Raw genomic sequence first — 72,089 nt, forward strand, 5'->3', positions numbered from 1 at the left:
CTTAGCAAGCAGGGTAGCCCGCTCTATGAATTATCAAGGCGTCACAAATAGGCTTCTACCTGGCTATACACGTTGCGCCTCATGACTTACACACTATTCCTCCATGTTTCACACACTTGCACCCCATTATTCATTTATTTTTGAGGCACTTTACTCATTACTGCCCCCTATATTTCACTTACATCATTACACTTGCACATACACTATTCATTTATTATTTCTTACTACACATCCCATGTACCACACACCACTCCCCTCAAGACTAGTGGGAGTGGCTATTATTATTTAAAGCACCTGCTCACACTCCTTCATCAGCGTTTCTGACCTGGCTGTGTCCATTAGTAAGTATGGCCTTTTTCGGTGTTTTTGTATATATGTCCCCTTGTTTTTATCTGTTTTGTCTGTGCATCAGGAGCTTTTCGTTCCAGTTAGGGAGTTAGGGACTCGCAAGTCTGGGGATCCTTGTCGTGGATTGCGAGCTTGCGTCCTTTTGGCCAAAATGATCACTAATACCCTAGGTATTTTTCATTATTACTTATATTCGCTTCTTTTGGACACAGCCGGGTCTTTGATGCTGGGAGAGCATGGTGTGTTGTTGTTTGGCTTAGCAAGCAGGGTAGTCCGCTCTATGAATTATCAAGGCGTCACAAATAGGCTTCTACCTGGCTATACACGTTGCGCCTCATGACTTACACACTATCCCTCCATGTTTCACACACTTGCACCCCATTATTCATTTATTTTTGAGGCACTTTACTCATTACTGTCCCCTATATTTGACTTACATCATTACACTTGCACATACACTATTCATTTATTATTTCTTACTACACATCCCATGTACCACACACCACTCCCCTCAAGACTAGTGGGAGTGGCTATTATTATTTAAAGCACCTGCTCACACTCCTTCATCAGCGTTTCTGACCTGGCTGTGTCCATTTGTAAGTATGGCCTTTTTCGGTGTTTTTGTATATATGTCCCCTTGTTTTTATCTGTTTTGTCTGTGTATGTATGTATGTAGCAGTGCTGAGTGTGAGATGCATTGTCAGTGTGGACGGACTGTGATCGGGTGAGGAGGTGAGGTATACATCAGCAGGAGGTCGGGGAGGAGACTGTCAGCAGCAGATGGTTATTCCTATCACAGAGTGGTGTGACAGTCTCCTCTACTGCGGAGGAGACTGTCAGCAAGATTGTATGGGGACGATAGAAGAGACTGTCAGCAAGATTGTATGGGGACGATGGAGGAGACTGTCAGCAGGATTGTATGGTGATGCTGGAGGAGACTGTCAGCAGGATTGTATGCGGACGCTGGAGGAGACTGTCAGCAGGATTGTGTGGGGATGCTGCATGAGACTGTCAGCAGTATTGGGTGGTGATGCTGGAGGAGACTGTCAGCAACATTGTATGGTTATGCGTCCCCACCCAATCTTCCTGACAGTCTCCTCCAGCGTCACCATACAATCTTGCTGACAGTCTCCCCCATCACCACCCAATCTTGCTGACCGTCTCCTCCAGCGTCACCATACAATTCTGCTGACAGTCTCCTCCAGCATCACCATACAATCCTGCTGACAGTCTCCTCCAGTGTGACCATACAATCCTGATGACAGTCTCCTCCAGCATCACTACCCAATCTTGCTGACAGTCTCCTCCACCGTCATCATACAATCCTGCTGATAGTCTCCTCCAGCGTCACCATACAATCCTGCTGACAGAGACAAGGAAGAGACTGTGATCCAGCGCTTGTGCGTAAATAAAAGGAATCTAAGTTCCAATTTTATTGAAATTCGAGTTAAAAATATAAATTCAAAGTACTGAAGGGTGTATCGCAATTATATTTCACCAAACAATCTTGCTGACAGTCTCCTCCATCACCACCCAATCTTGCTGACAGTCCAGTCCAGCGTCACCATACAATCTTGCTGATAGTCTCCTCCAGCGTCACCATGCAATCCTGCTGAAGGAGACTGTCAGCAGTATTGGGTGGTGATGCTGGAGGAGACTGTCAGCAGGATTGTATGGTGACGCTGGAGGAGACTGTCAGCAGTATTGGGTGGTGATCCTAGAGGAGACTGTCAGCAGGATGGAGGGATAAATACATTTAGCAGGAGAGGCATGTAAAATGCGCAAAAAAAATTTGTCAACTACACGCCGTGTGAACCTGTCAACTGAAAAGTCATTCACTTCACTTCCATCATTCTAAGGGTAAGTTCACACGCAGTGTTTTCAGCCGTTTTTCGGCCCGTAAACGTCCCTAAAAACGGCTGAAAAATGTGAAGCAGAAAGCCTCCAAACATCTGCCCATTGGTTTCAATGGGAAATACAGCGTTCTGTTCCGAAGGGGCATTTTTTCACAGGGCTATTTTCCAAAAACGGCACGTAAAAAGACGCCCGCCAAAAAGAAGTGCATGTCACTTCTTGGGACGTTTTTGGAGCCGTTTTTCATTGACTCTATAGAAAAACAGCTCCAAAAATGGCCTTAAAAAACGCCACCGAAAACGCGAGTTTGATTAAAAAATGGCTGAAAATAAGGAGCTGTTTTCCCTTTGTTTAGTAAGCATGTGAAGATACCCTTAGACTTTTGGTGTGTCCTATAGCTTCTGCGAGCTGCATTTCAACAATCACACCCAAAATGGCAGCCGGACACTGCTTAGCAATTTGAAGACCCCTTTTCCTGGCTTGTAGGAGGGGGGGGGGTTCCCTCCCACATTTACGGCAGCTGTGAGTCAGGTTGATTATTCACCTTGCTGTAATTCTTGGAAGTGCTCACGCTGGTGGCTAACATAGGAAAACATGTCATATTATTATTTCATTTTTAATACTTTCCACCATGTGGAAGAAAAAAAAATACAGCAAAAAACGGAAAAAATATAATAGAAATAAGTAACTTACTTAAAAAAAAAAAGGTTTAATTCGCGACACATTCCCTTTAAAGGGGTTGCTGCAGCATGTGCATTACTTCTGCAAACCCCAATCAGATGAATAGAACAGTTATTTCTGCAATAAATCTGCCATGTGTGAACATACCCTAATACTTCTAGTTTTTTTATGCACTCCTGGGTTTGGCTTAAAAATACGGATACAAAATATTGACCAATTCTTCACAGTGGTCTAAAAGTAAAGAACACTGCAAATCTGAAGCTCTGGTTCTGATGTTGCAAGAGTGATCACGTTTCTGACAATACTGCCATTCAGGCATAATTTGCAGCTGTCGACATTTTGGATTAGGCCTCTGTTCCAAAATGTGTAGGTAAAGAAGTTGAAGACCACAGTACACTTCTTGGAAATCAAAATACGAACTATATCACCGCATCGCTCTTTGCTGGTCTAAAAGCATCAAACTCATAAACAATCCCACATGTAAAGTCCTGCTCTCCTCCACAAGAAGAAAACACTCTTATGTTACACCTACTGGCGCGCTATCACGAAGATACTACATTAATTATCCTTCAAGTCTTAGGCTTGTCTGTTTTGCGTCCGCAAAAAAACACAGCATTTTTCCTGCGTTACTGTTCCGTGTGTCATCTTTGTGTGTTCTGTGTGGCATCAGTTTTTGATGTCGGTGTAGGTGCACATTTTTTTTATTTATTTATTTTTGCCTCTGCATTTCTTTGGCAACTGGTGCGTGAATCACAGACAACACACGGATGACGTCCGTGTGCTGTCCGTGATTTTCACACACCCATTGACTTCAATGGGTGCGTGATCTGCAAGAACGCACCAAAATAGGACATGCAGTGAGTTTCATGCAACGGAAACACGCTGCGCAAAATATCTCACATGTCTGAATAGCCCCATTGAGTTGCATAGGTACATGTGATGTCCCTTGTTTTCACGCTCAGCACACGGACCAATACAACATTCGTCTGAATTAGGCCCTACTGTCACAGCTTCCAGTGTTGTCAAACCACGAATCTTTGATGTAGTGCTTTCCTCCCATAACGAGATCAAATGATTGATTGGTGTTTTTGGGACGTCAATTTGTGGAAGAAACAAATTCCCTGACTAGTAGAAAGCCCGAATATGTAGACTATCTTTTAAAAATAAATATGTAGTGCATACCAAATTATATTTGAAAGACTCTTAAGAAGTCTTTGCTCTTGCCAAAAATTTAGAATGCTGATGAATACCGTATTTTATTCACTTGCGAGGTTGCTTCTTTGTACATCTGCATACTGCACAATTTAGAGTTAATGACAATTAGACACGTTTCAGAAAAGACATTAACCTGCAGGAAAAACAAGCTAGTTTTATTCTATAAATAATTACATTTGGAGTAGAAAAAAAAAAAATTCTGGTTCAACAACCATTATTACCTCCAGAATGTCGGTACAGCAAAGGGTACAAAATTCGCAACTAGTTATGCAAATCTGTACCTGGTAGCATGGGAGAAAAAGTTTATTTTCAAAAACAACCCCCACTTTTCCTATATAAAAGCTTACAGAAGATATATTGATGATGTGATCATCAATTGGGAAAAAAGATAAACAGCGATTGTATGAATTTATTCAATATATGAATAAAAATGCATACAATTTAGTCTTAACTGCAGAATGTGACAAAGAAAAAGTAATTTTTTTATATTTAGAAATCTTCGAAGATACAAAAATTGAGCACTAGAACTTACAGATGTAGCCATCTTTATCTTGACTCATAACTTGTTGCAGTGTTATATCACACAACAAAAGCCATTGAAAAAGTAATTGGAAAAGTCAAGTTAAAGTTTCGAGACACTGTGTATTTAATGCGTTAAGAGTCAAGATAAAGATGGATAAATCTGTATTTACATAGAATATACCAGTTGCCATTAAAAACCCTGGCTGGACACTATACCTAGAGGGCAGTTCAAAAGAATGAAAAAAAAAAACCTTTCTATTGATAATGATTTTATTACTCAGACAAACATAATTTAGATATGCAGTATAATAGTAATTTAGTTGAAAAAGCCTTTGTTTCCTGTTAATGAAGATAATAAAACTAGAGAAAAAATATAAATAATAAAAGTGGAGAATGTCCATTTAATATTCATTTTATTACCAAATATACAAAGCATTTAAATCTGATTAGAAAAATCATTAAAAACAACTGGTATATATAAAAAAAAAATAACTTTCCAGTGGTTGCCGCTAGAATTCTTCCAGAGAAACCCAGTATAATACATCTCCGTGCCAACAGTATTAAAGACAGACCTGTCAGTAGCTACATTAAGTCTAAGAATACCCCTAATTATGTGGGTGAAGGGTTTCACCTTTGTTTCAATGGCAAGGCTTGCAGTGATGTGAAGTATAAAAAAGTAAAAAATGGTATCAGCATTTTTACATCTATTGATAATTCTAAAACATTCAAAATGTACGATTTAATCATCTGCAATTCCACCGGAGTTATCTATATGTAAGAATGCAGCTGTGGGTTAAAATATGTATGGAGAACCTGTAGTAAATTAAAAACACACATACAATAGCACTGCAATAATGTATAAAAGGATATTGGATGACAGTTTGGCACATTTTGCTAACTGTCACAATAGGGGCCCTTGGGGAATGAAATTTTATGGGATAGAATTAATCAAAAAGAGTTGAAAGAGGGAGGATTTTGTGAAGAAAATCAGTCAAAGGAAGGGCTATTGAATTTATATTTTAAGAACACTTGTACCACAAGGTCTCAATATTGATTTTGAAATAAAATGCAGAGCGCTTTATAACAGTAGGATTTGCATTGTTTGGTCAATTTAGGTATGCAGGATGGATTTCTGTGAGACTATGAATGAACTTGGGTAGCTATCTTTTTTATGTATTATGTGTGAGTATAATAAAGCTACCTTTTAATTAAGAGGTGCTATACTATGTCCGGACTGTTCTATCAGCTGCAGTGAAAAAACACCACTCAATCATCTTATTCCGTTACGGGAAGAAAGGACTATATCAGAGATTTGTGGTTTGACAGCGCTGTGGTCTGTGACAAGTAAGAATTGAGGAATATCCTTTATAGCATCTCCGCAATAGCACAGCGGTAGGGGCGGCATCAGAGCGTTTTCTTCTGGTGAAGGAAAGGACCACATCACATGTGGGATCATTTGTGAGTTTAACACTTTCCGACCAATGTAGAGCAATGAAGTAATATAGGCTGCATTACCTTGCCTCAGAAATATCAAGAAGGTTGCACAGGTGCAAAATACTGATGAACATCCACTCACACCTTTCATTCATGAGGAGTGTAGATGCTTAATATTCTAAGTACACACAAGTAAAGCTTCTATGAGCATGGTGCACTACACGTCATTTGGATGCACCATTGCCTTATACTTCCCTGGCATGCGCGGTGAAGCAATGAAGTCAGGCAAAAAAATGCCTCGCTGCACAGTGCGTGCCCATGCAATGTCACATCCGGGAAAGTTGGAGGAGATTGGTAGTGATGTAGACCAGCCTTGGGGATGTCAATCAAGCATGGAAAGGTGGGTTTGTAGTCAGGACAGTCTGACTTCAGGATAGCGGCACCGACCCATGACCCTTTATAGAGTAATTAGCAAATGGCATGCGCCGTTTTAATCAGTTACATAGTTACATATAGTTACATAGTTAGTACGGCTGAAAAAAGACACATGTCCATCAAGTTCAACCAAGGGACGGGAAAAGGGAAGGAAAAATGTCTACACATAGGAGCTAATACTTTTTTGTTCTAGGAAATTATCTAACCCTTTTTTAAAACCATCTACTGTCCCTGCTGTGACCAGCTCCTGCGGTAGGCTATTCCATAGATTCACAGTTCTCACAGTATAGAAGGCTTGTCGCCTCTGCAGGTTGAACCTTTTTTTCTCCAGACGGAGGGAGTGCCCCCTTGTTTTTTGAGGGGGTTTTACATGGAACAGGATTTCACCATATTTTTTGTATGTGCCATTAATATATTTATATAAGTTAATCATGTCCCCCCGTAGTCGTCTTTTTTCAAGACTAAATAGGTTTAATTCTTTTAATCTTTCCTCATAACTTAAATTCTCCATGCCCCTAATTAGCTTCGTTGCTCTTCTTTGTATTTTTTCCAACTCCAGGGCATCCTTCCTATGAACCGGAGCCCAGAACTGAACTGCATATTCTAGATGAGGCCTCACTAATGCTTTGTAAAGTGGCAATATTACAGCCCTGTCCCGCGAGTCCATGGCTCTTTTAATACACGACAATATCCTGATGGCCTTTGAAGCAGCTGATTGACACTGCATGCTGTTATTGAGTTTATGATTTACAAGTACACCCAGATCCTTCTCAACAAGGGAATCCGCCAGTGTATCTCCCCCTAGGACATATGATGCATGCAGTTTGTTGGTACCCAGATGCATAACTTTACATTTATCTACATTAAACTTCATCTGCCAAGTGGACGCCCAAACACTTAGTTTGTTTAAATCCGCTTGCAATTCATGAACATCTTCCATAGACTGAACTATATTACATAGCTTGGTGTCATCTGCAAAAATAGAAATTGTGCTATTAATCCCATCCTCTATATCATTAATAAATAAGTTGAATAATAGTGGTCCCAGCACAGAACCCTGGGGTACACCACTTATTACCGGGGACCATTCAGAGTAGGAATCATTGACCACAACTCTCTGGATACGGTCCTTGAGCCAATTCTCAATCCAATTATAAACTATATTTTCTAAACCTATAGTTGATTTGATATATTTTGCTGCATCTGGAAAAAAAAACCATACAGGGGAATGTTTGGAAATATTGTCAGGTCATGTATTACCGCATGGTGGTGGTTCAAGGGGTTAAATCTATCTGACAGGTTCCCATTAAATATACAAAAAATGTAAAACCATTCCATCTGCCCTGCAATTTTGTTATTATAGATATAGCCTATATAATTACAGCTCCAGAACCAAGCTCAATAAATAAATACAGTACCAGAACCAAGCTCAATACATATATACAGCTCCAGAACCAAGCTCTGACATATATACAGCACCAGAATCAAACTCAGAACATATATACAATACCACAACCAAGCTCAATACATATATACGGCACAACAACCAAGCTCAGTACATATATATACAGCACCACAACCAAGCTTAGTACATATTTACAGCCCCAGAACCAAGCTCAGTACATATATACAACACCAGAACAAAGCTCATTACATATATACAGCACCAGAACTAAGCTCATACATATATACAGCACCAGAACAAAGCTCAGTACATATATACAGCACCAGAACAAACTCATTACAAATATACAGCACCAGAACTAAGCTCATACATATATACAGCACCAGAACAAAGCTCAGTACATATATACAGTACCACAACAAAGTTCAGTACATAAATACAGCACTAGAACCAAGCTCTGACAAATACAGCTCCAGAACCAAGCTCATAAATATATACAGCACCAGAACAAAGCTCAGTACATACATACAGCACTAGAACAAGCTCAGTACATATATACAGCAGCAGAGCCAAGCTCCGCACATATATAAAGCATCAGAACCTAGCTCTGCACATAAATACAGCACCAGAACAGAGCTCAGTGTGTGTGTGTATATATATATATATATATATATATATATATATATATATAATGACTAGAAAATGTAGTCAAGACATTGACAAGGTTAGGAATAATGATTTTTATTTCAAATAATAATTTTCTCCTTCAAAGTTTGCTTTCGTCAAAGAATGCTCCATTTGCAGCAATTGCAGCATTGCAGACCTTTGGCATTCTGGCTGTTAATTTGCTGAGGTAATCGGGATAAATTTCACCCCATGCTTCCAGAAGCCCCTCCCACAAGTTGCATTGGCTTGTTGGGCACTTTTTGCATACCTTACGGTCAAGCTGCTCCCACAACAGCTCTATGGGGTTGAGATCTGGTGAGTGCGCTGGCCACTCCATTACAAATAGAATACCAGCTGCCTGCTTCTTCCCTAAATAGTTCTTGCATAATTTGGAGGTGTGCTTTGGGTCATTGTCCTGTTGTAGGATGAAATTGGCTCCAATCCAGCGCAGTCCACAGGGTATGGCATGACGTTGCAAAATGGAATGATAGCCTTTCTTATTCAAAATCCCTTTTACCTTGTACAAATCTCTCACTTAACCAGCACCAAAGCAACCCCAGACCATCACATTACCTCCACCATGCTTGACAGATGGTGTCAGGCACTCTTCCAGCATCTTTTGAGTTGTTCTGCGTCTCACAAATGTCCTTCTGTGTGATCCAAACACCTCAAACTTCGATTCGTCTGTCCACAACACTTTTTTCCAATCTTCCTCTGTCCAATGTCTGTGTGCTTTTGCCCATATTAATCTTTTCCTTTTATTAGCCAGTCTCAGATATGGCTTTTTCTTTGCCACTCTGCCCTGAAGGCCAGCATCCCGGAGTCGCCTCTTCACTGTAGATGTTGACTCTGGCATTTTGTGGGTACTATTTAATGAAGCTGCCAGTTGAGGACCTGTGAGGCATCTATTTCTCAAACTAGAGACTCTAATGTACTTGTCTTGTTGCTCAGTTGTGCAGCGGGGCCTCCCACTTCTCTTTCTACTCTGGTTAGAGCCTGTTTGTGCTGTCCTCTGAAAGGAGTAGTACACACCGTTGTAGGAAATCTTCAGTTTCTTGGCAATTTCTCGCATGGAATAGCCTTCATTTCTAAGAACAAGAATAGACTGTCGAGTTTCACATGAAAGCTCTCTTTTTCTAGCCGATTTGAGAATTTAATCGAACCCACAAATGTAATGCTCCAGATTCTCAACTACCTCAAAGGAAGGTGTAAAGGATCTGCCAGGCACAGCTTCGGGGTTAACTCCCATTGGTAATCAGTCTGCACCTGAATCTACGTCTCTGAGACTGACTCCATCTTCCACCACTCAGGATGGCAGGCTTAGGAGTGGGAGAGCCTATCGCAGCCTGGCCAGATGGAGCTAGCTCCCGCCCTCTGTCTATTTATACCTGCCTTTCCTGTTCCTCCTTTGCTTGTGTCTCTTCTCGTGTGGTTTCCTGGCCCAGCTACAGCTTCTATCTATTTGATCCTGCTCCATACTGACCCTGGCTTACTGACTACTCTCCTGCTCTGCGTTTGGTACCTCGTGCTCTCCTGGTTTGACTTGGCTCGTTCACCACTCTGGTTGCTCACAGTGTTTCCGTGGGCAACTGCCCCTTTCCCTTTGCTTTGTATTCCCTTGTATGTTTGTCTCGTGCACTTACTGAGCGTAGGGACCGCCGCCCAGTTGTACCCCGTCGCCTAGGGCGGGTCGTTGCAAGTAGGCAGGGACAGTGTGGCGGGTAGATTAGGGCTCACTTGTCCGTTTCCCTACCCCCGTCGTTACAGAAGGTCAGTTTTATAGCTCCTCTAAACAGCAAAACGGTTTACAGCGGTGCTAACATAATTGCACAAGGGTTTTCAAGTGTTTTCTAATCATCCATTAGCCTTCTAACACAGTTAGAAAACACAATGTACCATTAGAACACTGGAGTGATGGTTGCTGGAAATGGGCCTCTATACACCTATGTAAATATTGCATTAAAAACCAGACGTTTGCAGCTAGAATAGTCATTTAGCACATTAACAATGTATAGAGTGTATTTCTGATTAATTTAATGTTATCTTCATTGAAAAAAACTGTGCTTTTCTTGCAAAAATAAGGACATTTCTAAGTGACCCTAAACTTTTGAAAGGTAGTGTATATATATAGTGTCAGCATAAATGCAGCTCAGTACAGAGATCATTTGCAAATTCAGTTTAATCCCTGCCGTATAGGTTTGTACGGCGTAAAATTACAGCTCCCAGCATGGCCCGAACAATGGTAAGGATATGCTGGGAGATGCTGTTTCACCCCAAAAAATCATACCACCCATCATCTCGCTGCAGATTTAACAGTGACTCTAGTACTGATTAGATGAAGGATAAACATTTACATTGAGTGACTCACAGGTGACGACTACTCAGATTCTAGCCGTTCTTTTTCTCTTCTCTTCTCGATCCGGTCCAGACCTCTATGATGACTTCTCCCGGCCACGGCCCATTTCTGCAGTTTTCCGCACAGATTTCTTCAGCTTTTCACTTTTCAAACATTTCCGCACCTATAAACAAAGATAAAATTCTCATGTTGCCACACACTACACCAAGAATATAATCGCACCAAAACACTGTGTCCCACATACACACACACACACACACACACACACACACACAGTGCCCCCTGTAAATAGGCCCCCCTTTAGATATTGACAACCTATAAATAACAGAAGGTACATACCCGGTAGTAACATGTGATATGGATACTAGGTACTACTTTAATATACAGCCAATCTCTAAAAATCAAAGGATAACAAAATTAGAATATCAATATCTTTTTATAATAATCTATTAAAAACAAGAACAGTTGTACACAGACAATTAAAATCAACAGGGTAGTAGGACAATGGGGGACACAGCAGGTTTGATATATATGAATACACTGCCTGGGAGCAGTATATACTGACACAAATACAGAAATAGATGTATATTCCAAATATTATAGTACAAAGAAGAAGAGTAGGATTTAGGCTATACACATGTATATAATAATACTCCAAAATGAATCACTCACAAATGTGTAGGTTTTTAAGTAGGTCACAAAAAAATGTTTTTCCTGGAAACAAAAGTTCTGCAGACTGCACTTTTGCTTCCGTCAAAAAACCCGAAAACCTAGCAAACGGAGACAAGCGGAAAGCAACTGAAACAAAAGAATTACCATTGAAATCAATGGTAATTCTAACGGAACCGTAGCTTTCCATTTAATGTTTTGATCCTCTCTTCCACTGACGGAAGACAGGTAAACGTATACTAACGCTAGTGTTAAAGACGCCTTATATAGATAGGGGTTTCAAATCACACTTAGTATATACATTATTTGGACCTATCACCACTGTGTGGGAAATTTAACACTAATTGTGCACACCCTATCATTTAGTGACCTACCTAAAAACGCACACATTTGTGAGTGATTAATTTTGGAGTATTATTATAGGGTAAGTTCACACAGAGCTTTTTGACACGTTTTTTGATGGAGAAACCGCGTCGGAAAACGCGACAAAAAATGGCCGAAAATGCATCCCATTGATTTCAATGGGAGGCGGATGCGTTTTTTTCCCGCAAGCTAAAAAATCGTCTTGTGAAAAAAGAAGCGACATGCCCTATCTTCTCTGACATCAATGGGAGGCAGAAAAAGCGTATTACGCGCTCAGTGGCCGCGGGCGAAAAATGCTGTGAAAATCGGCGTGCAGGCAGAGCAAAATCTGCCTCAAAATTCCAAACGGAATTTTGAGGCAGATTTTCTGCCTGCAAAAAACTCTGTGTGAACCCAGCCTTATTATATACATGTGTATAGCCCAAATCTTTTTTTTTTGTACTATAATATTTGGAGTATATAACTATTTTTGTATTTGTGTCAGCATATACTGCTCCCAAGCATTGTATTCATACATTTCAAACCTGCTGTGTCCCCCATTGTCCTACTACCCTGTTGATTTTAATTGTCTGTGTACAACTGTTCCTGTTTTTAACGGATTATTAAAAAAGATATTGATATTCTCATTTTGTTGTCATTTGATATTTGGAACTATAGTTATAGAGATTGGTTATACACTGTAGATATTGCTCAATAGAGCCCCCTGTAGATAATGCCACTCACACTGTTAAAGGGATTGTCCATTACCGTACAACTGATGACCTATCCCCTGGATAGGTCATCAGTACATGATATGTGGGGGTCCGACATCTGGACCCTGCACCGTTAAGCCACTCTGGCTGCCTCCGTGCACCGGCCGTACATGACGGAAGCAGTTGGCTCTGGCCACGGAATAACGGCCGAGCTGCAGTACAATTCAAGTGAATAGGAGCAGAGCTGCAGTTCTGCAGCATGGCCGCTATGCTATATACGGAGCCAACTGCTTCCGGCTCTGTACATCGCATAATGGGCAATAACATCCGCTGATCGCAGGCCACCGGAGCGACTGATCGGTGCAGCGTTCGGGTGTCGGACCCGCACCGATGATATACTGATGACCTATCCGGTGAATAGGTCATCAATTGTCCGGTAGTGGACATCCCCTTTAACTAAAAAAAAAAAAACGTTACATGCTCACCTGATCCTGTTCCCACACCGTCTTCTAGCAACGCAGGCCTGCTCTCTAATGCGTAGGTCTGCTGGAGCTGAATGATGCAAGCGGCGTGATGACGTCACAGCACCGCCTGCGTTATTGAAAAGAGCTGAATGGCAGGGCAAGAAACGAATGTACACATGCACTATACACTACAATATACACTATACACATTACACACTATACATACATTATACATGCACTATACACTACAGTACATACACTACAATAAACTATATACATTACACACTATACACTACAATACGCTTTATACATTACACACTATACACTACAGTACATATATTACACTCTACACATGCACTATACACTACAATACATACATTACACACTAGACATACACTATACACATACAGTACATATATTACACACTACACTATACACTACAATACATACATTACACACTACAATATACACATTACACACTACACATGCACTATGCACTACAATACACACTACAGTACATACATTACACATACACTATACACACATTGCGCACTAGACATACACTATACATTCAGTACATACATACATTACACACTACACTATACACTACAATACGTACATTACGCACTAGACATACACTATACACATACAGTACATACATTAGACACTACACTACATTACACGCTGCACTATACACTACACTACAATACATACATTACGCACTAGACATACACTATACATTCAGTACATACATACATTACACACACTTACCTTTTGTGCAGGCAGCTGCCTATCTCCTCTTGCTGTGCACGGAGACTCCAGAGGAAACCACTAGCAAGTGTTGGTGAGTCCATCAATGGATTTCCCTTCAGTTGGAGAGCAGACACCCTGCGCGCCTCCCTCTCCGTCCCGACACTGAGCAGGATCGTATCACAATGGCGACGGTAGAGTAGAGAGCAGGGGAGGGGGTCAGGGAGGAGTTATTAAGGTGGTACAGGAGAGATGTGCTGTTCTTAAGGAGGCAGCACATCCTGCAGTGGATGGAACCTCAGCCTCTTCAGTGGAGTGGAGGGAACCTCAGCCATCGGCTCTGTAATGCCGCCGCCTCAGACACTGCAGGGTGCCGGCTGAGGCCAGAAGCTCAACTCGCCTCATGGTTAATGCAGCCCTGTTTCTATGGAATGTCTGCATAATTGGATGCCATGTTGCCATGTTCTGCACCACAACCACTTGTTCAACCGACTTCTTCAGTCCCAGTACCTAATGTCACATCAGGATTGTCTCTGCATCACCTAGATATAATTGTGATCCTTAGATGTGTCATAGATTTAAAAATCTCTGCACCATCCAGTATGAAATTTTGGCGCCACAGTTCTCCACAGATCCAGCAATGGTGGTGTACGGATGTAGCCATCTTTAAAGAGGCTCTGTCACCACATTATAAGTGGCCTATATTGTACATGATGTGATCGGCGCTGTAATGTAGATTACAGCAGTGTTTTTTTATTTAGAAAAATCATCATTTTTGACTGAGTTATGACCTATATTAGCTTTATGGTAATGACTACGTCAATGGACAAATGGACATGTTTTACTATATGACCAAGTGGGCGTTGTGGAGAGAAGTGTATGACGCTGACCAATCAGTGACCAATAAGCGTCATACATTTCCCTCCATTCATTTACTCTGCAGATAGCGATATAGCTATATCGCTATGTGCAGCCTCATACACACATACTAACATTACTGCAGTGACCTAATAATGAATATACTGTACATTACCTCCAGCCAGGATGTGATGTGTATTCAGAATCCTGACCACTTCTGTAGCGTATCTGTGATTTACAGCATAGCAGGCGTAGTCTCGCGAGATTAAGCTGTAAACTGTCATTCACAGGGAGATCTCACTGTGCTGTGCTGTAAATCACAGAGACGCTACAGAAGTGGTCAGGATTCTTTATACACATCACGTCCTGGCTGGAGGTAATGTATATTCATTATCAGGACACTGCAGTAATGTTAGTGTGTGTGTGTATGAGGCTGCACATAGCGATATACTGCAAATATTGCAAATTCAGATTACAATCTAATCTGAATTTGTCAGGGTGACGAGTGGAAGACTGCATTTAATACACGTGATGGGCACTACAATACCTGGTTATGCCCTTCGGCCTGTGTAACGCCCCTGCGGTTTTTCAAGAATTTGTCAATTATATTTTCCATGATCTCCTCTATGTCTGTGTTGTGGTGTATCTCGATAACATTTTTATTTTTTTCCCAGATCCTGTAACTCATCAGAGACATGTCCGCCAAGTGTTGCTTCGTTTAAGAGAGAATCACCTATATGCCAACCTGGAGAAGTGCGTGTTTGAAAGAGAGTCTCTACCCTTCCTGGGCTATATCATCTCCTATCAGGGCCTCAAAATGGATCCTGAGAAGGTAAAGGCTGTCCTGGAATGGCCACGCCCTCAAGGCTTAAGGGCCATACAGCGCCTCCTGGGATTCGCCAACTTCTACCGGCTGTTCATTCCCAACTTCTCATTGACTGCTCCCATCTCTAACTTCACCAAAAAGGGCATGAATGCCAAGGAGTGGACTCCAGAAGCAGAGGCCGCGTTCAAGAGCTTAAAGAAGTACTTCACGTCAGCCTCAATTCTTCATCATCCTGATGTGACCCTACAGTTTTCTTTGGAGGTGGACACCTCCTCTGTTGGTGCTGGCGCACTTCTGTTCCAGAGAGGTTCCAAAGGCAAGACTGTGGTATGTGGCTACTACTTTAAGCTGTTTTCTCCTGCAGAGCGCAACTACTCGATTAGGGATCAGCTCTGCAGGAGTGGAGACACCTACTAGAAGGCGCAGCTCATCCAATCCTGGTCTTCACAGACCACAAGAACCTCAATTATCTTCAGACACCTCAACGGCTGAATCCTCTTCAAGCCAGGTGGTCACTGTTCTTCGCTCGGTTCCAGTTCGAACTCCACTACCGACAAGAATGTGAGGGCTGATGCCTTGTCTAGGTCGTCTGAGACAGAGGACACTATGGAGCTCCCACAGAACATCATTGACCCTTCCTGTATCATCTCTGACAACCCTATGCAAGTTAGAGACATTCCTCTGGGAAGGACCTTTGTTCGCCTGGCAGACAGAGGAAGAATCCTTCGCTGGGGACACAGTTAAAAGCTGGCAGGTCACGCGGGTGCCTGTTAGACCCAAGACCTAATTGACCGTCAGTTCCAGTGGCCCACATTGCACAAATACGTCGCAGACTTTGTCTCCTCCTGTACGGTGTGCGCAGCAAATAAAGTTGCCCACTCCAGACCAGCTGGTCTGCTTCAACCACTGCCTGTGCCTGATGCTCCCTGGTGACATATTGCAATGGACATTGTCACAAATTTGCCTCTCTCTGCTGGGTGCAGTGTGGACTGGGTGGTGGTGGATCGATTTTCCAAGATGGCTCGTTTTGTTCTACTGAATGGTCTTCCTTATGCTTCCCGACTGGCCGATCTCTTCGTCCAACACATCTTACGTCTGCACGGCTTGCCTCTGCATATTGTCTCAGATCGAGGGGTCCAGTTCCCCTCGAATTTCTGGAGAGCTCTCTGCGTTCTCCTCAGTGTAAAGTTGGACTTCTCCTCTGTCTACCATCCCCAGTCCAATGGTCAAGTCGAGAAGGTTAACCAGATTATGGAGAACTGTCTGCAGCACTTTGTTTCCAGGCGGCATGATGACTGGGTGCAGCTGCTCCCATGGGCTGAGTTCTCCTATAATAACCATACTAGTAAGTCCACCACCTCCAGTCCGTTCTTCATCGTTTACGGCCAACATCCACGATTACCTCTTCCTGTCTCTACTATGTCCCAGGTGCCTGCAGCTGACTCTACCTTCAGGGACTTTCTGCAGAAATGGCAACAGACCCAATCTTCTATTCTGCTGGTGGTGGACCGCATGAAGAGAAAGGCAGACACTATAAGACGAGAGCCTCCTCAGTTTCTTCCAGGTACGAAGGTCTGGCTGTCTTCCAGGAATATCCAGCTGAGGGTGCTGTCTTGCAAATTTGCCCCCAGGTTCCTCGGACCCTTCGAGATTCTGCTACAAATTAATCCTGTGTCATACAAGCTTCGGCTGGCTCCTACCCTCAAGATCCCTAACTCCTTCTATGTCTCCCTGCTGAAACCTGTGGTCTTGAACCGCTACTCCAGGACTCCTAGTTCCGCAGTGGCTCCTGGCGGCTCGTCAGGTACTTTCGAAGTAAGGGAGATCCTGGCCACCAAGAAAGTGGGAGGAAGGACATTTCATTTGGTGGATTGGAGGGGATTTGGTCCAGAGGAGAGGTCTTGGGAGCCAGAGGTAAACATCGATGCCCCTGTCCTCATGAAGAAGTTTCTCTCCCGTTCTGGCCCCAAGAAGAGGGGGCATAAGAGGGACGATACTGTAACGTCTATGGTCGTGGACCGTCGTTCTGACTTACTGTATCAGCGGCATCTCCCTCCTGAGAGATGCCGGCACTCACTTCATGGTTCAGAGACTGTCTCCCGCAGGGCCAGTGTGCGCACAGTTGCAGAATATCTGAAATCAGCCCAGAATGCTGCTGGACTATAAAAGGGGCTGTGCCCTCTTGATCATTGCCTGAGCGTTGTTGTGTTTCCTAAAGTTTGTCTTTGCAAATGGTCTCCTAATGTTTTCCAGTTCCCAGTATTACCCTTTCCTGCTGCCTGTACCCTGTATCCCATGCTACCGTGCCTCTGTGCCGTCAAGAGTTGGAGTCATGTTGTATCCTCCGCTGCATCTAGTGTGTCGCACCCCGCCGGGTGTCTGTCTACTATCGGAGCCTCATCTTAGCCTGAATCCATCGCTACTGTCTATATTGCCTCAGGTACCCCTTCTGAACTATAGACATTGCATTGTACCTGTTTGGCCAGCTGCTATCCCGCTACGCGGTATGGCCCAGTGGGTCAACACCCTGCGCCGTGACAATTAGCACTCTTACAACTTAAATAAGGGACTTTATGTTTTGGCCAATATGCAATACACTCTCGCCGGAAAAAAATAGCACAGCAACCTAACAACCTTCTGAGATGACTTGTCTGGTCAAATAGAACACAAACTTGTGTATAGATATTTACCGTCAACTCTGGACAATTTGATCTCATTAGCCACGAGGGTTGATATTCGTTTTTGAGAAAGTCTCTTTATGAGTTCCTCGATTGGCTCCCACTTTATAGAGACCACTGCAGTCTGCTACTTCTGCACCTTCTGATAAAACCATGCAAGTTGAATGAATGAATGAAGCCTTCTGAGTCTGAGAATCGTAATCTTCGCTTAAATAATCTCTATTTATAGTGTACTAATAAAGCACATTATGGAAACTTCTCTGCATAGGCTCAGTAGGTGAGGCTTTCCTAGGCGAGAATGCTACCTCCATAATGTCTTTCTCACTTCAGCAGTATACCCAAAGCATCAACTCTATTATTGTCAACTGCCTTGATTTCGGGTCTGCTGAAATTTTAATTTACCAGGCCATGGTTGAACAACACCACATTCTGCTGAAAAATTCTGACCACTTTACATATCTTCTGTGGATGGCAAAGTGTTACCAGGTTCCTTGATAATTGTCACCTTTCCTTTCACTCTACGTGAGGGTGCACTTCATAGGGAAGAAATTTATTTTTACATCATCCAAGTCAGTTACTTCCTCGCTTCTGGGTCTGGGTCTGTGGGGGTGTCAAGATTCACTATCCATTGTTGTACCCTCTGACTCCTGCGCCAATCCTTTGCACTATAAAGACTATTGTGATATATTCTGCAAACAGCAGGGTGAGGATCTTTCACCATATTTTCCATACATCTTTGCTGTTGACCTTCTGCCTCAAGTAACTCTTCGGTGTGGTCGGGTGTTTCTCTTGTCTTTGCCTTCTGAAAGTAGCTCTTACCTGATGATGCATGATTTGTGTTTGTCCAAAAGAAGGATGGGTCCAGTATTGATCGAAGGGACTGAACAAAAATACCATCAAGAATAAATATCCATTGTCACAAAATATCCATTGATATTTCAGAATTATTTGATAGTCTCCAGGGGGCTAGGATCTCTACTAAACTGGATCTGAGGTGAGCTTACATCTCGATCAGCATGAATGATGCATGAAAGATAGCACTGAATATAAGCCATTGCCACTAAGAGTATTTGGTCATGCCATTTGGACTGTGCAACACTAATGCTATCTTTCAGGATTTTGTCAATTACATTTTCATGATCACTTCACAAGATCTACAATCTAAGGTAAAATAAATATGCTCACCCTATATCCCTGGTGGGAAGATTATGCTCACTAGTGCCGGTTTTATTTAATTAAGTGATCATAAGATCTAATAACTTCTTGCCCTTCTTTTCTCTTCTCCACATTCATTTTCCCTAATTCATGATTTACTATAGGTGGTGTACACCAGGGTAGAATAAGGAGCGCAAAAGAAACCAAAAGAAGCATTCTTAACTCTAAAATAAATACTAGAAATACTCAATGACAAAAGGTCAGAGGTAAATTGTTTTACTTTTTGGGCTGGAAAAGCTTTGGCCCAAAGGATAGAACTTGTAACCTGCACAGAACATTAATGCTCCTGCACTCTTCCCGCAGATATCATCTTCTCTTTTCTAACAAGCCAATGAAGAAGGGGTGAAAAGTGGGAAGTTACTATAACTAGAAGCTAGTCGGTCACCTGTGTGGCCAGCATCCCTCTCTTTGTCTCACAACTGCCACACTCTTCATGGCTTCTCTGTGTGGGTGTGTCCTGACATCTTAAAGGGTCAGGAGCTGACTGTGACAAATTCCCATTTTTCTTTAAAAAAATGCAAGTAAAAACAACACCTAAAATTCTTGAACCCTTTTAGAGATCTTTATCTAAAACGCTTCAAGCACTACGTATTATGGTTCCATACAAGCTCCAAGTTGTATGGAACTGTAAAATGGCCCTCATGGAAGTCTTTGGGCCCTAATATACCTCCATAGTTCATAAGACACTTTTTTACAGTCAAATTTACAAATCATAGAACATAAAAAAAACGGGACTTGGTTTAAAAAATGTTGCTACTATGGAAGGATAACTTCATTATACAATGTCATATAGAGGCACCATATGGTGCCTAGGGCTCCTCAGACCAGTTTCAGTCAGTCAGATTTTAGGGTCCATATTATAGTTGGAACATCAAGCCTACTGTATATCCCTATAGCGTACTATAGAAAATATTTTGCATATTGCTTCTGTTTGTTTCTTTTTGTTAGATAAAATAGAATTATTATAAAGAACATGATGTTTTATTGAAATAATGTTAAGCATATATCTAGCATATAAAAATGAACATTTTGGTAGAAGACAAATAGATAGACAGATAGACAGACAGACAGACAGAGATCGATCGATCGATCGATCGATCGATGCATAGATAGATAGATAGATATTTCAAGACATTAAAAGTCATTGATTAGAAGCCCAGAAAATAAAAAAGTGTATCTTGAAGAAACATTTTTGGGAATATAATGTGAATATATAATTTGTTTCTATTCTATTTTCTTTCACCCATAACTGTACATATGCAAATAGTTCATTATAACAGGAAAGCCTACTCACTATATAAAAATCTGCTCTATAGGACTCCTCATAGGGTATTCATACAGTCTGTTCTCTCTTAAGACTCAAGGAAATGTCATGAATCTGTAATCAAACTGTCATCGAAAATGTTCTATTCCTTCTGTTGTGTCTATATCTGTCAACTGTCTCTTAATTCCTCTTATTATACCATCAGAAGTTCATAGCCGTTCCAGTAAAATATCTTCCGTAGTAGCACATATTCAAGGGATTTTCTATTTAATTTTGAAAAAAAATCTCAGATGCATGAGTTATTTTGTAATTTGTTTTAGAAGATTGAACTGTTATCCTAAAATTACCTCCTTTTTCATTAAATAGATTATTTATCTTTTTCTACAGATTTTGCATAGTTTAACACACTAGATTAAATATCCTAACATAACACTTAGGCTGGGTTCACACTGAGTTTTTTGACGTGCATCTTGACGCGAAAACCGCGCCGCAAAACTCGTCAAACACGGCCCGAAAATGCCGGTAAATCCGTCTCGCGGGAGAAAGAAGGGACATGCCCTATCTACGGGCGGTCACGCCTCAGACCTCCCATTGACATCAATGGGAGGCAGAGAAAGCATATTTCGCTGAGTTGTATGCCCGTGGGCGAAAAACGCCACGAAAAACGCCGCGAAAATCGGTGTGCAGGGAGAGGAAAATCTGCCTCAAACTTCCAAACGGAATTTTGAGGCAGAATTTCCGACTGCAAAAAACTCAGTGTGAACCCAGCCTTAACAGGCAAAAAAAAGGATATCTGAAGATCTTAGAGTCAGAAGACAAAGGGGCAAAGTGCTGCGAGGAGCAATACAGCTTCTTCGCTGTAGCGAACATTTGCAGTCACATGGCACAAACCCCCAGAGATGACATCTTCGGACATGTCTCAGTGCCATTTTTCACTGTAAGATCCTGGACCTGCCAGTCTGCCGCTCGTGAGACTTTCCATACTGAAATATGTTGTGATATAATAGTTCTGGGAAATGTTTTTCAAATAATATATATTTACACTGCATGTGTGGTGTGGCATTTAAAAATGCACAAGCAATGGTTAAGTGCAGTTTTCAATATTGTGAGGCTGCATTTAAGGCCTCATGCCCACTTCAGTGTTTTTCTTTAGGGTGCTAGCTGTTTTTCTGACAGCTAGCACCATGACCCAGTCATTTCAATGGGGCCATGCACACTTCAGTTTTTTTGACGGTCCCGTTGCTCCGTTCTGATCCAAAGTAGAGCATGTCCTACTTTGGTCCGAGATTCCGTGTCCGTGAGGCCCATGCAAGTCAATGGGGCCGTCAAAAAAACTGAAGGCACATGGAAGGCATCCGTGTGCCGTCCGTGTGTGCCGGAGCCGTTGCCTAGCAAAGGCCGGGCGGGCAGAAATACATTACAGAAATATTGCACTAATCGGCAGCTACTTGTCTCTATCAATCACTGATAGAGAAAAGAGGCTGCTGATTAAAAATAAAATAAAAAGCAGTTCATACGTACCCGGTCGTTGTCTTCATGACGAGTCCCTCTTCTTCCGCCAGTCTGACCTTCCTTTCTGACGCGGCAGCCTGTGATTGGCTGCAGAGGCCGCTGCAGCCTGTGATTGGCTGCAGAGGTGGTCACGTGGGATGAAGTGTCATCCCTGGAGGCCGGCCTTCTGACGTCATCCTGATGTGCGTGACCGCCACTACATCATGTGATTGGCTGCAGCGGTGGCATGGATGAAACGTCATCGCTGGAGGCCGGACAGGAGGAAAGTAAGTATGAACTTATTTTTTTTATTTCATTAAAATTGTATTTTCCGAGCGCCGAGCATGGTACTGTCCAGGGTGCTGAGAGAGTTACCGCCGATCAGTGCAGCCCATTAACTCTTTCAGCACCCTGGACAGTACCATGCTCAGCGCTCGGAAACGGAAACACGGAGTGCACATGGCCGCTAAAACGGCCACACGGATCCGTCAAAAACGGCCGTGAAAACCGTGTTGGAAGTGCGCACGAGACCTTAGTGTGTTGCTTTTGTTTCAGCTTTAGGTCCAAGATCACACACACATTTTTTATGCCGTTTTTGTTGCGGTTTTTGGCTCAGTTTTTTGAGCCAAACACAGGAGTGAACACAAAAGAAAAAAAGGATCAGTCTTTTCTTTATACCCTTCTTTCCTCTTAGATCCACTTCTGGATTTGGCTAAAAAAGCTGAGCTACAAGCTGTATCATAAAATGCATCAAAACTCTGTGTTTTACCAAAAATCGGCAAAAAAACATGGCCAAACTGCGACACAAAAGGGCATGTGTGAATACAGCCTGATGTTATTCCACTCAAGTCAATAAAGAAATACGCTTCACACAGCTACCACAAAACTCTGCATCTAGAGCAGACTTTGTTCCAACCAACTGGGTTCAATAGTTGGCACCATATCTCCAGGCCTTGAGTAACCAAGTTATGGCGCTTCTATCCCCTGTCGCTATTCACTCTGTCCTTTACTCTGCATTATAATGTCTTTCTGGACAATAGCCTGTGGGACTTTTTTTGACAAAAAAACTGGCCTAAACATTAAGCCTCCAAACTCCTGTGAGGATCTACTAGAGACCTTCCTGGAGCCAAGTGTTACCGGTAAGGGGTAGATGTTCCCCATAAAAGCTTATCTTTCTGTTTACTAAGGTAAATAGGTAGCATGGCTTTATGCTAATCACTGGACGCAGTGTTAATTTCAGTAAGTACATAATTACATAGTTACATAGTTCGTACGGTTGAAAAAAGACACATGTCCATCAAGTTCAACCAAGGGACGGGAAAAGGGAAGGGAAAAACTTCTACACATTCACATAGGCGCTGATATATTTTCGTTCTAGGAAATTATCTAAGCCTTTTTTAAAGCCATCTACTGTCCCTGCTGTGACCAGCTCCTGCCGTAGACTATTCCATAGATTCACAGTTCTCACAGTAAAGAAGGCTTGTCGCCTCTGCAGGTTGAACCTTTTTTTCTCAAGACGGAGGGAGTGCCCCCTTGTTTTTTGAGGGGGTTTTACATGGAACAGGATTTCACTATATTTTTTGTATGTGCCATTAATATATTTATATAAGTTAATCATGTCCCCCCTTAGTCGTTTCTTTTCAAGTCTAAATAGTTTTAGTTCTTTTAATCTTTCCTCATAACTTAGATTCTCCATGCCCCTTATTAGCTTCGTTGGTCTGATTTGTATTTTTTCCAACTCCAGGTCATCCTTTCTATGAACTGGAGCCCAGAACTGAACTGCATATTCTAGATAAGGCCACACTAATGCTTTGTAAAGTGGTAATATTATATCCCTGTCCCGCGAGTCCATGCCTTTTTTAATACACAACAATATCTTGCTGGCCTTTGAAGCAGCTGATTGACATTGCATGCTGTTATTTAGTTTATGATTTACAAGTACACCCAGATCCTTCTCAACAAGTGACTCCCCCAGTGTAGCTCCCCCTAGGACATATGATGCATGCAGGTTGTTGCTACCCAGATGCATAACTTTACATTTATCTACATTAACCCTTTGAGTACCCAGCTCATTTTGGCCTTGAGGACCAGACCCATTTTTTCAAATCTGACATGTATCACTTTATGTGGTAATAACTCCGGAATGCTTTTACCTATCCAATTGATTCTGAGATTGTTTTCTCGTGACATATTGTACTTTAGTTTAGTGCAAAAATTTGGTCGATAAATGCATTGCTTATTTGTGAAAAACACCAACATTTAGCGAAAATATGAAGAAATTATGATTTTTCCAATTTTAAATGCATCTGCTTGTAAAACAGTTGGTAATACCACACAAAATAGTTACCAATTAACATCTCCCATATGTCTACTTTATGTTTGCATCGTTTTTTGAACATCCTTTTATTTTTCTATGACCTCACAAGGCTTATAACTTTAGCAGCAATTTCTCATATTTTTAAGAAAATTTCAAAAAGCGATTTTTTTTCAGGGACGAGTTCACTTCTGAAGTGGTTTTGAGTGCCCTATATATTAGAAACCCCCATAAAACACCCCATTTTGAAAACTGAACCCCTCAAAGTATCCAAAACAGCATTCAGAAAGTGTTTCAACCCTTTAGGCGTTTTACAGGAATTGAAGGAAAGTAGAGCTGAAATTTTCAAATTTCATTTTTTTTTACAAATTCATATGTAATACATTTTCTTCTGTACCACAGAAGGTTTCACCTGAGAAACGCAACTCAATATTTATTGCCCAGATTCTGAAATTTTTAGAAATGTCCCACATGTGGCCCTAGTGCGCTAATAGACTGAAACACAGGCCTCAGAAGCAAAGGAGCACCTCTTGGATTTTGGGGCCTACTTTTTTCAGAATATATTTTAGGCACCATGTCAGGTTTGAAGAGGTCTTGTGGTGCCAAAACAGTGGAAACCCCCAAAAGTGACCCCCATTTTTTAAACTACACCCCCCAGGAAATTTATCTAGGGGTATAGTTAGCATTTTGACCCCACAGGTATTTTGCTATATTTTCTGGAGTTAGTCTGTGAAAATGAAAATCTACTTTTTTTTCTGGAAAAACGTAAAAATTTCTAATTTTTGCAAGAAATAAAAGAGAGAAAGTAACCCAACATTTGTAAAGCAATTTCTTGCGATTACGGAAATACCCCATATGTGGTAATAAACTGCTGTTTGGACCCACAGCAGGGCTCAGAAGGGAAGGACCCCCATTTGGATTTTGCAGCTCAGATTTTGCTGAATTGGTTTCTGGGGGCCATGTCGCATTTGCAGAGTCCCTGAAGTACCAGTACAGTAGAAATTCCCCAGATGTGATCCCAATTTGGAGACTATACCCCTGAAATAATTAAATTAGAGGTGTAGTGAGCATTTTGAGCCCTCAGGTGTTTTATGGATTTTATTAGAATCGGTCCGTGAAAATGAAAACATTTTTTTTTTCAAATAACCTGTAGTTTTAGCTCAGAATTTTTAATTTCCACAAGGAATGCAGGAGAAAAGACACCCCAAAATGTGTTACACAATTTCTCCTGATTACGGAAATACCCCATATGTGGTTGTAAACGGCTATTTGGACATACGGCAAGGGTCTAAACGGAAAAAGTGCAATTTCGTTTTTGGAGTGGAGATTTTACTAAATTTGTTTTTGACGCCATGTTGCATTGCGCTGAGGTACGAGTACAGTGAAAACTCCTGAGAAGTGACCCCATTTAGGAAACTACACCCCTCAAGGAATTCATCTAGAAGTGTAGTGAGCATTTTGACCCCCAAAGGTTTTGCAGAAATTAGTGCACAGTGGATGTTGCAGATTGAAAATTGACATTTTCCACATATATGCTATTTCAGTGCCCAATGCGTTGGGCCCAGCTTGTACCACTGGAGACATACGCCCCATAAATTGTTAAGCGGTTCTCCAGAGTACGGTAATACCCCATATGTGGTCATAAACCGCTGTTTGGGCACACTGCCAGGCCCAGAAGGAGTGCCATTTGGCTTTTGGAGCGCAGATTTTGCTTGGTAGTAGTTTTGTTTAGTGTTTTACTGGTGTTTCAGTTTATAATGTGGGGGCATATGTAATCTGTGCGGAGTACATACATTTTTTGCGTGACACACTGTCGTTTTTATTGATACCATGTTTGGCTACGCGCGACTTTTTGATCACTTTTTATTCATTTTTTTTGGAAACAACGTGACCAAAAAAGGAAACTCTGCCATTGTTTTTTATGGTATTTTTTTTACGGTGTTCACCGTGCGGGATAAATAATATGATATTTTTTTAGGTCAGGCCGATACGAACGCGGCGATACCTATTATGTCTAGTTTTTGTCTTTTTTTTCTTTTTTTTTCTAATTATAAAGGGCTTGGTCAGGGAAACAAGGTGATTATTGTTTTTATTACGTAAAACTTGTATTTATTTATTTATCTAAAACTTTTTTTTTACTTTTTTTTCACTTTTTATTTTACACATACTAGGTGACTGGAAGATCTCATCTTCTGATCCCCTGCACAATACACTGCACTACTTCTGTATGTACTGATGTAGTGCAGTGTATTGTAACTGTCACTTTACAACTGACAGTTGAGCCTATTACGTCCTGCCTTGGGCAGGACCTAATAGGCTCCCGTACCTGGCAACCAGGAAGCCGTTGCTAGGCTTCCTGGTTGCCATTGCAACCATCAGAACCCCGCGATTTTTCGCGGGAGGGGGGCAATTGGGTGCAGAGGGAGCCCCCTCCCTCTGTATCAATCACTTAAATGCCGCTGTCGCTATTGACAGCGGCATTTAAGGGGTTAAACTACAGCGATCGGAGAGGACAGTGATCGCTGTAGTTGCAGTGGGATCGTCGGCTGTATATTACAGCCGACATCCGATGAAGATGGAGCGAGCACAGCTCCTGTGCCAGCTTCATCCTCAGGGCGTTACTATACGCCCATTTTCGGGAAGGGGTTAATAAAAATAGTGTTTTGTTTTTTTTACACCGCTTTCTCTGATCTCCTCACGTATCTCACAGAAGTGAGGAGATCAGAGAAAGTGACAGGAGCTTTCTCCTGCAGACGATGTCACAGACGGCTGTGATTGGTCAGTCTTCAGAGACTGACCAATCACAGCAATCGCCGGCATTGGGGACTGCTAATTGGTCCCCAGGCCGGTAGCAGAGACGGTTAGCTGTCAATGACAGCTGCCGCCGCTGTTCTGTCACTATGTGATTTCACATAGTGACAGTTTATTCCTGCGCCGTAATAGTACGTCGAAGGTACGCTGGAATAAGCGGCCAGCGACGTACTATTACGTCGAAGGTACGCAAGGGGTTAAATCTCATTTGCCAAGTGGATGCCCAAACACTTAGTGTGTCCATATCAGCTAGCAATTTACAAACATCTTCCATAGACTGAACTATACTACATAGCTTTGTGTCATCTCCAAAAATAGAAATAGCGCTATTAACTCCATCCTCTATATCATTAATAAATAAGTTGAATGATAGTGGTCCCAGCACGGAACACTGGGGTGCACCACTTATAACCGGGGACCATTCAGAGTAGGAATCATTGACAACAACTCTCTGGATACGGTCCTTGAGCCAATTCTCAATCCAATTACAAACTATATTTTCTAAACCTATAGTCTTTAATTTACCTATTAGACGTCTATGAGGGACAGTGTCAAATGCCTTTGCAAAGTCCAAAAACACTATATCCACAGCGGCCCCTCTGTCTAGGCCTTTGCTCACCTCTTCATAAAAACAAATCAGGTTGGTTTGGCAACTTCTGTCCTTAGTAAAACCGTGCTATAATACTATTTTTTGTCACATATTCCTGTATATAGTCCTTCAATAACCCCTTAAACAATTTTCTCACAATTGATGTTAAGCTAACTGGTCTATAATTACCCGGGAAAGACCTAGAGCCCTTTTTGAAAATAGGCACCACATTTGCCCTGCGCCAGTCCCTTGGCACTATACCAGCCACTAGAGAATCTCTAAATATTATGAAGAGAGCGACAGAAATAACCGAACTAAGCTCTTTAAAAATTCTAGGGTGTAACCCATCTGGTCCCGGGGCCTGGTGCACATTTATTTTATTTAACTTGGCTTGGACCATATCTACATGCAGCCAATTCAGTAGATTAATTGATGTATTAATAGCACTGGCGCCGGCTACATCAGCTGCTCTTTCTTCTGTTGTATATACAGAGATAAAGAACCCATTTAGTAACTCTGCCTTTTCTTGATCCCCTGTGACCAACTCCCTAAATTGCAGCCCTTATCCTGGGGAAATTGGCCTTCTTAAAATTAAGTGTTTTTTGTCCTGCCAGCCTGTGTTTGTTTTTTACAGTATAGGTAAAATGCAACTATATTGTGATCACTGTTACCGAGGTTTTCAAGAACATTCACATTCCCAACAAGCTCTGCATTATTAGAAATGACCAGATCTAACAGAGCTTCACCTCTAGTCGGGTCTTACACAAACTGGCCCATAAAATTTTCCTGCAACAGGTTGAAGCCGAACCATGACACCAATTAATATCCCGGTAATTACAACACAACAGATACAACCAATGATGGATAGGTTTTTATTTTGTATTTTTTAGTAAAATAAAACAATGTTTTATGGAAAAAATAATACTTTTGTGTAGCCCCATTACGACAACCATATCTTTTTAAATCTTCCTCTGACATATGTGGGTTCTTTTTATGATGTGATATCTTTTATACATTACAAATATTTTTTTTTAATGAAAAAAGAGGTTTCTTTTTTAGGGTGGAGACTTTTTTTAATTAAACCTTAGAAACTTTATTTTACATCTTGTCTAATCTCAATAGGGGACTTGCAGCTGGGATAGGTAGTCTCCTTTGATGCTACGGCCTCTAAGGTATGAAATAGTCAGGATCAAAGGTTTTTCTCACCCCACGGGCACAGCTTCTGTTCCCACACGATCAACGAGACACCATAATTTGGACATAATAGTATGTCCAAATGCGGAAAGGAATTCATGTAAAGAGAAAAAAACCTGAAAACCCATTTTTAGATATCACCATATACTTAAAGAGAAGCCTGTAAGTAGTGACAGACACGCTAATTTCAGCAGTTTGTCACTTTAGGCTCCATTAACATCATGTTTTTTCCCCACGTTTAGCGTATACTTTGGGAAAAGTTCCACGGAAAAAGCACACGTACGCCATACAGTGGCCTACATTACCCATAGGTTCTCATGTTAAAAAAAAATCTGTGTACCCAATAGTATATGTTTTATTTTACAGCATCTCGTTGTATAGGATAGCATAGTATACTACACTATTCTATACCTAAAAAAATATATGCCAACATATACCTGCCTGACAGAGGCCAAAAGTACACTCTTTTGGTCTTCAACTGGCTGATGGAGCTCTACAGACATGTTTAGCTTGTAGGTTACGAACTTTACTGTTATGTAATATAAACATATAGCAAAAACCTGATGTGAACGGGATCAGCGCTGATTGACTTCTTTGTCCTTATTGTTGTGCATAGGGAGAAAGCTGTCAATCAACGGTTGGAGGGCGGTGGGAGCCCAAAGCTCATGAATACATCGAACTCCTGCATCACAGCATTTGCATCGCTCTGCAACGAGTAAGCTGTAAGTTCAACACCACTGAAACATACTCACACATAAGTGTCACACTGCTGAAAGCAGTGTGCCTGTCACTTCTTTACGCTGCTCTCAGAGAGGGTAGCATAAATAGGCTGATGGGTTCCCCTTTAAATGGGATGTCCAATTTGGACAACACCTTTTCAAATGTCCTATTAAAGGGAACCTGTCATCAGTTTTGAGGTCTCAAAATGGAGGGATGGGGCATTTTAAACTTACCTTTTCTCTTGGTTATGCAAGTTGCATGACCGAGGAACCGATGTTAGAATACCATTCGGTGTTTGTAAGTGCGAAGTTTTGGCTCTAGCAGCCAATAAGGAGACTGCTAGAGCTGTCTGTTAGAGTAGAAGGGCGGGGCTTGCAGCGTGCAGTGCAGGAACCTTCACCTTAAAAATCGAGTTCCGCCTCAGTGGCACTTACGATCGGTGTGACTGGGGATTTAAACATAATTTTCTTGGTAATGCAACTTGCAAGACCGAGAAGAAATGTTTAGTGCCCCTCCTTCTCAATATCGCTCTGACAGCAATTTTGATAACTCAAAACTGCTGTCATGTTCCCTTTAAGGCATGCTGGGCATGGCATAATGGTTCCCTCAATTAGGATCCTCTTCTGTAAGATAATGCTGAAGGGGTCTCAGTTTTAGGGGACCACATCAGGGAAAGCAGCTCAGTAGGGGTACCACTACAAAAATGCTTAATTGCTAGATGATCCCTTCAATCAGTTTGACTCCAGGAGACACACAATGTGAGTTGTACAAATCTTGCAACCATTAGCTGATAAATTTAGATTTATAACTTATTCTTTATGAAATATATCTTCATACATTTTTTAATCCTTGTTAGCAACTTCTTAGAACATTTTCATACATATCCTTACTATGTTTTGCTACGAGAGGAACACATTAAGAATGTACTGTGCAACAAGTGGTAGCATATATTTAGTAGGAGTTTTATAAGGGGATTTAAGACTGAAAAGCCTATTAAACCGTAAATGTTTTGCACTGTAATTCATATGTGTTTAAAACAGTGTAATTTTTAAATCTCCACAATAAACCCACAGGTCTGTTTGCTGAATACATATGTGCCATGCTATACTAATGGAGCAGAACAAGTACATCACTGAAAGAATGCTCCATCCTTTAAAATTTAACATAAAAGCTTGTCCGAGATCAGAACCACATTTCTTACACAACTTGGGAAATGTTAGGGTATGTGCACACACACTAATTACGTCCGTAATTAACGGACGTATTTCGGCCGCAAGTCCCGGACCGAACACAGTGCAGGGAGCCGGGCTCCTAGCATCATACTTATGTACGATGCTAGGAGTCCCTGCCTCGCTGCAGGACAACTGTCCTGTACTGTAATCATGTTTTCAGTACGGGACAGTTGTCCTGCAGCGAGGCAGGGACTCCTAGCATCGTACATAACTATGATGCTAGGAGCCCGTCTCCCTGCAATGAGTTCGGTCCGGGACTTCCGGCCGAAATACGTCCGTCCATTACGGACGTAATTAGTGTGTGTGCACATACCCTTTTAGTCTCTAAACGTGGAAGACCCTGGAAGTCCATACTCCCAGCATAGCCTAGTACGTGTACTTTACACATAATGCCATATGTGATTTATCTTAAATGTGTATTTTTTTCTGTGCAAAATTACATTTAAACATTATATTTCTGGATATATTTTCATGTATTCAATCTCTAATGGATACTCCTAACATTGTGCGGATTTCCATGCTATTTCACGTTTACAGCCAGTGGCATGGCATTGCAGAGCAACAAATCATATCAGAGGTTAATGAAAAAGCAAAAGGGAAGCTAAATGCCTCTGGTTTGGAGCAAAGCCTTTGAATCAGCTATAAAAGAGAGAAAGGAAAATAAATGCCCTGACATTTCAGTTTATAGAAGAGACAATAGTGTAATCTCACACCTGGTTGCTGTAAAGCCCTGGATAAATCAGCAATAGAAGAGTCTGGCCGCTAATATACTGCTGGGTTTAGCAGGACCACCCCTGATCATTTCAAGAAACGTATGAATTTAAAAAAGTGCAGAAAATGTTGTGCAGATAAAAGATTCAGTAAAAACGAGCAGTGGGTATAGCATATGCTCATAAGGCAGAACCCAATTAAACTAATGAACAATTCAGCCCTGAGAAGTGACTTTTCTATTTGAGCTCTCAGCAAAATCAAAAGATAACGCATATACAGAATCAAGTCTCAAAACAATTAATAGCTCCCAGAAATCCTAGTAAGATTTTGACAAATGATAGGCTGCTATGTTCTGCTAACACCTCTGCATTCAACCTCAGGTATTCCTTAGGGCCAGTTCACATGGAGTTTTAAGACATGTTTTTTTTATGTAGAAACCCCGTCGGAAAACGCGTCAAAAAATGGCCGAAAATGCTTCCCATTGATTTCAATGGGAGGCAGAGGCGTTTTTTTCCCGCAAGCAGAAAAACCGTCTCGCGGGAAATAGAAGCAACATGCCCTATCTTTGGGCGTTTACGTCTCAGACTTCCCATTGACATCTATGGCAAGCAGAGAAAGCATATTTTGCGGCGTTTTTTTGCCCGCGGCGCTCAATGGCCACGGGTGAACAACGCCGTGAAAATCGGTGTGCAGGCTGAGCAAAATATGCCTCAAAATACCAAACAGAATTTTGAGGCACATTTTCCGCCTGCAGAAAACTCAGTGTGAACCCAACCTTAGGATTATTATTGTGCAGTCACCTGTGGTGGATTTTATGGCAGAAATTCCTGTGATTGAAAATCAGTTCCAATAATCTGAATGTAACTTGCTGAAATCCATGTGCTTGCTGCAAAAACAGCTCCATTGAGATAACTGGAACTGATTTTTAGTTGCAGAAATTTTTGCAACAAAATTTGCAACTTGTAACTGCACCCTTAAGGGCATGCCCAGACGTGGCGGACTTCTTCCGCCACTGTCCACATCAATGGCACACAGAATCTGCGTTGCAGATTCTGTTGCGAATTTTTGCCTAAAATGGGCATTAAATTGATGCGGACTAGCCGTTGCGTATTGATGGGAAGAGGGCTTCCCTTCTCTCTATCAGTGCAGGATAGAGAGAAGGGACATCCCTTTCCCTAGTAAAAGTAAAAAGAAATTCATACTGGTTGTCTTGGTGACGCGTCCCTCTTTCGCCATCCAGCCCGACCTCCCTGGATGACACGGCAGTCCATGTGACCGCTGCAGCCTGTGATTGGCTGCAGCCGTCACTTGGACTGAAACCTCATCCTGGGAGGCCGGACTGGAGGAAGAAGCAGGGAGTTCTCGGTAAGTAGGAACTTCTATTTTTTTTACAGGTTGATGTATCTTGTGATCGGAATTCACTTTCCAGGGTGCTGAAACAGTTACTGCCGATCGCTTAACTCTTTCAGTACCCTGGACAGTGACTATTTACTGACGTCGCCTAGCAACGCTCCTGTAATTATGGGTGCACACACGTAGTCACCCGTAATTATGGGTGCACACACGTAGTCACCTGTAATTACGGGAGCCCAATTGACTTCTTCAGTCTGGCTGTAGACCTAGAAATACATAGGTCCAGCCAGAATGAAGAAATGTCATGTTAGTAAAACCAATACGCTCCGCAGCACACATAACATCTACATAACATCTGCGGACTTCATTGCGGAATTTTGACTCTCCATTGAAGTCAATGGAGAAATTCTGCAATGAGTCCCCTACACATCCGCAACAACCATTGTATGCTGCGGACACCAAATTCCGCGCCGCAGCCTATGCTACGCAGCGGAATTGTCCGCAACGTGTAAATGAACACAACTAAAAAGCTGTGGAAGGCAATGGAGAAACGTATACGCTGCAGATTTCAGCTGCGGACTGTCCGCAGCGGAATTCCTGAACAATTCCGCTACGTGTGGTCATGCCCTAAAAGACTATACTATATACAGAATACAGAGCAGCTGTATATCGAAAGTAAAACAAATTTGTAATAAAAACGAATTATAACGTTACACAAACACACTGACATGTTTATTAAAAAAAATATATGCCTTTCAAAGGTGTACTTAGCCTTTAATCCATCTTCATATGGCTATTAAAGTAATATTTTCTTGAATGTTGATTGAAAGCTTTTTAAATTGTATTTTTGTTTAATAAACTCATTGGAGAACATTTATAAATTTGTTACAGCTTTTTAGGTAGATATGCAGGAGCAAACAGAGCAAGCATGTGTGCCATAGTTATAAGCATCTAGCCACCATTTCCTTACATGTGCCAGTTTTCAATCTGTCACAAATGTGAGTAAAATTGATAAAGCATTTGCAATTTTTTTTTACTCCAGAACGCTGACAAACTAGACTATTATACACTCCTCAACATTGAAATTGCAACATCAAGGAGGGCAAATCGAGGTTATGTAAATCGAGGAAGTAGCAGATGTCGCTAAGATCTGCAAATTATTGAATTTTCAAGCACCTAGCTCCAATCTGTGAAATGTGGGAGAGGCATTAAAGTCAGATTGAAAGCAAAATTTTCAACTAGAACGAGATGCCAGCACTGTTCAACGTTGCGTGTCCCGGAGGTTGGGAGAGCAACAGCAAACGGGAATGGCAGCAAGAGGTGTGCGGAGGTGAACATCTGCATGGACTGTTTGTCTGACTAGAAGAATGGCACGTAGTGATCCATTCTGTACTGCAAGTGCAATTGGACGTAATATCCCAAGCCTAGGGTGGCAACCAGTGTTGACACAAATCATCAGAAGGCGTTTGCATGACATTGGACAATGAGCCAGATGTCCAGCTATAGCTATTCAATTAACCCCACGCCACCGCTCTCAAAGGCTATCATGGTGCACAGCAAGATGGCAATGGAGGCTGGAATGGAGGTATATCCTCTTCAGCGATGAGTCCCGCTTTTGAATCGGACACAATGATAGCCGGAGATTGGTCTGGAGAGCACGTGGGCAATGCCATGAAGAGGCCTTCACAAGGGAATGTCACACCAGTCCTGCTCCCAAGATTATGGTGTGGGGTGGCATAATGTACGGTAACTTAGTCTAGTCTACATTTCAGGTACACTAACAGCTCAGCATTACATTGATTTGGTCGTGGAACCAGTGGTACGGCCATTTCTCCAAAGTGTCCCATGAGCCGTTTTTTTAACAAGACAACGCCAGGCCGCATGTTGCTCGTGTTACTGTGGGCAGCCTGTGTGGCCAAAGTTGCACGGCGTTTTAATAAGCTGAGCTGTTTTTTGCACCACCATCATTAACACTTATCCCATAGACACTCTTACTGTAACCACCTCCGCTGTAGCCTTTGCACATACTTACATACTTCTTCCAATCCATTTCAAGTGGTTGTTGCTGAAAACCTCTGTTCTCCACATCACCCTTCAGCTGTTGACTAAGAGTCTGCTTTGAATGAGCGTGAGTCCACTGCTGCAGAATCACCTCCTTGTAATGATGGGGGTAGGGAAACAGACAAGTGAGCCCTAATCTACCCGCCACTCAGTCCCTACCTACTTGCAACAACCCGCCCTAGGCGACGGGGTACAACTGGGCGACGGTCCCTACGCTCAGTAAGTGCACGACAGACAAACAGACAAGGATACACAAAGCTAAGGGAAATGGGGCAGTTGCCCACGGCAACACCGTGGGCAACAAGAGTGGTGAACGAGCCGAGTCAAACCAGGAGTGTACGAGGTACCAAACGCTGAGCAGGAGAGTAGTGAACAAGCCGAGTCAAACCAGGAGTGTACGAGGTACCAAACGCAGAGCAGGAGAGTAGTCAGTAAGCCAGGGTCAGTATGAAGCAGGGTCAAATAGTTCAGAAGCTGCAGCAGGGCCAGGAAACCACACGAGAAGAATCACAAGCAAGGAGGAACAGGAAAGGCAGGTATAAATAGACAGAGGGCGGGAGCTAGCTCCGTCTGGCCAGGCTGTGATAGGCTCTCCTAAGCCTGCCATCCTGAGTGGTGGAAGATGGAGTCAGTCTCACAGACATAGAAGCAGGTGCAGACTGATTACCTATGGGCATATACACAGAAGCTGTGCCTGGCAGATCCTTTACACTCCTCTTATATTTTTAAAGCTTACCTAACTTTTCAGGTGACTTTTGAGAATAAACTGTCATCAGTGTGTACATGACAAATAACAATCTTTCTGGCCATTATATGACTTGTACCCTGCAATTTTTTTAACAGTTTTGCCCTCTGCAGGCTCTATCTCTAATTCTCACTTATTTCTGAAATAGTGGGCGCAGTCTAACAGCTATCATGTCTTCTATACACAGCACACATAGGATAAGAGAATCCTGCTCTCTTATCCCCATTTATCACGAGTATATATAGAAATTGCAGCAGCATGGATGACATTGTACAGTAGTAATGAGTAGTGTAGCTGAGAATCCAGCACTGGTGTGAAATAAAACACTTACCAGGGCTGTAGCCCGTCTGTGTGTATCTCTCTTTCTCTGCTCCTGCCCCTCTACATAGACTTATATGGGCAGTGTGTCTATGTCTCCTCTCTCTGCTCCTCCTCCCCTCTCCATTAATATGTAACTAGGGATGGATTTTGCCTGACAACAGGGGTGGACAGCAAATTACAGCAAGGGAGACGCCTAGTGGCAGTGACTTTATACAGAATTTACATGGATAAAACAACTACATTTTAACAGTAAGAAAACTACAAAGTTGACATATATCAGGTATACTAATAGATTAGCAAAAGTTGTTTGAAACGTTAGTGTCCATTTAACTGATTGGCTGACAGCACAAGAAATAATACTGACACAGCAATGACTCTGACATTTGTACATGCTAAGCAAAAGCTTACTCTGAGATGTAAATTGTTTGTAAGAGATGAGGAAGTTATGGAATGAGATTACTGGCTTTAGGGTTTGTTCATACATCGTGCTCAAATTGAATTTTTTGCTCTGATTTTTTTGCAAGACCACATCAAGAGTGCAGCATTTTGCCATGATCTTGAGAAAATCACGGCAAAAAATGCAAATTGACCGTAACGTGTAATTACAGCTTTTTGTGGCACAGTGGGTATCAGAATTAAAGGGAATGTGTAATGGCAGGAAGGAGGTGAAGGGAAAGTGAGCCCTAATCTACCCACCGCCCTGTCCCTGCCTACTTGCAACGACCCGCCCTAGGCGACGAGGTACAACTGGGCGGCGGTCCCTACGCTGGCTAAGTGCACAGGAAGACAAACAGGGAACACGCAAGGGAAGGGGCAGTAGCCACGGGACGCCACGAGGAAACGGGGCGGCGAACGAACAGTCAGGACCAGGACGAAGTGAGTACACCCGAGCGGACACGGAGACAGAAGCAAGCCAGGGCAAGCAAAGCAGGTCAAGCAGAACTGCAGCAAGGCAGAAGCACGGCAGAAGCAGGCTGGAGCAAGCAGCAGTGGGGCCAGGAATCCAAAAGAATTACAAGCACTGAGGGAGAGCACAGGGCAGGTAATAAAGGGCAGGGGGCGGAGCTAACTCCGAGAGACCAGGCCGCGATAGGCTCTCCCACTCCTGAGCCTGCCACCCTGGTTGGTGGGAGAAGGTGTCAGTCGAACAGGTCTGGCCTCAGGTGTGGATTGATTAATCCCAGGAGTGTAGCTATATGAAGTACCTGGCAGATCCCTAACAGTACTCCCCCTTTTATGAGGGGCCACCGGACCCTTACTAAGGGGACCCGGTTTAGTGGGGAAGAGGAGGTGGAACCTCCTGATCAATACCCCAGCGTGAACATCACGGGCAGGTACCCAAGTCCTCTCCTCCGGCCCGTATCCTCTCCAATGGACCAGGTACTGGAGGGAGCCCTGGACCATCCTACTGTCCATAATCTTGGCCACCTCGAATTCCACCCCCTCAGGGGTGAGAACGGGAACAGGAGGTTTCCTCGAGGGGGACCAGGACGGGGAGCAGCGTTTAAGGAGGGAGGCATGGAAGACGTCATGTATGCGAAAGGATGGGGGGAGCTCCAGACGGAAGGATACAGGGTTGAGGACTTCAATGATCTTATAAGGTCCAATAAATCGGGGAGCAAACTTCCTGGACGGGACCTTAAGGCGCAAGTTCCTGGACGACAACCAGACCAAATCCCCGACGACAAACCGGGGGTTAGCAGAACGTCTACTATCCGCCTGAATCTTTTGTGCGCTCTGGGACGCCTCTAGGTTCTTCTGAACCTGGGCCCAGACAGTGCACAGTTCCCGATGAACCTCCTCTACCTCAGGATTATTGGAACAACCAGGGGAGACGGAGGAGAACCTAGGGTTAAACCCGAAATTACAGAAAAACGGGGAGACCCCTGACGAGTTACTGACCCGGTTATTCAGGGAAAATTCAGCAAGGGGAAGGAATGAGACCCAATCGAATTGACAGTCAGAGATGAAACACCTTAAATATTGTTCCAGGGATTGGTTGGTCCTTTCCGTTTGGCCATTGGTTTCGGGATAGAAGGCGGAGGAGAAGGACAGATCAATCTCCAACTTTTTACAAAAAGCTCTCCAAAATAAGGAAACAAATTGTACCCCTCTGTCAGAAACGATATTGACTGGGGCCCCATGGAGACGCAGGATGTGTTTCACAAACAAAGAAGCTAACGTCTTGGCGTTAGGTAGCTTCTTAAGGGGCACAAAGTGGCACATCTTGCTGAAGCGGTCGACTACCACCCACACCACCGACTTGCCCTGAGATGGAGGCAAATCGGTGATAAAATCCATGGAGATATGGGTCCAAGGTCTCTGGGGAATGGGCAAGGAACGTAGTAGGCCCGCAGGTCGGGACCTAGGGGCTTTGGACCTAGCGCAAACCTCACAAGCGGCGACGTAAGCCCTAACATCTTTAGGCAACCCAGGCCACCAATAGTTTCTGGTAATGAGGTGTTTGGTGCCCAAGATGCCAGGATGACCGGATAGAGCGGAGTCATGGTTTTCCCTGAGTACCCTCAGCCGGTATTGCAGGGGAACAAACAGTTTGTCCCCAGGGACGTTCCCGGGAGCTGCACCCTGATCAGCCGCGATATCAGAAGCTAAATCAGAATCCGTGGCAGAGACGATTATACCAGGGGGTAAAATACAAGCGGGATCCTTCTCGGAAGGAGGATTGGCCATGAAACTACGTGACAGAGCGTCAGCCTTAATATTCTTGGACCCAGCCCTATAGGTAACCAAGAAATTAAATCTGGTAAAGAATAGTGCCCACCGAGCTTGTCTAGGATTAAGCCTCCGGGCCGATTCTAGGAAAACCAGATTCTTGTGATCCGTAAGGACCGTTACCTGGTGTCTGGCCCCCTCCAGGAAGTGCCGCCACTCCTCAAAAGCCCATTTAATGGCTAGAAGTTCGCGGTTGCCAATATCATAGTTACTCTCCGTGGGCAAAAACTTCCTAGAGAAGTAAGCACAGGGGCGGAGATGGGTGAGGGAGCTGGTACCCTGGGACAGGACGGCCCCCACTCCCACCTCGGAAGCGTCAGCCTCCACAATAAATGGCTCCTCTTGGTTGGGCTGAATCAGCACGGGGGCCGAGATAAAGCACTTCTTGAGAGTCTCAAAGGCCTGGACGGCCTCAGGGGGCCAATGGAGGACATCGGCACCCTTGCGGGTAAGGTCCGTAAGAGGCTTAGCGACGACCGAGAAGTTGGCAATAAATCTCCTGTAATAGTTGGCGAACCCTAAAAAACACTGTAACGCCTTAAGGGAGGCAGGTTGGACCCATTCCGCCACAGCTTGAACCTTGGCAGGGTCCATGCGGAATTCATGAGGAGTGAGGATTTGCCCTAAAAATGGTATCTCCTGTACCCCAAAGACACATTTTTCAGTCTTAGCAAACAGATTATTCTCCCGAAGGACCTGGAGCACCTTCCTGACATGCTCCACGTGGGAGGACCAGTCCTTGGAAAACACCAGTATGTCATCAAGGTACACAACAATAAAATTACCCAGGTACTCTCTCAGGATTTCATTAATAAAATTCTGGAAGACAGCAGGGGCATTACACAACCCAAAGGGCATGACCAGGTATTCGAAATGACCCTCGGGTGTGTTGAACGCAGTTTTCCACTCATCCCCCTCTTTGATGCGGATAAGGTTATATGCCCCCCGTAGATCGAACTTAGAAAACCATTGGGCTCCCTGAACCTGATTAAAAAGATCCGGAATCAAAGGAAGTGGGTACTGGTTCCTTACGGTGACCTTATTCAGGTTACGATAATCAATGCACGGCCTAAGACCACCATCCTTCTTCCCCACGAAGAAGAAGCCAGCACCTACAGGAGAAGTCGAGGGGCGAATGAAACCCTTGGCCAGGCATTCTTGGATATACACCCTCATCGCTTCACGTTCAGGACATGAAAGATTAAATATCCTACCCTTAGGAAGCTTGGCACCAGGCACCAAATCGATAGCGCAATCGTAATCTCTATGGGGGGGCAACACCTCGGAGGCCTCCTTAGAAAACACATCGGCGAAGTCCTGAACAAACTCAGGAAGTGTGTTTACCTCCTCCCGGGGAGAAATAGAGTTAACAGAAAGACATGACATCAGACATTCATTACCCCATTTGGTGAGATCCCCAGTATTCCAATCAAATGTGGGATTATGCAACTGCAACCAGGGAAGGCCTAAAACCAGATCAGACGATAATCCCTGCATCACCAGTACAGAGCACTGCTCCAAATGCATGGAGCCAACCAGGAGTTCAAAAACAGGAGTATGCTGAGTAAAATAACCATTAGCAAGGGGTGTTGAGTCGATTCCTACTACAGGGATAGGATAAGGTAAATCAATACAAGGCATCTTTAGAGACATAGCAAATTCCACAGACATGATATTAGCAGATGAGCCAGAATCCACAAAAGCACTGCCCGTGGCAGACCGGCCAGCAAACGAGACCTGAAAGGGAAGCAAAATTTTATTGCGTTTCACATTAACGGGAAATACCTGTGCGCCCAAGTGACCTCCCCGATGATCACTTAGGCGCGGAAGTTTTCCGGCTTCTTATTCTTGCGCCTGGGACAGGTGTTCAGTAGATGCTTGTCGTCCCCACAGTAGAAGCAGAGACCATTCATTCTGCGAAACTCCCTACGTTGTCGAGGGGACATGGAGGCCCCGAGTTGCATAGGTACCTCCGAGTCCTCCGTGGAGGGGCGAGGAGACGGGACCTCGGGGGGAATCGCAGAAAAGTCAGAGGGGAGCACACTGAAGCGTTCTAGCTGACGTTCCCTGAGACGTCGGTCAAGTCGTACTGCTAGGGCCATAACCTGGTCAAGGGAGTCAGGCGAGGGGTAGCTAACCAGCAGATCCTTCAGGGCGTCAGATAATCCTAACCTAAACTGGCACCTTAGGGCCGGATCGTTCCACTGAGAAGCTACGCACCACTTCCTAAAATCAGAACAGTATTCCTCAACCGGTCTTCTACCCTGACGTAAGGTCACCAGCTGACTCTCGGCTAAAGCAGTCCTGTCAGTCTCGTCGTAAATGAGTCCGAGGGCAGAGAAAAAACGATCAACAGAGGAAAGTTCAGGGGCGTCAGGAGCCAAGGAGAAGGCCCACTCTTGGGGCCCTTCCTGGAGTCGGGATATGATGATACCCACCCGCTGGTTCTCGGAACCTGAGGAGTGGGGCTTTAGGCGGAAATACAGTCTGCAACTCTCCCGGAAGGAGAGAAACGTCTTACGGTCCCCTGAAAACCGGTCAGGTAACTTGAGGTCGGGTTCTAGAGGTGAGGTGAGGGGTACTACTAAAGCAGCGTCACCCTGATTGACCCTTTGGGCCAGGGCCTGGACCTGTAGGGAGAGGCCCTGCATCTGCTGGGTCAGGGTCTCAAGGGGGTCCATGATAGCGTCAGCGTAGGAGAAATGGTAGACTAGGTAAGGGCTTGTAATTATGTAATGGCAGGAAGGAGGTGAAGGGAAAGTGAGCCCTAATCTACCCACCGCCCTGTCCCTGCCTACTTGCAACGACCCGCCCTAGGCGACGAGGTACAACTGGGCGGCGGTCCCTACGCTGGCTAAGTGCACAGGAAGACAAACAGGGAACACGCAAGGGAAGGGGCAGTAGCCACGGGACGCCACAAGGAAACGGGGCGGCGAACGAACAGTCAGGACCAGGACGAAGTGAGTACACCCGAGCGGACACGGAGACAGAAGCAAGCCAGGGCAAGCAAAGCAGGTCAAGCAGAACTGCAGCAAGGCAGAAGCACGGCAGAAGCAGGCTGGAGCAAGCAGCAGTGGGGCCAGGAATCCAAAAGAATTACAAGCACTGAGGGAGAGCACAGGGCAGGTAATAAAGGGCAGGGGGCGGAGCTAACTCCGAGAGACCAGGCCGCGATAGGCTCTCCCACTCCTGAGCCTGCCACCCTGGTTGGTGGGAGAAGGTGTCAGTCGAACAGGTCTGGCCTCAGGTGTGGATTGATTAATCCCAGGAGTGTAGCTAGATGAAGTACCTGGCAGATCCCTAACAGAATGTGTCACAAATGAAACCTTTTTTTTTAAGTGTCGTTACTTATTTCTATTATATTGTTTACGTTTTTTGCTGTTTTTTTTTTTTTTCGTATGGTGGAAAGTATTAAAAATGTAATAATAATTTGACATGTTTTCCAATGTTGGCCACCAGGGGGAGCACTTCCCAGAATTACAGCAAGGTGAATAAAGCAAAGCAACCTGACTCACAGCTGCTGTAAATGTGGGAGGGAACCTCACCCCCCCCCCTCTCACATGCCAGGAAAAGGTGTCTTCAAATTGCTAAGCAGTGTCCGGCAGCCATATTGGGTGTGATTCTGCAGCTGGAAGAAGTTATAGGACCCACCAAAAGGCTAAGTGTATGTTCACATGCTTACTAAACAAAGGGAAACCAGCTCCTGATTTTCAGCCATTTTTTAATCAAACTCGCTTTTTTTAACGGCTGTTTTTGGAGCTGTTTTTCTATAAAGTCAATGAAAAACTGCTCCAAAAACGTCCCAAGAAGTGATGTGCACTTCATTTTGGTCAGGCGTCTTTTTACGTGCCGTTTTTGGAAAACTACCACGTAAAAAACGCCCTTTCGGAACAGAACGCCGTATTTCCCATTGAAACCAATGGGCAGATGCTTGTAGGCGTTCTGCTTCCGATTTTTCAGCTGAAAACATTGTGTGTGAACATACCCTTAGGGTATGTGCACACGCTAACTGCATTTACGTCTGAAATGACGGAGCTGTTTTCAGGAGAAAACAGCTCCGTAATTTCAGACGTAATTGCTCGTACTCGTGTTTTGCGAGGCGTCAATTACGGCCGTAATTTGGAGCTGTTCTTCATTGAATTCAATGAAAAACGGCTCAAATTACGTCCCAAGAAGTGTCATGCACTTCTTTGCCGAGGCTGTTATTTTACGCACCGTCTTTTGACAGCGACGCGTAAAATTACAGGTCGTCGGCACAGTACATCGGCAAACCCATTCAAATGAATGGGCAGATGTTTGCCGACATATTGGAGCCGTCTTTTCAGGCGTAAATCGAGGCGAAAAACGCCTCATTTACTCCTGAAAATAAATCGTGTGAACCCAGCCTTAGAATGATGAAAGTGAAGTGAATGACTTTTCAGTTGACCGGTTCACACGCCGTGTATTTGACATGTTTTTTTTTTGCACATTTTACGTGCAATAAAACACATACAAAAAGCTTGATTACACTTGATTTTGTGTGTTTGGGGGATTTGTGTGTGTGTGTGGGGGGGGGGGGGTGCTCGCCGCTGATTCTTCAAAACAGCTGATAAGCGGCTATGAAGTATCAGCGGCGCCCGTGCACACTCCGCTCTGCCACACACACACGGGAAAAGTCTTAAAGGGGTCGTCCAGGAAAACATGGCACCGCACCTGTCCTCAGGTCAAGTGTGGTATTCCAGCTCTGTCCTATTCACTTCAATGGAGGTGAACTGCAATACCAGACACAACCTGAGGACAGGTGCGGCGCTGTGTCTCCAATCCGGACACCCCTTCTGTTCTGAGATGACACGATGGGGAAGGCGGGTGTCAGAGCCACCCACCGCCATCACTGCAGACAGAACCACACAAATACGGCATGAGGGCAGGGCTTGTCCTGAGTGCACTGTCTCTTGTTATGGACAGATTTATAGTCACATGAACCCCGTCTGATGAATCGGTAACCTAGGTCCGATCACATGACAGAGGGGGTCACCAAAAACCCTTTGCACCCTCAGCCCGTCCATCCAGCACTTTCCTGGTTATATCTGCGTCTGGGAAAGCTGGGTGATCACCATTACCCCTCCTACTGGAGTGTGTTTGGGGATGTGACTAATGAACCTCTCACACTCCAGTAGGAGGGGTAATGGTGGTCACCCAGCTTTCCCAGACCGCTGAACGGTAAATCTCTCTAGTTGTGCTGAGACTGTTTGGGAATGTGACTAATGAACCTCTCAGTCTCAGCACAAATAGAGAGATTTTGCATGCAATCAAATTATCATCTTGTGGCATGTATATAAACATATACTTATTCACTTTACAGCGATTCATTTATTTGAGTCTTTGTTGGACCTGTCTGGTCCTGATATTATATATATTTTTTCACAACACTTTTTTCATTATACTTTAGTCACTTTTAAATTTACAACTCTGAACAAATCTTTAAATTTTGTATTGAATCTGCCATGTATGTCCACAATGGGCCCCTAGACATGCATTGGGTCCCCTTTTGTACATATTTGACATACATTTATTATTTATATGTCAGGCATGGACGCCTTTGTGGGCCATATCGTTTTGTGTATATACTTTCCTCTCGTCATAACCATAGATATGCTGACAGCCCTGGTGCTGAGTATGGGATTACCTGTTTCTATACATGGTGACAGTTGGGTATCATCCAATTGATGTACGTTTTCCGTGCATCGTTTATTTAATTTAGATTCCTAATCATATCCACATCCGTGAAGTAAGGGCACATCAAACTATGGTGCCACTATTCAATATGTCTGAGGCTGTTCCTTGGATGTAGTGCGCATGCGCGGGGCGAGGGGGCCGTTCGTGCCGTAGTTCACGGCGCAACATGGACTTGAGTTCTATGCAGTTGCGCACTACTCTCTTCCAGATGCCATGCACTGCGTGCTTGAGGCGCCGCCTCCCCTCTCGTGTGCGCCAACAAACATCTTTTAGATAGGTAATGGGGCTACATTTATATTCATCTAAACCTCAGCTGTGTGCTGACTATATAAGTCCTCTGGTCACACTCACTCAGCACCCCCTGACGAAGCCAGGTGCAAAACGCGCGTTGCTGTGTTCTGACAGTGTTGTGGCAGTTAATATGGCCTATGGTGGGTGAAGTATGATGCGTTATAGAGCTGTATGGTTTGCTGATACATATTTGTATTGATGTTATTTGGATATAACCATGGTCCTAATATGGGTACTATTGTCATACATTTAGCGGTATATACATAATATGGTGTATATGTATTATTATTGAATGTATAACACTACCATTCTCTGCCCTGCCTTAGGACCAACACTGTTTTTGTACTGTTGGTACATTTGTTTTTATTGGTGGAATTTTTAAAAAGTATGAGCAACTGTTTTGTTTGTCTTCAATAAAAGATTTTTGTATTTTTCTATGAAATGATTGATATGGTCAGTGGCGTAACTACCGCCGTAGCGGCTGCTACGGGGCCCGCGGCATGAGGGGGCCCGTGACGCCCGCCGGCACGGGTCCCCACCATGGCCGGAGGCTCGGCTAGCAGCCGCTATGGCTGCTACAGCGGGACGCCACTGAACACTACGGCAGAGCAGGGAGGTATCTCCCCGCTCTGCCATTAACTGGTTCCCGACCGCTGGCTGTATTTTTACGGCCAGCGGTCAGGGTCCTTAAAACCCGAGCCATAGACTTTCTACGGCTCGGGTTTTAACTTGCTGCCCGTGCGATCGGGCAGCTGAATGTCGGGTCTCCGGCTGTCAGTGACTGCCGGGGACCCTGAGGAGAGGATAGAAGCAGCTTTCGCTGCTTCTGTCTTCTCTGATGTCTTTTTACACAGCGCTCAATGAACGCTGTGTATAGGAATAGAGACAGCCGCAGCGGCGCTGTCTCTATTCCTCCCGGTGATCATGTGACTGGTCACATTATCGCCGGGTGCCGTTAGTGACAGACTGCTGCTGGGTCTTACTAGACCCAGCACAGCCCTATTAGTGACAATCGTCACTATGAGAGGGCTGATTTCCCCTGTAACTGGGGCTGCTGTGCAGCTCCAGTTACAGTGGAAAAACATGGTGTAAAAGAAAGAAAAAATATATATAAAGTTCCCCAAAGGTCTTCTTTGACCTTTGGGGGACATGTCGACCATAGTAATAAAAAAATAATAAAGTAAAGTGCAAAAAAAATGTAAATAATAAATACACATAAAATACCCACCCCAAAAAAAAAAGTTCCCCCCCCGCCGATCATTGTTGTAACGCTAGCGCAGACCCAATTACCCTAATATAGACATGTAATATATAAAAATTTACAGTAGACAATGACGATCACAGATAAAAGGTCTATTTTAGGGTAAAACTATGTTATTACCAAACAAAAAATAGCTGAAATGTAAAAAAACTTATTTTTTTACTATTATTTTCAAACTTTATGAATAAAAATTCTAAAATAGCAAAAAAGGTGTGTATAAAAACGATAAAAAATTAAACCTGCATTGTCTACGGAAAAAATGTCGCAAAAATCACGTCGTTAGCCCAACAAATAAAAAAGTTATAGCCATTTAACTAACACGTGCTAAAAATGGCTAAACGGTGTCTGGTCCTGAATGCGCAAAATAGAGCAAAAGACATGTATCCCCTATCCACAGGATATCCACAGGATAGGGGATACATGTGTGATCGCTGGCATTGATAGGGAGAACGGGGGACTGAAAGTCCCCTGAAGTTCTCCATCACAAACTTCGGACTTCCGGGTTCTGTGTCGGCATCTCCGTAGAAATGAATGGAGCGCCGGTCGTGCTTGTGCGCATGCGTGACCAGCGATCCTTTCATTTTTATTGAGCTGCACAGACGCCGGAAGTCAGAGGTTTGTCATGGAGAAGTTCAGGGGACTTTCAGTCCCCCGTTCTCCCTATCGCTGCCAGCGATCACACATGTATCCCTTATCCTGTGGAGAGGGGATACATGTATTTTGTAGGACACACTGTAGGTCGCATTTTTTGGGGAGAGGGGATGCTGTATGGCGTTCCCTACAGGGGGGGAGCTGTATGGCGTTCTCTACAGGGGGGGCTGTATGGCGTTCCCTACAGGGGGGCTGTATGGCGTTCTCTACAGGGGGGGCTGTATGGCGTTCTCTGCAGGGGGGCTGTATGGCGTTATCTACAGGGGGGGCTGTATGGCGTTATCTACAGGGGGGCTGTATGGCGTTATCTACAGGGGGGCTGTATGGCGTTATCTACAGGGGGCTGTATGGCGTTATCTACAGGGGGGCTGTATGGCGTTATCTACAGGGGGATGTATGGCGTTATCTACAGGGGGGCTGTATGGCGTTATCTACAGGGGGGCTGTATGGCGTACTCTACAGGGGGATGTATGGCACTATCTACAGAGGGGGGCTGTATGGCGTTATCTACAGGGGGGGGCTGTAAAAAAGGCACTATCTACAAGGGGGGGTGGTTGTGTGACACCCAGGGGAGGGGGGGCTCCAGTCAAAAGTTTGCTATGTGGCCCAGTCTTTCCTAGTTACGCTCCTGGATATGGTCTTATTGTAGCATCTAGGGAAGTTTTCTTGGTGCTCATGTTGTACATGGGTTCCCATATGCAAATCTAATATATACGTTATGACCTCTAAATAATAGGTATCCTTTTTCGGTTTAGCTAATATTAAAGTGTACCTAGACTTTCAAAAAACTTTTGACATATCTTAGTGATATGTCAGATGTTTGGATCGGTGGGGGTCAGAATACTGAGACCCCCACCGATCGCTAACTGAAGCAGCAGAAGCACTCAAGTGAGTCTATGAGTCTGTACACTGCTCGCTCGGCATTCCGAGAAAAGCTGAGCAGAGCTGAGCAGAAAACAAGTGGCACATCGCTCACCTCACCTCACTTCTGCCGCTTCGTTTTAGTGATCGGTGGGGTCTCAGTGCTCAGACCCCTACAGATCAAAACTTCTGACATTTCACTATGAATGTTTTTTGAAGTTATAGAAACACTCTAAGGCCCTGTTCCCATAGAGTTTTTGACGCGGAAACTGCGTCAGAAACCGCGCCAAAAAACATCCGAATATGCCTCCCATTGATTTCAATGGGAGGCGGAGGCGTTTTTTTCCCACGAGCGGAAAAAAATTCTCACGGGAAAAAGAAGCGACATGCCCTATCTTCGGGCGTTTACGTCTCTGACCTCCCATTGACATCAATGGGAGGCAGAGAAAGCGTATTTCGCTGCAATTTTACCCGTGGCACTCAATGGGCGCGAGCGACAAACGCCGCAAAAAACGCGGCAAACAGCGTGCGGGCAGATCAAAATCTGAATTTTCTGCCTGCAAAAAAACTCAGTGTGAACAGGGCCTAAGTCGAAAATAGTTCTCTCTAGTTGGGTCCTATACCAGTTGCTGAAAGTAATTATCTTTAGCCATCGACAAAAACTGTTTCCTTTTTTAGATCCACAGGCTTCCATTTCCCAATTTATATCTTGGTAGTTAAAGCCCACTCACTGTAATTTGCTGCCTCATCTATTTTTTTTTAGTAATAGTAGTTTAGAGATAGATTGTTTGTGGATTCTGTCAAATATGGTGGCTAAGGGCACATTCAGACGTGGTGGAATTGCTGTTAAATTCCGCTGCGAACAGTCAGTGGCAATCTGCAGCAGCCGTTTTTTACATTTGTTTCTATACATTTTTAGGAAGCTTAGTTCAGACGTTGCGGAAAATAACTGTGCGGAATTTAGGCTGCAGTGCAGAATTTTCCCTCCGCAGCGTGCTCATTATGTTGTCGAGAAGAAGCTTAATTTCACTGCGGATTTCAGCCTTTGCAATGCAAAAACTGCACCAACATTTGCATTGGAAAGATTCTGCCACGTCTGAACATGGCCTTATAGTGAATCCCTCTCAGTACTTTATTATTGTCAATAATAGAATCCAGCTTGTTCTGCCTTGTTTTACATTTAGGGTATGTTCACATGCAAACATATAATACTTCTGAAATTACGGAGCTGTTTTCAGGCGAAAACAGCTCCTGAATTTCAGACGTTTTTGCAAGTGCACGAGTTTTTCGCGGCGTCCATTACGGACATAATTGCAGCTGTTTTTCAATGGAGTCAATGAAAAACGGCTCCAATTACGTCCCAAGAAGTGACATGCAAAAGGTTTGGAGCCGTTTTTTCGGCCGTAATTCCAGGCGTAAAACGCCTGAATTACGTCCGTAAATAGGGCGTGTGAACATACCCTTATATTGTAAAGAAGACGCAGGATTGTGGGTCCTGTCGCTTCCACATTATATTTATATATATATATATGTATATATATATATATATATGTGTGTATATATATATACAGTGAAGGAAATAAGTATTTGATCCCTTGCTGATTTTGTAAGTTTGCCCACTGTCAAAGACATGAACAGTCTAGAATTTTTAGGATAGGTTAATTTTACCAGTGAGAGATAGATCATATAAAAAAAAAAAAAGAAAATCACATTGTCAAAATTCTATATATTTATTTGCATTGTGCACAGAGAAATAAGTATTTGATCCCCTACCAACCATTAAGAGTTCAGTCTCCTCCAGACCAGTTACACACTCCAAATCTACTTGGTGCCTGCATTAAAGACAGCTGTCTTAAATGGTCACCTGTATAAAAGACTCCTGTCCACAGACTCAATTAATCAGTCTGACTCTAAACCCTACAACATGGGCAAGACCAAAGAGCTTTCTAAGGATGTCAGGGACAAGATCATAGACCTGCACAAGGCTGGAATGGGCTACAAAACCATAAGTAAGACGCTGGGTGAGAAGGAGACAACTGTTGGTGCAATAGTAAGAAAATGGAAACGTACAAAATGACTGTCAATCGACATCGATCTGGGGCTCCATGCAAAATCTCACCTCGTGGGGTATCCTTGATCCTGAGGAAGGTGAGAGCTCAGCCGAAAACTACACGGGGGGAACTTGTTAATGATCTCAAGGCAGCTGGGACCACAGTCACCAAGAAAACCATTGGTAACACATTACGCCGTAATGGATTAAAATCCTGCAGTGCCCGCAAGGTCCCCCTGCTCAAGAAGGCACATGTACAGGCCCGTCTGAATTTTGCAAATGAAAATCTGGATGATTCTGAGAGTGATTGGGAGAAGGTGCTGTGGTCAGATGAGACTAAAATTGAGCTCTTTGGCATTAACTCAACTTGCCGTGTTTGGAGAAAGAGAAATTCTGCCTATGACCCAAAGAACACCGTCCCCACTGTCAAGCATGGAGGTGGAAACATTATGTTTTGGGGGTGTTTCTCTGCTAAGGGCACAGGACTACTTCACCGCATCAATGGGAGAATGGATGGAGCCATGTACCGTCAAATCCTGAGTGACAACCTCCTTCCCTCCACCAGGACATTATAAATGTCTCGTGGCTGGGTCTTCCAGCACGACAATGACCTAAAACATACAGCCAAGGCAACAAAGGAGTGGCTCAAAAAGAAGCACATTAAGGTAATGGAGTGGCCTAGCCAGTCTCCAGACCTTAATCCCATCGAAAACTTATGGAGGGAGCTGAAGATCCGAGTTGCCAAGCGACAGCCTCGAAATCTTAATGATTTACAGATGATCTGCAAAGAGGAGTGGGCCAAAATTCCATCTAACTGTGTGCAAACCTCATCATCAACTACAAATAACGTCTGACCGCTGTGCTTGCCAACAAGGGTTTTGCCACCAAGTATTAAGTCTTGTTTGCCAAAGGGATCAAATACTTATTTCTCTGTGCACAATGCAAATAAATATATCTAATTTTGACAATGTGATTTTCTTTTTTTTTTTTTTTTATATAATCTATCTCTCACTGGTAAAATTAACCTAGCCTAAAAATTCTAGACTGCTCATGTATTTGACAGTGGGCAAACTTACAAAATCAGCAAGGGATCAAATACTTCTTTCCTTCACTGTATATATATATATATATATATATATATCAATTTTAATGGGACATATTGAAGATGGTCTGGGTTGTATTGTGATGATGTATAAATGGTGATTGTTGTGATGATGTTACTATGGTGATTGTGGTGATGTGTCATAGTAGTTTTTGTGCTAATGTCATGAAGGTGATTTTTGTGATGATGTCACAATGGTGATTTTTTTTTTGATGACGTTAAATTGGTGATTGTTGTGCTGATCTTGCAATAGTGATTGTTGTCATGATGTCACACTGGTAATTGTTGTGATGTGACAATGGTGATTGTTTGAATTCTATTATGATGATGTCACAATGGCGATTGTTGTGGCGATTTTACTAAGGTGATTATTCTGATGATATCATAAGGGTGATTTCCCGATTCTTTTGGAATGATTCCACAAAGGTGATTTTTGTGATGATGTCCCAATGCTAAATGTTGTGATGATGTAAAAATAGTGATTTTTATGCTGATGTTACAATGAGAATTGCTGTGATGATGTGATAGTGGTGATTGCTGTAATAATGTCACAATGGTGAATGTTGTAATTTTGTCGTAATGGTGATTGTAGTGTTGTTTTAAGAATTGTCATTTTTGCAATGATGTCCTAATGGTCATTGTCCTGGTTATATTGTTATAATGTTACGATTGTAATTATTGTGATGATGTCACAATGGTAATTGTTTTGATAATGTCCAAATGGTGATTGTTGTGCTGATCTCACAATGTTGATTGTTGTCATGATGTCACAATGGATATTTTTGTCATAATGTCACAATGGTAAATTTCTGGGTTCTATTTAGGATGTAACACTGGCGATTTTTGTACATCACAAGGGTGAATGTTCAAATGATGTAACAATGGTGAATGTAGTGATGATGTCCCAATGGTGATTGTTTTGATTATGTCACAATGGTGATTTTTATGATGATGTCATAATCATGATTTTTATGATGATGTCACAATCATGATTGTTGTGGCGATTCCACAACAATTGTGGTGATTGTTATGATGATATAATAATGCCTTGGTTCTATTATGATGCTTTTACAAAGGTAATTTTTGTGATGATGTCACAATGTTGAATGTTGCGATGATGTAAAAAATGGTGAATGATGTTACAATGATTTATGTGCTAACACAGTCACAGTGGTGACTGTTTGTATTCTATTGTGATGATGAAGGGCTTGAGAGATGGATTAAATCCATTTATTTTTTTGCATAAAGATTTAACTGACTTCCATTGTGATAGTATAAGACTACGAGCTGCATCCAATATACGACACAAATCCATCCAGTCATATGAAATTGTTTGCGTGTTTATATTTAAGAGTGCTAGTTCTGCTGTACTCTTTACCTCTATATTAGATACTCTATTGATTAACTTAAAGACTTCTACCTAGATTTCTTTTAGTCTCTTGCATCTCCACCACTTATGAAATAAGTCCCTGTTCTTTTAAAGGCGATGCATCTGAATAAATAAACAGAGCAGGGAGCCATTAAATCTCCCTGCTCTCAGCCACCAGAGGTAGCTGAGGGCTGGGGGCGTCCCTGTTCGAACGTGTGAGATCAATATCAGTATAGATCTCACCCATTTAACCACTCAATAGCGAGCGCCGCATCTGAGTGGTCTAGCAGATGCCTGTCTGTTTTAAACGGACAAGCAGTAATACACTGCAATACAAAAGTATTGCAGTGTATTATAAAAGCGATCGGATGATCGCATAGTAAAGTCCCCTAGTGGGACTAGTAAAAAAGTTTAAAAAAAGTTTCATAAAGTTAATAAAAAAAAAAAAGTGAGGTAAAAAACAAAATAAAGTAAAAAAGTTACACATGTTTGGTATCGCCGCGTCCGTAACAACCCCGACTATAAATCTATTACATCATTTAACCCGCACGGTGAACGCCATAAAAATTAAAATAATAAACAATGCAAAAATTGCTGTTTTCTGTGAATCCTGCCATAAAAAAAAAGTGATAAAAAGTGATCAAAACATCGCGTCTACTCCAAAATGGTACCAATTAAAACTACAAGTCGCCCCGCAAGAAAAAAAGCCCTCCAACAGCTGCATTGGCAGAAAAAGAAAAAAAGGTATGGCTTTTCAATTATGGTAACGTATAAAGTTATTGTGTTACTTAAACCACACGGTACACGGCGTAGATTTAGGACGCAAAAAGAGTGGCAAAATTTCAGTTTTTTCTCTATTCCCCCCAAAAAAAGTTAATAAAAATTAAGCAATAAATTATATGCACCCCAAAATGGTGCTATTAAAAACTACACCTTGTCCCGCAAAAAACAAGACCTTATACAGCTATGTCGACGCAAAAATAAAAAAGTTGTTGCTCTTGGAATGCGACGTTGGAAAAACGTAAAAAATAGCTTGGTCGTTAAGGAATAAAATAGGCTGGTCATTAAGGGGTTAATGGGGTAGAGATAATTTGTGGCATATATGGCGGTAAATGTGTATCCTTGGTAAACTTTATTGAGATGCTGTGGCATGACGTAAAGAGGACTGTGCACGCAAAGCATCCCAGAAAAATTGTTCAACTAAAACATATTTACAAGAAGAAATATTCCAAAATACCACATTTTTTTAGTTATCAATGCAGAAATCCAGGTAATTCCAAAGGGCTCCCTTTCTTTTTCTTGCAACAGTATTCTAATAAATTAGTCCAGGGGTCTCGAACATGCGGCCTGCGGCCCCTGAGGCTATCATCTGCGGCCTACGTGGCACCAAAGCTCCCGAGACATCCTCGGGACAGCAGAAAGCAGGACGAATGAGGTGAGTAGGTTTGGATTGAAAGGTTTTTTCTTGAACGCAGTGAAGGCTTTATACTTACATTCATCCTTTAGAATTTTATATGGTAAATATATAGAATGGGACCAGACAGGGGTGCCCACTCTCACCCTTAATGTTTGCCTAGTCACAGAGTTTTTGGCTTGGGCTCTAAAGGCACATAAGCAGAATTCGGTATTAGGGTGGGGGAGGGTGAACATCTGATTACATTATATCCCGACGACATTAGTATTTTTTGCGTGGATTTAGAGACCTCTTTTAGGAATATAGGCTGACTATAGAGGCATACGCAAAGTTTTAACTTTATAAACTGAATGAGTGAAAATGTCATATACTGTATACCCAGAGTAGCCCACATGAAGCCCCAGTCAAATGTTTTCTCTGCATCTAATGGCAAGAGTGCAGCCCCATCTCACCCATATGCTCTATCAAGCCCATTACCCTCCAACACGCTTCCCTAGACTGTCTCACCTGTATAAAACCTTGTAGATCTCTAAATATTAGTGTATTCATTCTTTCTTTCAGGCGACTTGCTACTAAACTTGCAAACATTTTTATATCTCAATTTAGGAGGGAGATTGGTCGATAATCCTAAGGGCGGATTTACACGAACGTGTATTTCGTCCGTGCAACGCACATGATTTTCACGCGCGTCGCATGGACCTATGTTAGCCTATAGGGCCGTGCAGACAGTCCATGATTTTCACGCAGCGTGTGTCCGCTGCGTGAATGGCACGATATGTCCTATATTTCTGCGCTGTACTCGCATCACGCACCCATTGAAGTCAATGGGTGCGTGAAAATCATGCGCACCACACGGAAGCACTTCCGTGGGACGCGCGTGATTCGCGCAATAGCAGTCAAAAATATGATTGAAAACGGAAAAGCACCAGTGCTTTTCCGTTTACAAACATACAAACAGAGTGTCATAATGATGGCGGCTGCGCGAAAATCACGCTTCCGAGCATCATATGGTGATGACACACGAGCTGTTAAGTGCCTTTTGCGCGTGCAAAATGCTGCATTTTTTGCGCACGCAAAACACACACGCACGTGTAAATCCTCCCTAAGGCCTGGTTTACACGAGCGTGTGCGTTTAACAGCTCCATGTGTCATCAGCGTTTGATGCGCAGCTGCAAGATTTTCTGTTTACATTCAGAGTTTGACAGCTGTTGCGCGAATTACGCTGTTCGCACGGAAGTGCTTCCATGTGACCTGCGTGATTTTCACGCACCCATTGACTTCAATGGGTGCGTGATGCGCGAACAGCGCACAAATATAGGACATGTTGTGAGTTTTTTTCAGCGGACTCATGCTGAGCAAAACTCACGGACTGTCTGTATGCCCCCATAGACTTACATAGGTCCGTACGACACTCGTGAAAAGCACTCGCGTCGCATGTAAACGAGGCCTAAGGGTGATATCCGCCTTTACCTTGCTTTGGTATTGTGACAATCGTACCTTCTGCCATTTCCCTGGGAAAAGGGGAACCTCTGCAGGCTAGATTAAATATCCTAGTTAAATAGGGAGCTAACTGATCCTTAAAAAGTATATAATATTAATTTAGAAGACAATGGGGACCCGAGTCTTCCCCTTTATAAGCACACTAATTACTTGTTTGACCTCAGATACATAAATTGGTTCATTCAACTTATCTACTTGTTATGTTGAGATGTGATGATTTAAAAAAGGTTATTGTTGTAGTTATGTCACAATGGTGCCTCAGAAGCAAAGGAGCACCTCGTGGATTTTGGGGCCTCCATTTTATTAGAATATATTTTAGGCGCCATGTCAGGTTTGAAGAGGTGTTGTGGTGCCAAAACAGTGGAAAGTCCCCCCAAAAAAAGACACCATTGGGCAATTTACACCCCTCAAGGAATTTATCAAGGGGTATAGTGAGCATTTTAACCCAGCAGGTTTTTTGCTGAATTTAGTTGAGTAAGGATGTAAAAATGAAAATCTACATTTTTTCCAAGAAAATTTAGAAATGATAAAGGAGAAAAAAGCACCCCAACGTTTGAAATGCAATTTCTCCCGATTATGGCAATACCCCATATGTGGTCATAAATGGCTGTTTGTACACACGGCAGAGCTCATAGGGGAAAGAGCGCCATTTGGCTTTTGGAGCTCAAGTTTTGCTGGAATGGTTTTCGGTGCCATGTCGCATTTGCAAAGTCCCTGAGGGACTAAGTCAGTGGAAACTGTCATTCCCATGGCCGCAGGCCGTCAGGCTCACTCTCCTCCTGATGCCCGCAGTCATAGATCTGTGAGCGCTGGTCCCCATCTCCTCTTCAGGAGACGCCAGCGCTCACTTCTGCTTCTCCCGGCCGGGTCCCGTAGGGTGCGTGTGCAGGCTCGTCCCCGCTCTTAAAGGTCCAGCACGCGCACCTGATATTATGTCAAAATTGGCCCATGAGCACCCTGGACTATAAGAGGGGCCCAGCCCCTTCCTGCCTTGCCTGAGCCTTGTTGTCGTTACCCTAGTCTGTCTATGCAAATGGTCTCCTAAGTGTTTTCCAGTTCCCAGTGTTTCCTGTTCCTGCTACCTGTAACCTGTATCCCATGCTATCCTGGTCAAGTGCCGTGTTGAGCTGAAATCATGCTGTGCTGTATACCACGCCGGTCCTGCTACACCACGCCTGGCGCCTGCCTGCTGCCTGCCTGCTGCCTAGTCCCAGCCGAGCCTGTCTTGCTACTGTCTGAGCTACCACAAGTACACTATACGAACTATATACTGTGATCTATAGGCGGTATGGTCCAGTGGGTCCACGTACCCAACGTGACAGAAACCACCCAAAAGTGACCCCATTTGGTAAACTACACCCTGATGGAATTTATCGAGGGGTATAGTGAGCATTTTGACCCCACAGTTTTTTTTTTGCTGAATTTAGTGGAATTAGGCAGTAAAAGGAAAATCTAAGTTTTTTACTAATAAAATGTCGTTTTAGCTCAGATTTTCCAGTTTTCACAATAAAGGAGAAAAAATTACACCAACATTTGCAAAGCAAACTCTTCTGAGCACGGCAATACCCCAGTTTGTTTTTTGCTGAATTTAGTTGAATTATGCTGTGAAATTAAAAATTACTTTTCTTCTGACAAAATGTTGAAATTTTCAATTTTTACAAGGAATAAGGGAGAAAAAGCAGCCCTACATTTGAAAAACTATTTCTCCCATTTACGGCAATAGCCAATATGGGGTCATAAACTGCTGTTTGGACACACGGCAGGGCTCAGAAATGCAGGAGCGCTATTTGGCATGCAGATTTTGCTGGCTTGGTTTTTGGGCGCCATGTTGCATTTTCAAAACCCTAAGGTACCAGAGTACAGTGGCAGCCCCCAAGAAGTGACCCCATTTTGGAAACTACACTCCTCAAGGCATTTATCATTTGCCTGGACATATGACATGCACATTTGAGGTCTATTTGAGGTCTATTTTGGTGATTTTCACAACATTGGCCCAAAATTGCAGGGCTCTGATGTCAAATAGTAAAACAAACCCCCAAGTAGAGACCAATATTTTGGAAACTACACTCCTTAAGGCATTTTAAGGGGTGTAGTGAGCAAATTAATATGTTGTGCCCAGTTTGTGCCACCGAAGACAAATACCTCATAGAATTTTCTCCCGGGTATGGCGACACCATTTATCTGGACGTAAACTGCTGTTTGGGAATGCTGTAGAGTTCAGAAGAGAGGGAGGGATTTTGCTTGGTAGTTGTAAAGGATCTGCCAGGCACTGCGGGGTTAACTCCCAGAACTAATCAGTCAGCACCTGAGAATACATCCCTGAGACTGACTCCTGCTTCCACCATTCAGGCTGGCAGGCTTAGGAGTGGGAGAGCCTATCGTAACCTGGCCAGACTCAGCTAGCTCCCGCCCTCGGTCTATTTAAGCCTGCACTTCCTGTCCCTCGGTGCTTGTTATTGCTTTGGTTTCCTTCCTTGTGGTTCCTGGCCCAGCTACAGCTCCTGCTATTTTTGATCCTGCTCCATACCGACCCTGGCTTACCGACTACTCTTCTGCTTTTCGTTTTGTACCTCGCACACTCCTGGCTTGACTCGGCTCGTTCACCACTCTGGTTGCTCACGGTGTTGCCGTGGGCAACGGCCCCTTTTCCTTGCTTGTGTTCCTTGTATGTTTGTCGTGCACTTATTGAGCGCAGGGACCGCCGCCCAGTTGTACCCCGTCGCCTAGGGCGGGTCGTTGAAAGTAGGCAGGGACAGAGTGGCGGGTAGATTAGGGCTCACTTGTCCGTCTCCCTACCCCCTGCCGTTACATAATAACAAGCCATACCTAGTCTACCCCTGGTCCCTGACACCACTATGGATCCCCGTGAGACCCTGGCTCAGCAAATGCAGGGTCTCTCCCTACAGGTCCAGGCCCTGGCTCAGAGGGTCAACCAGCCTGATGCTACCCTGGTAGTTCCCCGCACCGCACCTCTTGAACCCCACCTCAAGTTGCCCGACCGGTTCTCAGGGGACCGGAGGACTTTTCTCTCCTTTCGGGAGAGTTGTAGGCTTTACTTTCGTTTAAAGCCTCATTCCTCAGGTTCTGAGAGCCAGCGGGTGGGTATAATTATGTCCCGGCTCCAGGAAGGGCCCCAAGAGTGGGCCTTCTCCTTGGCTCCTGACGCCCCTGAACTTTCCTCCGTTGATTGTTTCTTTTCTGCTCTCGGACTTATTTATGACGAGACTGACAGGACTGCCTTTGCCGAGAGTCAGCTGGTGACCTTAAGTCAGGGTAAGAGACCTGTTGAGGAGTATTGCTCTGACTTTCGGAAGTGGTGCGTAGCTTCTCGGTGGAATGACCCTGCCTTAAGGTGCCAGTTTAGGTTGGGTCTGTCGAATGCCCTGAAAGACCTGCTAGTTAGCTATCCCTCTTGTGACTCCCTAGACCAGGTTATGGCTTTAGCGATACGACTTGACCGACGGCTCAGGGAACGACAACGTGAACGTTTATGTGTTTTCTCCTCCGACTCCCCCATGATGCCTCCCGAAGCTCCGTTGCTTCGTTCCTCCCCGAAAGATTCAGAGATACCTATGCAACTCGGGGCCTCCGTGTCCCCCCAACAACGTAGAGAATTCCGCAGGAAGAATGGTCTCTGCTTCTACTGTGGGGACGACAAGCATCAAGTGAACAACTGTCCTAAGCGTAAGGTTGCAGCCAGAGAACTTCCGCGTCTAAGTGATCATCGGGGAGGTCACTTGGGCGCACAGGTATTTCCCGTAAATATGAAACGTACTAAGATCTTGCTTCCCTTTCAGGTCTCTTTTGGTGGTAGGTCTGCTACCGGCAGTGCTTTTGTGGATTCAGGGTCCTCTACTAATATCATGTCTGTGGAATTTGCTATGTCCCTTGCTATGCCTCTTATTGATTTGCCTAAACCTGTCCCGGTAGTGGGTATCGACGCCACTCCTCTTGCTAATGGTTATTTTACACAGCATACCCCTGTTTTTGAACTCCTTGTTGGCTCCATGCATTTGGAGCAATGCTCTGTACTGTTGATGCAGGGATTATCGTACGATTTGGTGCTAGGTCTTCCCTGGTTGCAGTTGCATAATCCTACGTTTGACTGGAATACTGGGGAGCTAACCAAATGGGGTAATGAATGTTGTACGTCATGTTTTTCTGTTAATTCTATTTCTCCCCCTAAGGAGGCGAATACGCTACCCGAGTTTGTTCAGGACTTCGCTGATGTTTTCTCTAGGGAGGCCTCCGAAGTGTTACCTCCTCATAGAGAATACGATTGCGCTATCGAATTGGTACCAGGAGCTAAGCTTCCTAAGGGTAGGATATTTAATCTTTCTTGTCCCGAACGTGAAGCTATGAGAGTGTATATCCAGGAATCCCTGGCCAAGGGTTACATTCGTCCCTCTTCTTCTCCGGTAGGTGCTGGCTTCTTCTTCGTGGGGAAGAAGGATGGTGGTCTTAGGCCATGCATTGACTACCGTAGCCTGAATAAGGTCACGGTAAGGAACCAGTATCCCCTTCCTTTGATTCCTGATCTCTTTAATCAGGTTCAGGGGGCCCAATGGTTTTCTAAATTGGATCTACGGGGGGCGTATAACCTTATTCGCATCAAAGAGGGGGATGAGTGGAAGACTGCGTTTAACACGCCCGAAGGCCATTTCGAATACCTCGTCATGCCCTTTGGGTTGTGTAATGCCCCTGCGGTCTTCCAGAATTTCATAAATGAGATTTTGAGAAATTACCTGGGGATTTTTCTGGTAGTGTACCTTGATGACATACTGGTGTTTTCCAAGGACTGGTCCTCCCACGTGGAGCATGTCAGGAAGGTGCTCCAGGTCCTTCGGGAAAATAAACTGTTTGCCAAAACCGAAAAATGTGTGTTTGGGGTACAGGAGATTCCATTTTTGGGTCAAATCCTCACTCCTCATGAATTCCGCATGGACCCCACCAAGGTTCAGGCTGTGGCGGAATGGGTCCAACCTGCCTCCCTGTAGGCGTTACAGTGTTTTTTGGGATTTGCTAATTATTACAGGAGATTTATTGCTAACTTCTCGGTCATCGCTAAGCCCCTTACGGACCTCACTCGCAAAGGTGCTGATCTCCTCCACTGGCCTCCTGAGGCTGTCCAGGCTTTTGAGGTCCTTAAGAAGTGCTTTGTCTCGGCCCCGGTGCTGGTTCAGCCCAACCAAATGGAGCCATTTATCGTGGAAGTTGACGCATCTGAGGTGGGAGTGGGGGCTGTCTTGTCCCAGGGTACCAGGTCCCTCACCCATCTCCGCCCCTGTGCCTACTTCTCCAGGAAGTTTTCGCCAACTGAAAGTAACTATGATATCGGCAACCGCGAACTCTTAGCCATTAAATGGGCATTTGAAGAGTGGCGCCACTTCCTGGAGGGGGCTAGGCACCAGGTAACGGTCCTTACCGACCACAAGAATCTGGTGTTCCTAGAATCTGCCCGGAGGCTAAACCCGAGACAAGCTCGATGGGCGTTATTTTTTACCAGATTCAATTTTTTGGTTACCTATAGGGCTGGGTCTAAAAATATTAAGGCTGATGCACTGTCGCGTAGCTTCATGGCCAGCCCTCCTTCGGAGGAAGATCCTGCTTGTATTTTGCCTCCAGGTATAATCATTTCCTCGATCGATTCTGATTTAGTCTCTGAAATTGCTGCTGATCAAGGTGCAGCTCCCGGGAACCTTCCTGAGAACAAGCTGTTTGTTCCCCTGCAATTCCGGCTAAGGGTACTTAGGGAAAATCATGACTCCGCACTATCTGGCCATCCAGGCATCCTGGGTACCAAACACCTCATTACCAGAAATTATTGGTGGCCTGGGTTGCCTAAAGACGTTAAGGCCTACGTCGCCGCTTGTGAGGTTTGTGCTAGGTCCAAGACTCCCAGGTCCCGACCAGCGGGCTTACTGCGTTCGTTGCCCATTCCCCAGAGACCTTGGACACATATCTCCATGGATTTTATCACCGATTTGCCTCCATCCCAAGGCAAGTCGGTGGTGTGGGTGGTGGTGGACCGCTTCAGTAAGATGTGCCACTTTGTGCCCCTCAAGAAACTACCTAACGCCAAAACGTTGGCTACCTTGTTTGTCAAACACATCCTGCGTCTCCATGGGGTCCCTGTCAATATTGTTTCGGACAGAGGGGTACAATTTGTTTCATTGTTTTGGAGAGCCTTCTGTATGAAGTTGGGGATTGATCTGTCCTTCTCCTCTGCCTTCCATCCTGAAACCAATGGCCAAACGGAGAGGACTAATCAGTCCCTAGAACAATACTTAAGGTGTTTTGTCTCTGACTGTCAATTTGATTGGGTCTCTTTCATTCCCCTCGCCGAATTTTCCCTTAATAACCGGGTCAGTAACTCGTCTGGGGTCTCTCCTTTTTTTTGTAATTTTGGGTTTAATCCACGGTTCTCCTCCGTTTCACCTGGTAGTTCCAACAATCCTGAGGTAGAGGTCGTTCATCGGGAACTGTGCACAGTCTGGGCCCAGGTTCAGAAAAACCTAGAGGTGTCCCAGAGCGTACAAAAAACTCAGGCTGATAAAAAACGTTCTGCTAACCCCCTGTTTATGGTCGGGGATCTGGTGTGGTTGTCGTCTAGGAACTTGCGTCTCAAGGTTCCGTCCAAGAAGTTTGCTCCCCGGTTTATTGGGCCGTATAAGGTCATTGAGGTCCTCAATCCTGTCTCCTTCCGGCTGGAGTTACCCCCGTCTTTTCGGATACACGACGTGTTTCATGCCTCCCTCCTCAAACGCTGCTCCCCGTCCTTGGCTCCCTCGAGGAGACCTCCTGTTCCCATCCTCACCCCGGAGGGGGTGGAATTCGAGGTGGCCAGGATTGTGGACAGCAAGATGGTCCAAGGCTCCCTCCAGTACCTGGTCCATTGGAGAGGATACGGGCCCGAGGAGAGGACTTGGGTACCCGCCCGGGATGTTCACGCTGGGGTATTGGTCAGGAGGTTCCACCTGCGTTTCCCCAGTAAGCCAGGTCCACTTAGAAAGGGTCCGGTGGCCCCTCATAAAAGGGGGGGTACTGTAAAGGATCTGCCAGGCACTGCGGGGTTAACTCCCAGAACTAATCAGTCAGCACCTGAGAATACATCCCTGAGACTGACTCCTGCTTCCACCATTCAGGCTGGCAGGCTTAGGAGTGGGAGAGCCTATCGTAACCTGGCCAGACTCAGCTAGCTCCCGCCCTCGGTCTATTTAAGCCTGCACTTCCTGTCCCTCGGTGCTTGTTATTGCTTTGGTTTCCTTCCTTGTGGTTCCTGGCCCAGCTACAGCTCCTGCTATTTTTGATCCTGCTCCATACCGACCCTGGCTTACCGACTACTCTTCTGCTTTTCGTTTTGTACCTCGCACACTCCTGGCTTGACTCGGCTCGTTCACCACTCTGGTTGCTCACGGTGTTGCCGTGGGCAACGGCCCCTTTTCCTTGCTTGTGTTCCTTGTATGTTTGTCGTGCACTTATTGAGCGCAGGGACCGCCGCCCAGTTGTACCCCGTCGCCTAGGGCGGGTCGTTGCAAGTAGGCAGGGACAGAGTGGCGGGTAGATTAGGGCTCACTTGTCCGTCTCCCTACCCCCTGCCGTTACAGTAGTAGTTCTGTTTGAGGGTATTGATGATATTTCAGTTTATAATGTGGGGGCATATGTAAACTGTGAGAGGTACATCAGGGTATAATAAGAGGGTATAATAATGGGGTAAATAAATAATAATTCATAGATGTGTGGCCAGTGTCGCACTGATAAATGGCGCCCAATCTTATCTGCTTTTGGAACACTGCACAATTTGCATCGCCATATTCTGAGAGCCAGAACTTTTTTATTTTTTCTCTACCGGAGCTGTGTGAGGGCTTATTTGTTGCGGGACAATCTGTAGTTTTCATTAGTACCATTTTGGGGTACACGCAATTTTTTGATCACTTTTTATTCAATTTTTTGGCAAGCAAGCATGTTTTTTATTATATTTTTTCTAAGCGTTCGCCGTGGGCTATAAATGACAATTTTACTTAGTTCTGCGGGTCGACACGATTACGGCAATACCAAATGAATATTTATTTTTATTTACGTATTGCAGCATTTACGCAATAAAATCCCTTTTTTTTTGTGTCACCATATTCTAAGAGCAATTACTTTTTTATTTTTCAGTCAAAAAAGCTGTGTAAGGGCTTGTTTTTTTTCGGGACTGGTTGTAGTTTTTATTGGTACCATTTTGGGGTACATACGACTTTTTGATCCATTTTTATTCCATGCTTTGGAAGGGGTGGTGAAAAAAAATAGAGATTCTGGCATTGTTTGTTTTTTTGCGGTGTCCACCGTGCGGGAAAAATAACATTACAGCTTTATAGTTTGGGTCGTTACGGACGCAGCAATACCAAATTTGTGTACCTTTTTTAACGTTTTTTTCCTATAATAAAAGACTTATTACAGGAAAAAATACAGTGTTTTTTTTTACTAACTTGAAACTTTTATTTTTACACCTTTATTCAACTTTTTTTTTGTCCTTCTAGGGGACTTGAGGGCCTGCACCTCTGATCTTTGCTATAATGTATTGCACTACCCACATAGTGCAATGCATTAGAGCTTTTAGTCATTCACTGACAGCAAGCCTATTAGGTTCCCTCTCTGGGCGGGGCCTAATAGGCTATCATACATGGCAGACCAGGAGGCCATTGTTAGGCCTTCGGTTTCCATAGTAAAGATGAGCAGCTTCACAAACACATTGTGTCGATGCCGCGATCTAAGGGGTTATTGGCAGGGATCGGAGCTAGCTCCATTCCTTGCCATTACAGCACGGTGTCAGCTGTAACATACAGCTGAGACCAGCGGGTGATGTCGCAGGCTCAGCTTCTGAGCCTTCTCCATCTTTCTTTTGCGACCGGAAGCCTTTTAGGCCCCGCCTCCGGGCGGGACCAGCAGGCTTCCGTACGCCTTTGTTAGGCTTCTGGTCTGCCAGAACAGCCATCGGAACCCAGCGATTTGTAATGCAGGGTTCCGATCTGCTAGGAAACACCATAAATGCAGCGCTCGCATTTGAGCGCTGCATCCAAAGGGTTAATCGGCCGGATTAGAGGCTAGCTCCGGTCCTGGCCATGCAGCAGGGTGTCAGGTGTAATATACACCTGACACCCGCTGGCGTCGGTGTGGGCTCAGCTTCTGAGCCCGCATCAGCAACACAGCATATCAGTACGTTGTGTTGCGTTAAGTCCTTAACGACAACGACGTATACATATATTGGATGTCATTAAGGGGTTGATAAAAGAGGTCTGGACCATTGTACAACACAAGTACTTTTGCCTGTTATATCACACCCTATTTCCTCATAGACTGTAAGCACATTAAATGTTTATGTACGTACATGACAGTACAATTATAAAAAGACTAGACAATTATAGATTGGGTGCCTCGAAAAAAAGACAAAAATAATTTGGCGCCATCTGAACAAAGCACAACATTTCTGGAACACTATATTTTGGGTTTATGACACTGGTGATATATAAGAATCTATAGGCTATAAATGCTGTCATCTTTCACAACGCTAAGTTTGTCAAAAAAACAAACACAGTGTATCACCACAAACACCTCATACCAACTGTCAAGCATGGTGAGTTGGGTTTATTTTGCAGTCACAGAACCTGGGAAATTTGCAGACTTTGTGAAGAACTCTACTGTATACTAAAATATTCTTGAGACAAATGTGAGGCCATCTGTTTAGCAGCATATGTTGAGCCGAAATAGGGGTATACAACATTACAACGATCCCAAGCACACCAGCAAATTGACATCAAGGTATTGGAATGGCCAAGTCAAAATCCAGACCTCAACCCCATTGAGATACTGTGGCAGGACCTTAAGAAAGTTGTGCATAAATACATTTATGTAACAATTCGGTATGCTATAATGTATGCTTTAATGACAACTTTTCACTTTCACTGTAACCTTTATATGCTACACTTTACTAATATGGTCTTCCAAAGAAATAATTTAATGTTATAAAGAAGTAATTTAGAACATGTGCCATTTTCTGACAATAATACCCATGAAAAATGTTTATCCTACAACTATTTAATTAAAACAAACTAAACAATATAGAAAGGTGGTACTATTTTAATATGTACAATATAATTTTTATCACATACATTAGAACAATTTTGTTAAACCTAGATCAAATATTTTATGTTTGTATGTGCAATTACAATTGAACAACCTAATTTCAGATAGAGGGCACCTTAGAAAGAAAAAGAAAAAAGTAGTGAGGTATAGCTCAGCCATTTAATAAACCTCAAAGCCCCGAGGACATTCTCTTAGCCTAGCATAGTAACACAGAAAAACTGCAACCATGACAACCTCGAAATCCAATAAGAAGAGAGAAAAGTGGTGTGAAATAGAAGACAAAATGACTCTGAAGGGACTGAAAAATTGTTTTGTGACAATAGGTGAAGAGATTAAGGCTCTGCAGTATGTCTGAGCTGTCACAAACTTTCAAAGCCAACATAAGAGACTCAAGCACCCTTGAAAATTCCATTGTCGTCACACAGGAGGGTTTGGAGTGTTCTTGCATTCCAAATAAAAAAGTTATTTAGTATTAAATAGGCTGTATGTTTTATTTCCTGAAGCGTGTTTATATACTAATATCTTACAATATCTAACGCTAAGGTCAAACTTTGTATTTTGATGTGGTGTGAAAACCGCAGTGTCCAGATGTTACATAAAACTCATTTGCATTTGAAGATTGACTTCAATGGGTAAAACTGCAGCTTTTAAAACTGTAAATAAAATATTTGGCTTATGGCATAGTCCCTGTGCCAGAAGCCTGTTAATGGATGCGCTGTCTTTGATAGCACGGTGTGCACCTGCATGCAGTGCCATTGGCAGAACTGGGCTGTCACACTGACTGCCCCAATCCTGTACTGTGACAGGGAACTGAAATAATCAGTTCCCTGTCACAAACAACCCCTGAACTCCACTCATATTGAGTGTTATGTTCCAAAAAAAAAGAAGCGCTTTTTCTGCATTCGGGCGATTGCTAGGGAGCTCCGAAACGTTATTTATAAAGTTAGAGGAACTCTCTCTGTAGAGAAGACTTGGAGGCATGCAGAGAAGATACAATTACAGTGACAACTGGGATAACAGTGATTTAATAGGCTGTTACCATTAGATCACTGTTAGCAGCAGGGAACACATACATTACATAATGTGTTCTCTGCTAACCTGAGTCCCCACAGTAAAAAAAAAAATATATTATTTAATTAGTAAATAAATAAATATAGTAATATGGAAACACTAAAAATACCTAAATAAAATCTTTTTTTTTTTTTACATTTAAAAAAAAATTAAAAGCACACGTTCCCCCCAAAAAAGTGCACACATCTGCGATCCAACATGTACTAATTGGAGAAATTCTGCGTGAGACAAACAAATTTTGCATGGATGTCAGATGCTCAGGCATTAATATGTTCCTGTTATACAGAACGTACAATGCCCAAACTTTAAATAATTACCCTCAGCAATTAATTCTAGATAACTCCTATCCTGGCCCTTTAACATCTTCAGCACTGCGATTGGCAACGATTGCAGTGCTGTCAAAGAAGGGCCTGGACTGGCAATCATACACTAGCAGACAGGGGGCCAAGGACTGAAAAAATACCCATGTGTCTGTTCAGTGATGCTGCCTGCTAGATTATACCTTGGTCTGCTCCATTGTATCTGGACAGGCAGGGCCGGCCTTAGAAGTTTGCGACCTGTGCCTTTGCACAGGGCGCATCACTCCAGCAGATTGAAGGGGCGCTGCGCTGGCTCCCCTCCCCTGCTTGTTTCAGAATAGCCCGGGCCCGGTGACTCAACAGTCGCCTTTCCACCCGGGCACTTCTTCACTCAGTAGCTAGCGGCAACAGCGGGCATGAGGGCGCCCGCGCATATATGGACAGTGACATCAGGGGAAACTCCTGAAGCGGAATCCCCGTCCACAGCGTTGCCGAGTCTGTGACCGGGGATTCCACTCCAGGAGAAGATCCAATGACGTCACTGTCCATAAATGGACACAGAAGACAGGTGCTTCTTCTGGAGTGGAATCCCCGGTCACAGCATCGTCAACGCTGTGGATGGGGATTCTGCTTCAGGAGTTGCCCCTAATACCACTGTCCATATAAGGAGCACTCCAGCCGCGGAATCCCCGACCACACAGGGATTCCGCTACTTCAGGGAGCTACGGTGGCGCTATCTACAGGAAGGGGGGTGCTATCTACAAGGGGGCTGTGTGGCACTACCAACAAGGGGGCTGTGTGGCACAACCAACAAGGGGGCTGTGTGGCACTACCAACAAGGGGGCTGTGTGGCACTACCTACCAGGATGCTGTTTGGCACTCCCAACCAGGGGGCTGTGTGGCACTACCTACCAGGGGGCTGTGTGGCACTACCTACCAGGGTGCTATGTGGCACTACCAACAGGGGGCTGTGTGGCACTACCTACAGGGAACTGTGTGGCACTACCTACAGGGGGCTGTGTGGCACTACCTACAGGGGGCTGTGTGGCACTCTCTACAAGGAGCTGTGTGGCACTCTCTACAGGGGGCTGTGTGGCACGCTACAGGGGGCTGTGTGGCACTATCCACAAGGGGGCTGTGTGGCACTATCTACAAGGTGGGCTGTGTGGCACTATCTACAAGGGGGCTGTGTGGCAATTTCTACAAGGGGGCTGTGTGGCGCTGTCTACAAGTGGGCTGTGTGGCGCTATCTACAAGGGGCTGTGTGGCGCTATCTACAATGGTGCTCTGTGGCACTATCTACAAGAGGGCTGTGTGACGCTAGCTACAAGGGGGCTGTGTGGCGCTATCTTCAAGGGGGCTGTGTGGCGCTATCTACAAAGGGGTTGTGTGGCTCTATCTACAAGGGTGCTTTCTGGTGATAGCTACAAGGGGGCTGTGTGGCACTACCTACAAGGGGCTCTGTGACAATACCTACAAGGGGCTGTGTGGCACTATCTACAGGGGGAATCCGTGAGTGGTGGGCTGATGGTCATGTTACTGTGAGTGGCGGGCTGATGGTAATTTTACTGTGAGTGGCGGGCTGATGGTTATTTTACTGTGAGTGGGGGGCTGATGATAATTTTACTGTGAGTGGGGGGCTGATGGTCATTTTACTTTGAGTGGAGGGCTGATGGTTATTTTACTGTGAGTGGGGGCTGATGGTAATTTTACTGTGAGTGGGGGGGGGCTGATGGTCATTTTACTGAGAGTGGGGGGCTGATGGTCATTCTACTGTGAGTGGGGGACTGATGGTAATTTTACTGTGAGTGGGGGGCTGATGGTAATTTTACTATGAGTGGGGGGCTGTTGGTCATTTTACTGTGAGAGGGGGCTGATGGTCATTTTACTGTGAGTGTGGGTCTGATGGTCTTCAAGTGGTTTCCACCTCTGATCTCCAATTGAAATTAATAGGAGGCAGAAAATACCTGTGGCGCTTGTTTGGAGCTTTTTTGCCTGCGCCTTTTGCATTAGCTTCAACGGCTTAAGAAAAAACGCAAAAAAAATGTCAAACAACGCTGTCAATTCCTGAAGGAATTTTAAGGCAGATTTTTTTTGCCTTACAAAAAGTGCTGTGTGAACATACCCAACGAGTGTAGTGCTTGTTTTTAGCCATTTTCTGTCTTTCTCGAAAATAAATTTGGTAGGGGTGCCCTGAGTAAATTGTATTTTTCCAGTGGTGCCTCGAGTCCGAAAAGGTTGGGAAAATCTGTACTAGGCTACAAGATCATGCCAGCCTACGCAAGGATCCCGTTGTGGAGCAGCTCAGTTCGTTATGGGAACGGGGCCTAGGTGAGTACAATTTTTGTTTTTGTTTGGGGGCACTGTCTACAAGGGGGAGGTGGGGGTGCTGTATGGCAATGTCTACAAGGAGGAAGTAGCATATTATGGCACTGTCTACAGGGAAGCTGTATGGCAAAATCTACAGGGAGCACTATACAGTGTGGGGGCCACTAAGCGGACATTATACTGTGTATGCATACTAAAGGGGGCATAATATTGTGGGCACAATTATAGGTCAAAATACTGTGTCCTTGAAGGGGTTGTAATATATTATAATATTAAATATTATTATTATACTGTATGGGGGCACTAAAGGGGCATTATACTTTTTTATGGGGCATTTTTTTTAATGATGGGGTGGGGCGCCAAAAGATCATTTCGCATCGGGCGCCATCTATACTGAGGCCGGCCCTGTGGACAGGCAATAATGTAGTGTCATACAGCAGTACATTACAGTTAACAATAAATATATAATAATTAAAGTTCCCTAATAGAACTATAAAAAAAGTCACAAAAAATCAGACAATAAACAAGTTTTTTATGTTTAAATAATTTTTATTCAAGAAAATTTCATAATAGCAATAAACATATATATTTGATGTCTTCAGAGTTGCAAAAAACAGTGGCAATACAGTTAATATCATTTACTGTAAATAAAATAAAAGAAGATTGCTAAATTATTGTTTTTTGATGCAGTAAAAAAAAAGGGTACATATTTTAATCATTCCATGACTGTGTGTGTTTTGGGCCTTATGCCCAGAGCAAAATTAGCGGGGGAGGGGGGGACGGTGGTTGGTGCTATGTATGTGAGCACTGTCTATCTGACTTGCACTGTGTGTTGAGTACTGTCTGAGTGATACTATGTATGGAAGTATTCTTTGGCTGGGCCAACACGATGTATAGGTAACTCTCTGGCTGGCACAATGTATGGAGGCACTGTCTAACGTTCAATGGGAAAAACCACAACTGAAATGGAATGCATTGTTTATTGCGGTGCAAGGACACATTTTTCTATATACAAATTAGCTCTCCCGAAGAAAGAAAATTGGCATTCTAGTGCCACCTATAGGCAGCTAGCCCTGTAAGTCAATGACTAACCAATCACAGGCCATTAAACATGACTAAGGATAGCAGACAAACAAGAGACAACCTTCTGTAGTCTGCACTGTTTTAGAGTTTTTGATATTTATCAGTGAAGAGTAGGGTCCTAGTTGGCTGGGTGTTAACGCAATCATGGGCCAAAATATATTAGACTGAAATTTGTAATGGGTATGTCAACCGATACCCGCCCTCCAGTGATTTATCCAGTTTCCAAATCATAGGTGATCGATATATATCTCCGAGAGAAAAGATGACACAAGAGACCATGCTTGTATGCTCAAAATCTTTCTCTGCAGTTTATTGCCAAACTCAATTACAATATTATCATTCAGAAGGGGTGTAGGCTTTGATTTCAGCCAATCATCTACAATATGATAATGACTCTGATTCAGCCAATGAGAATATTTCAATGCATTATAATGATTCCTCACCCCTCAAGGTCTACTCAGGTGCCCTGTCCTTTGTCACATGGGGAAGACACACATTACAGATACACAAGTTAATGTGTGTCTACTTCTAATCTCCCTAGAGAATGGAGACTGCAGATAAGATGGCCCAACATTAGATCATTTAAACAAAGCCCTTCTTCAAGACTCAACCCCTCCCTTATGGTAAACATAGTCATTATTCCAGACTCAAGGACGATCAGCTCCTTACAAGAATAATAAAAACATTCAACATAGAATTGTTTCAGACAATGCTCACAGATCTATTTTAGCTTTTTAAAGCAATCCTTACCTATTAATCTTAAAATGGCTTCCTCAGACGACAAGATGAATTCCAACATTCAAAATGGCTGCCACCATACAAGATGTCGTCTATGCAAGATGGAGTTATTTAAACATTTCATTTTAATTACTTTCACATTTCCCACCTTTTGTTTATTTGACAACATTTTGCATCCAAGCCAGGTACTTAACCCCTTAGTGACCACTAATACGCCTTTTTACGTCGGTCACTAATGGGCTTTAGGCTAGGCTGACGCCTTTTCACGTCAGCCTAGTCTAAGTCCTGCACGGGTCTCCTGCTCCAAAGTTTACTTCGATCGTGGCCGTTTAACCTGTTAAATGCCGCTGTCAATAGCGACCGCGGCATTTAACTTTGTTTACAGAGGGAGTGCGCTCCCTCTGTCACCCATCGGCGGCCCGCGAATGAAATCACGGGTCTCCGATGGGGTGTCATGGCAGCCGGGGGCTTGATAAAAGCCCCCAGGTCTGCCCTGGACATATTCCTGTTAGGACGCGCCGGAGGCACGTCCTAACAGATTGCCTGTCAGATTTACACTGACAGGCAATAATGCTCTGGTATACGAAGTATACCAAAGCATTATAGCAGCGATCGGAATATCGCACAGTAAAGTCCCCTAGTGGGACTAATAAAATAAATAATAAATGTGAAATAAAGATTATTAATAAAAAGTACAGTAAAAAAATAAATAAAACCATTTTCTTCCATAAAAAGTGGTTTTATTTAGTAAAAGTGTAAAAAAAAAAAAAAGTACACATATGTGGTATCGCCGCGACCGTAATGACTCCATTAATAAAGTTAATATGTAATTTAAACCGCAAAGTGAACACCGTAAAAAAAAAACGCAAAAAACCATGGCGAAATTGCAATTTTTTTCAATTGCCCCCCAAAAAAGTCATAATAAAAATGAATCAATAAGTCCCATGCACCCCAAAACAGTACCATTCAAAACTACGTCTAGTCCCGCAGAAAACAAGCCCAAAAAATCACTACATTGATGGAAAAATAAAAAAATTACGGCTCTTGGAAAGCGACGATGCAAAAACAAATAATTTTAGTTCAAAAGTGTTTTTATTGTGCAAAAGTCGTAAAACATAAAAAAAACTCTACATATGTGGTATCGCCGTAATCGTACCGACCCATAGAATAAAGGTAACATGTTATTTACGTCGCATAGTGAACGGCGTCAATTTAAAAACGCATAGAACAATGGCGGAATTTCAGGTTTTTTTTATAATCC

The sequence above is a fragment of the Rhinoderma darwinii genome, chromosome 1 (genome assembly GCF_050947455.1).
Source record: "Rhinoderma darwinii isolate aRhiDar2 chromosome 1, aRhiDar2.hap1, whole genome shotgun sequence".
Taxonomy (NCBI): Eukaryota; Metazoa; Chordata; class Amphibia; order Anura; family Rhinodermatidae; genus Rhinoderma; species Rhinoderma darwinii.